This window comes from Lontra canadensis, unplaced genomic scaffold (genome assembly GCF_010015895.1).
Source record: "Lontra canadensis isolate GAN:19392208 unplaced genomic scaffold, GSC_riverotter_1.0 scaffold6, whole genome shotgun sequence".
NCBI classification, from domain to species: Eukaryota; Metazoa; Chordata; class Mammalia; order Carnivora; family Mustelidae; genus Lontra; species Lontra canadensis.
In genome coordinates, this window is record NW_022631000.1 from 37890101 (window position 1) to 37961487 (window position 71387).

Here is a 71387-nt window from a genome sequence, read left to right on the forward strand (position 1 = left end):
ACGGAGCCACCCAGGCGCCCGGAGACCTCTGTCATCTTAATAAAAATTCAGGCAGCAACATGGGCTCATTATAGCTGATTTATAATAATTTTCCCCAAGCCACCTAACACAGAATCTTTAACACAGAAGGTGGCATAAATATAAATATTTACCGGATAAACCAAAAGAATGTATTGACAAATCTTCTTTAAAAGTACCTATACTTTATAGGTGCTCTTCTATTATTTTGATTAGCATCGATTTCAGGGGATACATTCTGACCCTCCTCTCCAGTTCTGAACCTCTTTGATGATAGCTCCCTGAGGCCTGACTTTGGGCATCTTCTTATATCTGTGGGGAAGGTCCAGGGAATTTAAATGTGATAAAAGAGAGCACTGACGGTATTTAGGACACAGGTTTGAGTAAACCCAGAGCTTCACTCTGCCCCAACATCCCTGCCTGAGATCACAATTTCTGCTACAGTAATACTTTAGAAGTCACAGAAAAAAAATAAGACTAAATAAAACCCAAAGAAAGTTTTAAAAAACTAACTTCAGGAGAAAAGGTTATTTGTTGCCAATAGAAATTGCAATGTTAGTTAATTTACTGTTCTTCAAACAAAGTTAATAGTTATGTTTTCTTCGGGTTATAAAAGTAATTCATATGCATTGTAGAAAAATGCTTCAATACTGAAAAGCATAAGCTACACAATAAAAATTACCTAATAATCCATTATCCAGGGACAGCCACTGCTGAAATTTTGTTAGATTTCCTTCCATTTTAAACGTAATTTTGATCCTACTATACACACAAAGTCTTACATTTTTCTTTTTCCCCTGACAAGTTCTAACTTTTCCCCAATAACACGTTTCTTTTTTTAAGATTTATTTATTTGAGAGAGAGAGAGGTGGGGGAGAGGTAGAGGGAGAGAATCCAAGCAGACTCCCCACGGAGGGGGCAGCCTGACACAGCTCCGTTACACAACCCATCAGACCAAAACCTGAGCTGAAATCAAGAGTCAGATCCCCAACTGACTAAGCCACCAGGCGCCCCCTAATAACATGTTTTTAATACTATTAGTAAAAGATATGTAATGTTTTAACTATGCCTCTGTTATAATTTATATTATTATAGACAATTGTTTTCAACCTATATTATAAACTCTCACAGTGTTGCAGTGAACACTCTTGTACATGATCATTGTCTCTTTTCAATGCCCTGAACCAGAGCCCAGAAGTGTAACTATTTGGCCAAAATATATGGTATTTTAAAAATCTTTTGTCAAGTATTTCAAAAGCACTTTCCAAAAAGGTCATATTAATTTACACTCCTTTCCTACTACTCTCAACCCTCCCTGTTACCCCATTATATGCTAAGAGACTAACAAAGATAGGCTGGATTCAAATCCCAGCCCCACTCTCCTAGGAAATTTATTTAACCTCATGAAAGCTCAGTTTCCTCATCTGTAAAGTGGGGATAGTAACGGTATCCAGCTCTTAGGATGTTATAAAGATTAAATGAAAGGATAACATTGAATTGCCCACTACAGTCCCTGGCATGTAACAAGTAGTCAGTAAGTACTATCAACTGGTATCAGTAACCAGTAAAATCACTCCTCCTGATTCACTCCTAGCCAACATAGTATCTGGGTGCAAAATCCCCTAACACAGTCGGGAAAAGTACCAAGCTTCCCAGTTTAATAAAACTGTTTATAGCTGAAGTCATGCAATTGTTGTATCCACAAACGAAGCCTCAGTATTCTGAAAATAGCAGCCTCTGTAGTTACCACCTGGAAGCAAAGAGGATCTTCTGAAAGGTGTTTTCTGCCCCTTTTACATTATATTCGTAATGGTATTTTTCTTATTCTTCAAGGGAAACATATTTACTTCAGGGGCAATGGCTACAGTTTGGAAACTGTTGTTGCACAAGCAGCTGCGTAATTCACCAACAGTCCTCACAGGTATGGACCTACTACATTTTGGCAGTAGCCTCTCAAAAGGTATCAATAGTTTTTGTTTTTTGGTTTTGTTTTGTTTTTTTTAATCTCCCTGAGCAACTTAACTAAGAATTTCATTCCGATGAATTTGGAAGGTCTGCTGGAACTGAGTGTGGAATTCAATGAGTTTCTTGTTCGGCTGTCCCAGAATTTTTGGTTGAGGAGATCCCAAGATAAATGAAACCATTTGTAGAGAGTCTTTTATCAGATGGAGGCCCTAAACCTGGGGCATGAAATCGTTTTAGCTCTATTGAAATCCAAAATAGATCACTTTCAATTGTTTTTTTGAGAATACATTCACATAATTTTTTTATATAGACACTTACTGAGTGTGGGAACATCAGTCTTCTGCTCTAGAGAAGAACAAAACTGTTCTGTGTTTGTTGTCTGAAAGGATATTACTACCACTGGAATAAATATACAGAATGTGTTCTAGATTCTTTGAAGTCCCTTGACATCGGGTAAATTTGTGTCATTATTTAGGAGAGAAACACTGGGATATTTCATGTTGTAAAAACAACAGAGGAAATGAAATTGTGGGATATCAGTAAAGGTCCAGGCTGCTGTTTTCACCTAGGGTTTCTTTGGAAATCTACTAAATAAAAAGCTTTGGTCTCCTGCCAAAAGGTAGCACTGGGGAACAGAAAACTGATTCAGCTCTTCCCTTTCAGAAGTACAAATATGCCCAGTGTTTTCCTGTCCCATTTTCCTTCTCAGTCTGAGATCAGTGTTATCAGACCCCATAAATTTCCCATGCAGTGGGTCACCAAATAAACAGAGGTATATGATAACAAACAGTTGAGTTGAATGTCTTTCTGTCTAACTGTGTTGGCCAGAAGAGATGGGTCATTCCTCCTGTGAGACGGATTTGGGGAAAATTCTAACTTTGAGTTGTCCAGAACCTGATCCGCCCAGATTACTTCTAACTCCCCACTGCTACAAAGAATGACTTGCTGGACATTCTCCTATATGTCCCTGTGTGAGCCTGTGTAAGAATCTCTTGGGGAGAGACACCCAAGGTAGAACACTGAGTCATCAGGTGTGCACGTATTTAATCTGACCGAGCCACATGACTGGACATAGCTGCATCAGTCTACTGCATTGTATAAAGCATTCTAGAATCTGACATTTCCCCCCAACACTTGTCAGTATCCAATGTTCTAATTTTTGTCAATCTAATAGGTATAAAGTGATCACATTTTTTTTCCATTTGTGTTTTTCTGATTATAATATATCCGAGCATCTCATTATGCTGGTTAGCCTTGGGGGTTTCCTCTCTGTAAATCATCTGTTCATTAGCTTTGCCAGTTTTTACTGGAGTTTCTGTCTTTTTCTTGTTGACTTGCAGGAGGTCCAGGTCTACTCTCCTATTGGACAGTGCAAAATGTCTTCTCCCCATCAGTCTGTTAACTGTCCATGATTAACAGGAATTCATACTACAGAAATTCTTCATTTGGGGGCACCTGAGTGGCTCAATCAGTTAAGTGTCTGCCTTCGGCTCAGGTCATGATCTCAGGGTCCTGGGATCCAGCCCCATATAGGGCTCTCTGCTCAGTGGGGACCTGCTTCTCCCTCTCCCTCTGCCCTTCCCTCCTGCTTATGCGCACACGTGCTCTCTCTCTCTCTCTAGCTCTCTCAGATAACTAAATAAAATCTTTTAAAAAAAATTCTTAGTTTTTCTGTAACCAAATTTGTCAGTATTTTCCTTATGGCTTGGGGCTTTGCTGTTTTTGAGAAGTCCTCCCCATTCTTGAGTGACAAAGATCGCCTCCTACATTTTCATCAAGCACTATAACCATTTTACTTTCTCCTATTTAGTCTTCCAAGTGGCTTTACTACCTCTGTATGCTGTTTTAGGTTGGAATCCAGTTTTATATTTCACCACATAGTGAACATTTTCTGCTAAACAATCGATGCTTTCCTCATTGACCTGGGTGCCATCTGAATCTTATACTAAATACTCATATGTACAAGTCTGTCTCTAATTTCTCTATTCTGTTTCAATGGTTTATTTGGCCATCCTTTTGCTAAACACTATTCTTATTACTATTGCTTTGAATGGCGTGTTTGTATCTGGGCTAATCCCCCTGTTTATGACTCCTCTACAAGTTTAGCTTGGATATTCACAGACTTTTATTGTTACATATATATTTTTAGAGTAGGTTTATTATTAAGTTCCTCAGAAAATTATTTGTAATTTGCATTGGGATTGCATTGAATATGTGAATTAATTAGAATAGACTTGAGCTCTTTATGTATTAAGATCTTCCTCCCAAGGGTATGGGATGTGTTTCCATTTAAATTAAATCACTCTATGTTCTTGATTAGATTTTTAAATTTTTTTCCAAAGACTATTCTACACTTACACTAACTCGTGTAATAATCACAACCACCATTTAAACTTTTATCACCATCACTTTCCAAATGAAGAAACTGAGCCCAAAGAAATAAGGGACTTGTCCAAGAACTCATAACAAGTAAGTAAAGTAAGTAACAGAGCCTAGCTTCAAACAGTTTATAGTCCATACTCTTAACCACTGGACTGCCTCTCAATTTACAGGGAGTAACTTTATAGTTTGGCTGCTACTGTGAATGGTATCTTCTTTGTATTGTCATTCATTCATTATCTGGTATATTATTATTATTATTATATTTTCTAATTGATTGTTGCAGTTGTAGAGAAATGTAGTTTGGGTTTTTTTTTTATTTTAATTCCAGTATAGTTAACATACAGTGTTATATTAGCTTCAAGTATACAATACAGTGATTCAACAATTCCATACATCACCCAGTGTTCTTTTCTTTTATTTTAATTCCAGAAATGTAGTTGATTTTTAAAATTTGGTATTTGCATCCAGTGAATTTGCTGATTTTTCTAAGTAATTCCAATTAGTTCTATTACATTTTTCTCTTGTTTCTGTTGCCCCCCAACTTTTTTGGGAAATCTACTGTCAATAATGACCAGTTTGTCTTTTCCTTTCCAATTTTTAAGTCTCTCTGTTCTTATTCTTGCCTTACAGCATTGGCCAAGACTTCCATTAAATGGTAGACTCTCTGTAGTAGTGATCACGGGCAAAGAATGTGTCTTTAAAAAAGCAGCGTTGTCCCAGAAGAAAGTTTTCATTTTATCTTGGTTGTACTATACACAGCGCATCAGAGAACTGTTTCACAGAGCATAGGTTAGAAATTGTGTTTGGGGGGGCGCCTGGGTGGCTCAGTGGGTTAAAGCCTCTGCCTTCGGCTCAGGTCATGATCTCAGGGTCTTGGGATCGAGTCCCGCATCGGGCTCTCTGCTCAGCGGGGAGCCTGCTTCCTCCTCTCTCTGCCTGCCTCTCTGCCTACCTGTGATCTCTGTCTGTCAAATAAATAAATAAAATCTAAAAAAGAAAGAAAGAAAGAAATTGTGTTTGGTGGTCCAAAATCCATTCTAAGCAGACAGGCCCTATGCTTATCTATGCCACAGAAATTACTTTTCCATAGGGGAGAGTCCTTCCAGGGAAGACATAGTTCAGTTGTGATGAATCCGACTTCATTCTGACTTTAAGTATATTTAATTCCGTCCTAGTGCCCTATAGCAACAACACAGCTCTGCACCTGTCACTTGCTTCACACAATCTGCTAGATGCAATTGTTTCTGACAACTCATCAGTCTCCATCCCCATGGGGGAATTCACAGACAGCACCACTGGAAGGAGCCTTAGAGAGCAACCAGTGCTCTCATTTCACACACATCTAAAAGTCCCTATAGTGAGTCCCTCCTTACCCTTGAGCAGATGATCCGCCTTGGGAGCCTGATGCTAACAACTGAGAGAGCTTGAATCAGACCAGGGCCCATCATAGCTTTCTTCTAATTGGCTTCTTCACTCCATCTTCAATGGGCCCTGCTTAGTATTCATGGTGGCGTCTCAAGGTTTACAGTGACTCGTCCATCCTGACTTCAAAAGGGACCTAGAGGAGAGAAAGAGGAAACATCCACTCTTCTTGTAGCCTCAAGGCTTTTCCCTGTTCAAGATGGGCTCATCTGCACAGAAGCGGGTACTGATGGCTCCATTATGCAGTCCTGGGGCCTGAGCACAGTCAGACCCATCAGAAGCTCTGAGTAGGTGACCAAACACACCCCTCCCTTTTACACATACCCAGGGTGACTAACACTTGTGGTCAAGATGAGTGAACTGAAAAGTCCCGCAGGAACCTCACACCCAGTACATCCAAAATGGAACTTCTCACCATCTCCTCCAAACTCACTCCCCTCTTACACTAACCCCTGCCTAGGCCCTGGAACAATCCCCATTCCACCATCCTCAACACCTTCCTGCCCATCACACCTAAGGAGTTACCAAGTCTTGGCCCCTCAGCACTCTGAGAGTCTCTATGGCCCACTTTGTCCTCCTCATTCTGACTTGGGGCTATGGCCATACCTCCCAGCTGCTCCCTGTGCTCTACTCCTCACGCCTGGGATCCACCTTCCATACTATTGCTGAAGGGAATCTTCCCATCATGCCTCTCTAACCATGCCTCTTGCCTAAAACCTGAGAAAGCTCCCCACCACCCTCAGAGCAGATGTTCCTTAGCATGGCATCTACTATCCTCATAGCACAGCCCCATAGCTCTCTCTGACGTCACACCCTGATGGCAAGAGCCCCAGATCCCCACTTCCCACTACCCTCCCTGACTGTGCTTCAGACCCCTGTTCCCCCCACCTAAAACCTGCATCCCATTTACTGGGAACAGTCTACTGCCCCTAGAAGCACATTGGGTGGCCCTGCTCCCGGGAGCCTTCATTGCCTCCTCACCACCTTGTCCTGCTGATGTGTCCTTTCTCTCGGCTTCTCCCAAGGCCCCGTGCATCCATCCCACTAAACAATAACTTTCTCGCCCTGTAGGAAACTGGACTCTCCGAAACAACGGTTTATTGCATCGCCAGTCTGGTTTCATCCCTTTTCATATTTAAAATGGGTACGCGAATAAAATACATTGAGTCGGATTTAGTGTGGGAGTGTCCCCCAAGGGACCTGTTCAGCAATGGGTGTCAAACGCTTAGCAGTGTCCAGCCGGCACCGGCGGACCAACTGAATGAATACATGGCGAGCGGACGACTGACCAAGGCCCTTTCAGGGCTGGGTGGGCGGTCGCGATCAGGGCACATACCGGACACAGGTGGACAGTGAGCTGCACTACTCGGCACTCTGTGGGAAGGGGGCGCTGCAGGGCGGCGGGGCGAGGGGTGGGCGGGCCTCTGAGGCCGGGACCGACGGCGGCCGGCGAGGGGTCGGGCTGGCCCGGGGACCCTGAGCCCCGACTCTGCGCCGATTTCGCTTTCGCTTCGGGCGGGCTGGAGGCGGCGGGGCCGTCCCCAGAAGGCTGCGGCCGGGCACCAGCGGAGTTAATCCGAAAGCGCCGCAAACCCCGCGGGCCCAGCTCCACGTGTCACCGAGAAGCTGATGTAGAGAGAGACAGAGAGAGAAAGCAAGCAGGAGACCGGAGTCCCGGGAAAGTCCTGCCGCGCCTCGGGACAATTATAAAAATGTGACCCCCCGGGTCGGCCTCCCACCACCGCCCTCACCTGCTGCGTCCTCAGTCCGCGTCCAGCGCCCGCCCGGGGTCCACGCCGCGTCCGCTCAGCATGTGCCCGCCGCGCGGTGAGTAACCGGCCCGCCGGGAGGCTCGGCGCTCGGCTGGGGAGGGGGCGGCAGCCCGGGGAGATGCGGCAGCAGCCCGGGACCCGCTAAGCGGAGACGGGAAGGCAGTCTGCAACCTGGTGCAGGGGTGACAGAGAGAATGACTGCGTGCTTACCGCGCGCTAAATAGGACATTGTCTCCTTATCTGGAAGCACTCTTGTGGGCTATCATCAGGCCCATTTCACAGATTTGAAACTGAGGCCCCACGCGGTAACTTTCTGTCTTGGGGTCCCTCAGCTACAGCTATAAGAGGGCAGATCCCAGCCAGCTTCAAAGTGAGGCTGCCACCCCACTGTTTCCAAAACACTTGGCCGAGTCTGGGCTAGTCACTTCACTACCTGGCCTCAGTTTCCCTACTGGTGAAATAGAGGGTGAGCTCTGAATTCAACCCCCTTGTCCGAGCTCATTAGGGGGCCCTCACAGGGAGTTGCCTTCTAGCCCTACAACAGAGCACTGCCTTCCAAGAACTTGATTCATTTCTCAGGTGTTGAAGGAAAATTGGAAATGCTGGAGGGGGGTTGGTGAGGTTAAGATGTGGATGGGTGCGGATGACCAGAATGGGTGGAAGGTAGTAGTAGGGCAAACCAAGCTGATGAGCTCAGCCTGCTACTCTTCCTTTCCAGGCCTCTTCCTTGTGACCATCTTGGTCCTCCTAAACCACGTGGACGACCTCAGTTTGGCCAGGAGCCTCCCCACAGCCTCCCCAAGCCCAGGAATGTTCCAGTGCCTCAACCACTCCCAAAACCTGCTGAGAGCTGTCAGCAACACACTTCGGAAGGTGAGTTTTTCAATATCCTTGTTCCCACTTTGCAGCCTCTCTAGGGAAGGGGTTTCTCTGAACCCCTGGTCACCTGAAAAGAACTGCAGAGAAATTGGGGACGTTAATCAGGAGCCGTCAGGACGGGGAGAAGGAACTTTACAAAGGGCCCAACTATTAGCTAAAGAGTCTCAATGAAATTGTGTCTCCAGAGAAGGCAAGAGTGGTAATAAATTACAATGGCACTCATTTTGGCTATGTCTACACAGAGGAAAGTGGATATTTACAGTGTTCCCTGTAGCCTGCCAACAGAGATGGAATTGTGTCAGGCCTACACTCTTTCTCTGACACACTTAATCAATCCAGGAAAGCGTTATTAGGTGCAGCCCCTGAGCTCCAGGGGCTACAAAGATGAATTAGATTTGCCCCTCGCACCACTCACCAGCTTCCAATGTGGTGACATAGTTCTTTGTCTGAGCAACATGTTCCCAGGGGCCTGTGACAGTGGGTGTGTCACGGGTTATCTAATACGATTTACAGCTTCATTCACTTATTTAGGTTTCATATTTTTATGCAAAAACATCCTTTTTTTCCTTTTAAAAGTGCTTCTATACCTATACCTTCTGCTGGAACAGCCAAAGACTGATGTTTTAAAAGCTGTGGTTTGGCTCCCTGTTCTCTGGTAAATCTTTCCTGAATATTTTCTAGCTTGTTGTTTTATGACCCTCTTAAAATATACTCAAGGCCACAAGGCCTTCTTAAAGAATTCTTTCCCCCTTCTAGACTTTCACAATGCCAATTGCTCCTCACAGTTCAGTCAATCTTAATTAAAAAGGCAGCTCAGCAAGTGAAAACTGCAGAGAAAAGTGCTTGGACTCCTGAAGAAAGTTTCAATCTGGATAAAATTTAGGAGCTGCAATTTAAATAGATGCTTTATGTGAAAAAGCTAACCCTTTGACTCCCCAGTACAGCTCTAAAGGTCAAAAGATTGCAGGACTCAATTTGATAGTTTTTTATAGCATTCCTTTGTCAAATTTGCTAGAACAAATCAGCTGGCTTCTTACAGAAGAGGTGGCAAATGCATGCAGCTCACAGCCCACAGATGTGTGGAGTTTGACCCGTACGTTTTGTCTTTGATTTTGAGTTTGATACCATTGAAAAAAATGGACCTTTCATATAAGAATCCAAATTTCGGGCTTCTCTTGAAGAGAGAAGGGCCCATATTTCCAAATCTAACTCTTTACCACCTGCTCAGGACGGCAGCTGCCTGGGTGCGTGCGTGTGTGTGTGTGTGTGTGTGTGTGTGTATCTCCAGGAACAGTGTATAGCTCCAGGTTGCTGCTATAACTAAATACCTCAAAGTAAGGGGCTTCAAACAACACCAGTTTATTATCTTACAACCCTGGAGTTCGAAATCTGAAATAAGCTAGAATCCAGATGGGAGCAGAGCTGTGTCCCTTTCTGGAGACTCTAGGAGAGAATCCATTTTCTTGCTTTTTCCTGCTTCTAGAGGCAGCCCACAGTCCCTGGTAAATGGCCTCCTTCCAGCCTCCAAGCCAGCAGTGGCCTGTTGAGCTGCCTACATGCTGCATGACTCTGACGTTGACTCCCTGCCACCTACCATTTATAGCAACCCAGCAATGACATTGGACCTACCCAGATAATCCAAGATAACTTCCCAATTTAAAGCAAGTTGATTAACAACCTTCATTTCATCAGCAACCGTAATTCCCCCTTGGCTACGTAACCTCTTCTCAGGTTCCAGAGGTTAGGAAGTGGATGGAGGGTGGGGGGATGGGGCATTATTCTGCTTACCCCAGAGATTTTACTACTTGTTTCCAAACATGCTCTGCATCTCAAGCCTCGATTTTGGCTCCTGCACTTCCCTCTGCCTGAAATTCCTCTCCTCTGCTGGTAGGCCTTCTAATCCTCTTAATGCCGTTGTCTTATCTCTGGAGAAGCCTTCATACCCTTCTCAGTACTTCTTACATGCTGACATGACTCCTTGTCATTTGGGCACTTTCCTGTCTCTGCAGTTGAACTTGGAATCTGGGAAGGGAGCGGAGGATGACAGTCCTCTTCTTCGTCCTGTTCCTTAGTACCGTGAGTCCCCCCTTCTCCAAGGAGGATACTTTCCGAGACCCCCAGTGGACCTCTGGAACCGCAGACAGTACCAAATCCTATATTGTGTTTTTTCCTATACACACATATCTATGATAAAGTTTAATTTCTAAACTAGGCACAGTAAGAGATTGACAATAATAATTGATGATAAAATAGAGCAATTGTAAGAATCTAAGTTAAGGGAATGTGGTTTCTACGTATTTTACTGTACCATACTCACCCTTTTTCTTGTGATGATGTGAGATGATAAAATGCCCGTGTGATGAAGTGAGTGGCACAGGCATTGTGACGTGCTGTTAGGCTACTAGGACGCTTTTGACTCTGAGCTGGAAGGAGGATCCCTCCTTCCAGACCACGGTTACTGGCAGGTAAACCAAGGAAAGTGAAGCCACAGATAAGAGTGGGGGACTCCTTGGACACCTTAGGCTTGATGAATGGAAAAACGATCTCAGTCATCAAGCAAATTTACTGACTTCTTAGATAAATTTCATAAATCTATTCAACGGTGCTTTCCAGCATGCTTATAAGATGACATCCATGTGTGTGGTTGCATGTGTGTATGTGAACCACTTGTCTTTAGGTTACATGTTTGTTATATCCATCAAGTTGGGACCTTAACAGTTCTGCCTTTAGACATTCTGCTTGAAAAGGATATTCATAAAACCCAGGTGCTTTGACAAAAGGAAAAAAAAACCTGTTTTCACCGGAAGCAAGTGTCACAGCGTGGTGTAGACGCTGATTAGCATAGCCTGTTGAAATGATTTATAGTGTTTACATTGTGGAAAAACGGGTCATTCAGAGAAATTCGTCCTAGGCAAAGGGAGAGGAGGGAGGGAGAGAGAATGTAAATAACCTGTTTCCTTTTGTCTTAGGAAGATCCCAAATTTCCTACCTGTTAAAGAGATGGATGTCAGAAGCAGCCTGCGGTGTCAGCCTCCTATAAGGCCAGGTGTCTTATTAATATTATAAACTGGGTTACTCTTTATGTTTCTTACAGGCCCAACAAACCCTAGAACTTTACTCCTGCACTTCCGAAGAGATTGATCATGAAGATATCACAAAGGATAAAACCAGCACCGTGGAGGCCTGCTTACCATTGGAATTAACCATGGTATGGATGATTTTCTTCCCCAAGCAAGTAACACAGTTAAGAGCTAGGCATCAAACCTCATCTTCTTCCAAAAATGTGCATGTTTCTGGTCTCCATCACCAGGAGATTTAATAGGTCCCACTTCAGAAGTTGAATTTGAAAAAATAGGTATATACATATAAAAAATATGTGTTTTACAACAATGTGAATATACTTAATACTATTGAACTGTAGTATGCTTAAGAAGAGTTAAGATAGTAAATTCTATGTTATGTGTTTTTTACTACAATAAAAAAGATATGTTTGAGAAAAGCCAGGAAAATGTATATTAAGAATTAGTATTTTTGATGTGATTTTTTTTTCTCTAGAATGAGAGTTGCCTGGCTTCCAGAGAGATCTCTTTGATATCTGTAAGTCAGAAAATTAAAGGTTTCAGCCCCTATGATGAATTCATATCATTGATGTCTCATTATTTTTTTTTCTAGAATGGGAGTTGCCTGGGCTCCAGAAAGGCCTCCTTTATGACGGTAAGACACAAATACTGTCTTTCCTCAGATGCAATGCGGGGGAAGCATTTTCAGCCATCTCAGTGGCTCCTTTCCCATTTTGTCCTATCACTTAGACCCTGTGCCTTAGCAGTATCTATGAGGACTTGAAGATGTACCAGGTGGAGTTCAAGGCCATGAACGCAAAGCTTTTAATGGATCCTAAGAGGCAGATCTTTCTGGATCAAAGCATGCTGACGGCTATTGATGACCTGTTGCAGGTAAGACCTTCATACTCCCAGGAAGAGCACCTTCTTCACGCTGAGATGGCTAGTCAGAGTCCGTGACGATTGGGAGAGGCCGGAAATCCCCCTCCTATGTCCGCTGCGGAGCCTCTCGACAAAGGGCACTCGTGAGTAGGCCACGGGAAAGACAAGCAGACTCCCGCTTGTTGAGCATGTGGTACACGCGGGGCTCCCTGCAGATGTTTTCACAGATTCTCTCTTACCATCCCTGCAACCACCATGTGGGGTGTGTTCAGAGGAGGAAAGCCAAGCTCAGAGTTAGCTGCTTGTCCAAGTGGCTTGTAAGTGGCAGAGCCAGGACTGAAACCCGCATCGGAGGGGTTTCACTACTCTTAGCTTCCCGCTCACTCTGAACGCTCCAGGGTGTGCCCTGAGGGGCCGTTAGACATATCTGCAAATACCGTGGGAGAAAACAAGTGGGGCCTGATGCCTAGGTGTGACCCATTCTGAACTAAAATGTGTGTGACATAAAACAATGACCCATCACCTGGGATATCCACAACGTCACTCGTAGACGAGAACTGGCTCTGTGATGTTCTGAATCACCCCAGCGTGGATGCTAATACAAAACAGAAACAGTCACAGAAGAAAGAGCAGGGTAAATACCTTGGTGGCCAAGGCATGGATAAAAAGAAGTATGAGTTCTCTTTTTGTGTCAAATTATTGCGGGAAATGCAGCAATGAGCTTCCTGCAAGTATCAAAGAATGTTAGCATCTAGAGAGTTATTTCATTTTCGCGTCCAAGATTCAGATGATTTGAGCATTGGAATCTATTCTGCCAGGAATCAGCCAACCGTGCCCAAACCATTCACTCTCACTGGGACTCAGGATTTTCCCTTGTAAAACGGCGTGACTTCTCCCACCCTACCTTTCTCTTGGGCTTTTTGCAAGGAACAAGTGGACATATCGATCCCTGTGCAAATAGAAGATTTTGCATTATGTTATCAAATGAAAGGGTAACACTGAGCGCTCCGTGGCCAGGTTTATGTATCTGGCACAAACGAGTGCCTGTAGCAGACAGGTCTGTTACTCTGGGAGTTCCGATCAATAGCGATCCATCACCTCTCTGTTCTAAAAAGGACTTAGCTTCTTAGTATAACATATAAAAATTAATTAGATATTGCAGCAGATGTCATCTGAACAGAATTGTTCCTTTCGCACATGCAACTCCCACTGACGGTTTTCTAAATAGCTTTAAGGGCCTTTTCAGAGCTCACTGAAGATACACGTGCTTGGATAATGAGTATTTCTTCTCTCAGGTTCTGCCTGGCCATCTGGCTGGGAGTAGATCTGGGTCGGGTTTAGGAGTTGTAATGAGGAAGTGGGTTGCAGACTCTGAGACATGTATTGGCTTCACCCATTTTTACGGATGAATGTTTTAATTTGGGAATATCATGTATGTCATCCTTAATATTTATCCTTATAGGCCCTGAATTTCAACAGTGCGACTGTGCCACAGACCTCTTCCCTTGAAGAACCAGATTTTTATAAAACTAAAATCAAGCTCTGCATACTTCTTCATGCTTTCAGAATTCGTGCCGTGACCATCAATAGAATGATGAGCTATCTGAACTCTTCCTAAAAAGCTGAGGTCCCTCCAGACCTTAAAGCCATTCTTAAAATAATGTGAATCAAAAATATTTTTCACAGGATGTGGGTTAAGAACTAGAAGGGGGTGCCTTGACCTGGTCCTGCTTAAGCTAGTATGATAATTCTCATGCTTGTTTACATTAGTTGCCCCCCAAAATCTGAACAATGTGACTGTTCCATCCACAGGTTGCCCTTGATCAAGTAGACTTCACATTTTCTATGGATCAGTTGTTTTTGAGTTTTCATAAGCAAATTGCTAAAGAGAGAAACGTCTTCACTCACCATGTTCTTCTTTTCCCTTTACTAGAAGAGCAAGAATTTATAAGCTATTTCTGTACTAGAGTGTTTGTAGAAACAAACACTCAAGCATAATTTATTTTAAAATACTTATTTATATAATTTTGTGTTCACGACAGCATGTGAATTAACTTATATTTATTTATGTCATATTTATTAAAGTATTTATTATCAAATGGATTTGAGAAATACCTTATGTTCTAAAAATAAAATGATTGAATAAAATAAGTCTCATTTTTTCTGATATGATTGGAATACTTTAAGCATTAAAATACACATTGTGGGAAAACTGAAAACACCAATGTGAACAAAATTTCCTTGGAAAGAATGTCACAATATTCTTACCCAAGTCCTACTTCCTCTAATCTCTTATTTTAAAAGGAGATTTGGAAGACTAGATATGCTTTAATACTAAGGCCATCAAGTGAGTTATGGTTTTTGACAGTATGTTTTGTTCGACATCTGCATCTAAAAGTAAAACACATAAAAATATTTTTTCCCCATTAACTGTAACCCCATAACATACTGTGTGCCTTAGACAAATACATAATATCCTTCAACTGGGAAAAACATCATTTAGAGGCCTTCTAGTTAAATTATTCTAATTTTTGTGACCCTTTGGGCCCTTAGGGGGAAGCTGTTTCCCAAATACAATGAGAAAAATTCTCCATTTGCTTCAAATGATCTAGAACTTCTGCCTGAACCACATGGATAATTGCCACTCTTTAACTTATATGCTCCTAATGACCCAATGTTAAATTCCATCTTTTTAATTATCTAAACCAATCTTTAAAAGATTCACCTGGCAAAATACCATGTAATTTAGTGCTCTGATAATCATCTTCCTCCTTCATCTGAAAAGGCCATAAGAAAGGAGCTATTTAGGGGGTCCTGCCCCCTACCTCATGTGACTCTTCCCCACCACAGTCCAGCTCATATCCCTGAGGACTGAGAGGGGATGTGTACAGCTACCCTAGGCCCCCTCATCTGTGTGGCAGAATGACTCATTTGTTCAAATTCTCACCCCACTGGATACACAGATAGAAGTCATCAGAAACTAGATCCCAACACATACTCCCCTTTTCTTGAGGGATTCCTCCACAAACTTGAATGACCTGCGAGCGATTCATAGACAGGAGTTTCTTAAGTGTTGGGTTTGGGTTTCAGTGGCCTTGATAATGGAAAGAACAGCTCAATGGCATGATGGGCCTGGGGCCTTAGAGTTGCTGCCATCCTTCACTAGGAATGATGACTGGCCTGCTGTCTGTGCCTAGAAACAAGGAGAGGCAAGCAGATCATCGGTCTATGGACAGAGCTTGTACAGAGGAACACAGGTGTTACCTTGGTTCTAGAAATTACCATGACCTATGCTTCAGACGCATGACTAGCCTGAGAAACCTCTTCTATTCTTTATTACGTGGTTAGTTCTTCTCTTTTTCCGTTTAATCCTGGGCCTACAGTCTACATGTTGTAGAACATGACCAAGTTGTTTTAACCTCTCCTTATTTCTTCTTCTAAGAAGGGAAGACAATGCTAGAACCTTCCTCAGAGGGTCAGAGGGAGGGTTACGTAGAACAGCTCATGTCGAGCACTAGCACTGTTCCTGACATGTAGTACATACACTATAAATGTGAGCAATTTTTAAAAATTATTAGTAGTCTTTGGGCTTGGTGACTGGGCCAAATTGGTAAAACCCTCCTTCACTACTATTTTCTTACCTGCAAAATTCAGAAAACTGTAGGCCCTATTTCAGTGCTGTTGTGATGATTCAGACACAGTATGGGGCTGTCATTGAGTCAATGCTCAACATTAATTTTTAAAAAGTGTTAAGATTGTTTAGATTCCGCAAGGCCCTGTCCCTGCCCAGCACTCAGCATGTCAGGTGCTCCCCAGGGATCTGGTGCAAGTCCCTGCCCTCCCAGAATAAAGGATAGCGAGCAAAGGAACATGGTAGGATTGAGATACCTTCCCCCTAAAAATATTCCCCAGTCTTAGCCTGTTAGAGATTCACTTGATTAACAAATTATTTTGGAAAGGAAATAAACAGTGAAAGTATTTCTCACACTTGAGAATGACTTAATCAGGGAATTAAGATGAAAATTCACAGCTGACAGCTGCCCCCCAGAGGGTGCAGAGCTTTAGGATAAAGGAAACAGTTCTGGATAATGGTCTGGCCAGACATCCAAAGGCAGGGATTGGACAACTCAAGAGATGCAAAAGCACCTGAGACAACCCAATGAGGAAAGAAGACATGGGGACAGAAAGAGAAGAAAAACCAGCTTTGTCTGGGGCCAGCACGGACAGAAACTAGTGAGTCCCCTTGGTGGTATCACCCTGAACCGTTCAGGTGCTGTCCTTGCTTGAACACCAAACACTTGGTTCTGCCAGCAGGATCTGGCTTCCTAGTTTAGGGCAGAGTGCTTTACAGTATTGCCACAGACTGAAGGTTTGTGACCCTTAAAATGCCTATGTTGAAGCACTGACCCCCAAAGCGATGGTACTTAGAAGTGAGGCACTGGGAGGTAAGTTAGGTCATAAGCGTGTTCTGATGATAGGATTAGTGCCATTGTAAGAAGAGAGTAGGAGAAACCCCCCAGCTCCCTGTGGGGACACAGTGACAGGTGGCTGTCTACAAACCACCATGAGAGCCCTCACCAGACACCAAATCCTTGGGTACCCTAACCTCAGACTTCCCAGCCTCCAGAACCATGGGGAATGAATGTCTGTCATTTAAGCCACCCAGTCTGTGGTATTTTGTTGTAATAGTCTCAGCAGGCTGAAATAAATAAATTTAATCTTTATTTAAATTTTTTTTAAAAAGCCACATTTTCAAAAATTGAATTGTATCAATTTTTTGGTTGAAATGTATTTGGTGAGAATAGGTCAAAAATTTCTGTTGTATTTATGTATTTTTTAATATGATATTAAAAATAGGAATAGCTTCTCTCACCTGGGTGGCTCAGTCATAGAGCACATGAGTCTTGATCTCAGGATCGTGAGTTCAAGCCCCGTGTTGGACATACAGCTTACTTAAAAAAAAAAATATATATATATATATATATATATATACACACACACACACACACGTATACATATATATATATATATACGTGTGTGTGTGTATTTATATATATATATGTGTGTGTGTGTGTGTGTGTGTGTGTGTGTGAAGGGGCACCTGAGTGGATCAGTCTGTTACGTGTCTGATTCTTAATTCTGGCTCAGGTTATGCTCTCAGGCTCATGGGTTGGAACCCACACTGGGCTCTATGTTCAGTGTAGAGTCTGCTTGGGATTCTGTCTCTCCCTCTGCCCCTTCCCTCGCTTGCTCTCTCTAAAATAGTAAATAAAATCGCTTTAAAAACATAAATGTGATTATGACATCAATTTAACATCAGAGAATATATTCATGTGAACTTTTTCAGAAGCAACATTAACTAGTGCTTACTGGGTGCTAACTAAATGCTAGGTGTGTTTCTAAGTGTTTACCACAAATGCATATAATCCTCTCAATAGTCGTACAAGGAGAAACCTTCCCCTTTTTATAGATGAGGAAACTCAGGTAAGAAACCATGGATGCTTGCATGACGAGGAAGTGACGCACTGTGATTCGCCCCCGGGGCGGCATGGCTCGGGCCTGTGCAGCCACAGCAGCCTTTCACCTTTGGTAGTAGGGGCCCAGTAAGTCAAGGGACATTTTCATCACCACCCTACAAACACCATCATGGTTATCTATACGTGTCTCCCCCTCGAGACACTAGGAAAACTTCAAGTACAGGAAATGCCATGTTACCCACGTCTGTGTATTCTCAGGCCCTGGCACTGAAAGGTGGTAGAAAGCGAGAGAATGGCAAATCTTCATGGGCTCCCATATGTTTCTCATTTCTTTTTCTAATCTGGGAATAAAGAAAGTCTTTAGTCTTTAAAAAATCAAAGTATTCCCAATTACCAAAAAAAAAAGTTTAAAATTGTAAAAAATGCACATGTGTGCTTACTTCAAAACAATTTTTGTATGCTTATACTGGGAAAAATCCAAAATGCATAAGCCTGTAGATATATATAGCCCACATGTCTACAGCTTGGCATTATGTGGTCACTGTCCTTCAGAAGCCAACCCCTGACACTGGTGAACCAAAGTGTCGTCCACTTCCCCTTGCACCGGTCTCTCTCGACAGTAGTTCCAAGAGGCCCAGGGGATCACCTCACCAGCCGGTTCCCACACTGCCCCTGACAGGAGTGGTTCAGAGATCCAGTTGAGCTCCTCAACAACCCCCGATAGCCCCCAGTAGTCCCTACCAGAGAAGCTCCTCTTCTGACTGCTTTACCCATGCAGGTTCCAGATGAGATTTCACAAATGGACTTTATAGCTAAGGAAAAGTAAAAAACTCACTGAATGAGTCCAAGTTTCTCCAGCAGTTGAGTTTTTATAAGTAACAAAACCATCTCTTAGACTTCCCAACTTGCTTGAAAATAAAGCAACACTGTAAATGCATACAGCATACCCTCTTCTAAAAATGAAACTCAAGGGGCGCCTGGGTGACGCAGTCCATTAAGTGTCAGTCTTCAGCTTGGGTCTGCGATCCAGCACGGTGTCGGGCTCCCTGCTCTGCGGTAAGCCTGCTTCTCCCTCTCCTTCTCCCCCTGCTTATATTCCCTCTCTCAACGTCTCTCTCTGCTGAATAAATTGATGGAATCTTTAAAAAAAATAAATAATAAAAATTAATAAATAAAAATGAAACTCAAGCCAGAGTTTACAGCAAACAGCACAAATGGACTTCCACAGAATAACGATGGCTGACTAACTCACCAGGAATCCACATCATAAGAGAAACACACCGGATCTAAATTCCACTAGCGGGCTTCAGGGCAAGAGCTGCATGTCCTCACTAAGAAACAGGAAAAACCTCAGAACTCCATGCTCAGAATTCAACCCAGGACCGCAGCTCCAGAGTGGTTACCAGAAATACTCAAACCACAGGGTGTGGGCTAGAAAAGATAAACTCCCAGCAGTTACCCATTTGGGATCACACCCTTCAGCAGGCCGTGTGCTGCTTTAGCCCCAAGAACTTCCAACAACAGGCAACGGGCAAGGCCAACCGCCGAAAACCACCATCCTCATGAGAACCCCTTGAAAAATCAGCAAATACAATGGCCTCTGCAGAAAATGAGAGTGAAAATGTGCTTCCACATGTCAAAGAACGGGAGGAGAATTTCCCCCTAAAGCAATTCAATAAAATTACAAAATGCGTCCCAAATGTGCAGAAAAGTCCCGTTAGGAAGATGCACAGGTGAGGAACTAATACCACCTGGTTTTAAGTAAAAACATACCTTCTAATAGCGAGGGGGCAGGAGTATCGCTGTCATTCCTGGAGTGAGAACAGTTAGGGGGACAAGGGGACGGGCAGGTTCTTCTGCATTTCTGCAAACTCCCAGGTGAACCAGCTCACCATGGTTTATGCTGGGCCCCAGTCCAAGAACTGGAGAGCCGGCGACAAAACCAGCTAATACCCAAACAGCCAAGATAATAGCAATCGAGAAATATGATGCTTTGTAAGTAAACATAATACAAAGGAGACACATTAGTACTGTACAAATTTATTTTTCTTCCTTTCACCCATAGTATGAAAAAGGTTGAAAATTATTGGGAAACCAGATACATACAAAGCACATCTGAAATTATGCTTTTCTTCGGAAAACAACTTATAAAAAATAATAAACATTTAAAACTTCAAGTTCTTTAATAAAGTATTTATACTCCTGAATGTTAAAATTCCTTGTGTTTCCTAAAATATAGGACAATTAAAAAAAAACAAACTCATACAACGACACTGATTTAATTCCACAGGATCCCTGACAATTAAAAATATGTTCTCCCCTATAAAGTGAATCGGTTCTTCACAGGCAAAACAATAGTTAAAGTGTATTTCTCTGATTAATTCATTGAGATTTATTTTATTCTCCAGCTAATGCTTACAGTAGACTAATGGTAATTTATAGTTTCTTCAAATAAGTTAACAAAACATATCCAAAATGTTAATCAACCACATGCATGATTTTGGGAGAGTGACAATGGCTAGACAGACCCCAAAAAACCATTTCACCAATTAACAAGAGCCAATGTGGCTCATTATTCCCTGGGGCAAATCTTCTTCAAGAAGACATGACAGTTTTCCCTTGGTCCTTCTACAGCGATTTCTGAGTGGCATTTTTCCCCCCAGAAAGTAAATGATCCCAGGGTCAAAGTCAAGAAATGTAGTGCTTGGCCTTGCGATTTGGGAAGGTTGATGAAACTTCCAAGGGACTCTCTGAACATCCATCTGTCTTCGCCGCCTGAGATAAGATCGTCTCTGAGAGTGCACCCCAATGTGTGATGGGGACAGGATTACATTTCTTCTCATCACTCTAGATCCAGGTAACATGATTGGTTTACCGATTTAACATACCACTAGCCAAGATAGGTTGGTAAAGTGAGCTATGGAAATCATCCCACCTAAGAAGATACATTGTACCTGGGGGGGGCGGAGGGGGCGACAGGCCTGTCACAGTGGGGGCTAAAAGAACAGGAAATCTCTCTTCATTATTAATGTCACAATGAAAAAAAGCTCAACTAAATTGGCATGAGTTTAAGCACACTACCACTTAATTGCTAAAAAGGTTTCAGATACTTGATATGACTTTCATAGTTCGCAGACTCCAAAAGGAAAATTACCACATTTCTCACCTGACTGAGTGGAGTCATTTTAAGCACCTTTGTAAGGACAGATGTTGGTTGGGGAAGCAGGCCAGGATGGTGTGAGCAGGAGGTGCAAAAAAAAGAGAAATAAATAAATGAATCTCGATGTTATAGAGGTTTTTTCTTCCTTAAGTTGTCTAAATATTTTACATTTTCTGTGCCCCTGAATAATGCGAGCTGCAGAGATTCTGCCTGTGTGAAAGAAGCTGCCTTCAGATTGTGCAGTTCAAGGTCTCATCAAGTCCATACCCAAATACCAGTTGAAGTGGTCTTTTGCAGATAAAAGTTCCTGAGGCTTCCTTTTTCAGCTCATCTTCCAAACTTCACCTTTCCTGTAAGAAACCTAAAGCAGAGAGAATCAAACAGATTCAGGGATTCACTATTGGGCGGGAAAGGGAGCATGCTTTTATAGAAAATCACTTGGCATTTCAAAAACAATCTTCTGCAATAGCTGCATTTTCCTGAGCTGAAGCTAAGCCATCGCAAATTCAAAAGACTTGGTCACAAGATACCAAAATATCCTGATAAAAAATGTAAAACTCCACCAACTAACTGGATATTCAGGTCACACACAAAGGCACAAAATATTGGTAAATTTTTTTGGTAGTTTTTTTTTTTTTTTGCTTGTTTGTTTCTAACTCAGAAGAGTTTTGTTGTCCTATGTAATGAGGGAATTGGGCTGATCAGCCAGCTTATACAATCTCTTTCAGCGCTAAAAAAAATTTCATAAACCCCTTTACGGTTCTAATGTATCAATAAGTCAGGTGTCTAGTGAGATCAGGAGCAGAGACAAAAAACAGAATAACAACCCATTATAAAGAGCCTGTGAGAGAGACTTTTCAAGGCTTATTACTTTGATGGAAGAGGCTGTGATTATTTGGTTATGACAACACAGAGGCCATTGTTGGCAACAGGCAGAAACATCTATATGCAAATAAACAGATTTCCACATATGGGCCTCAGTAATTCACAAAATTTCAACACATCCAGGAATATGAATGAAAAAATTGGTACCAAAACTCGATATTCTATCTGCTTACAGCTGCTGCATCCAAAATCTACAGAGGAAATATGCTCATGGTATCTCAAAGCATCCTGACAGATCACAGGATGATTTTACCATTCACATAAACTTGTGGGGCATTGACACATTCTTCACATCCTTTTTGGAATAAAAAGTCCAAACAATTCCAACAAAGCCCTCTCTCTGACTTACTGAGGCTGTGGAGAAGTAACACTGCATTCCTCAACTACGGTAACAATAGCTAACAAAGGTTTGAACCGGTTTGACCAACACGCCAAATCAAGCCACACACACACAAAAAGAAGTGATTAAAGACAAAGGAAGGAACTGTGTCGTTTTCTGGATTAAGTCTAGAAAGTTGAGCCTTACTCTGGACTCCCGGCTTTTCCTGTTTTCTCTGCCACTGGAGGTTCACTGGTGCCACCCAGTGGCCTCGCCCAGCACTGCTTCTGCACCACAAGGCCTAGGAGGCTGAATGTCTCCAGTACCCTAATGAAACATCTTTATCCCACCTACCCGCCCCCCCGCCCCCACCAGGCCGCTGACTTAGCCTGCCTTACTACCTGCCTGGAGCTCTCCATGCATTATCTTTTTTCATTCTCACAATAAACCCAGGACCTAGAGTTTTTTGCATCCGTTTGCCAGAGAGAAACAGAGAGGCTTAAAGTTAGGTTGACAATTTGCTAGTCCCAAGCCAGCCAGCACTTGGGATGGGATTTGAACCATTCCTCTGAGCCCACCCACAAATCATCTTTATTTAGATCTCCACTTATGGCAGTCCACAGGCATACTCGACCTTTACACATTTCTCTGAACCCAAGCTCACAAATAAACAAGAAACACATTCTATGGTAGAAACTTGCTATTTGCAAAGACACAGCTTGATTCTAAGTAAACAACTAAGATAATTTTCCGCTCACCTTTCAGCACATCTTGGACTTCAACAGAAACGTTCTTCAGGCACTTGGATAAATTCTCGGCTGTGGCATTACCCTGCACCTTTTCTTGCCACTTCTTAAGCATCCTGAAGTTACACATGGTAACATCTTCTTCCTTCTTCCGGATATCATCAATATCACTAATTTCCAACTCCAGGTTGGCAATGGCAATTTTTATCCACTCCCTCCCCAGCCTCGCAGCAAGAGTGATCAACTGTGCGTCTGTTAACAGGGTTCTGGTCTTTGCTCCATCTAAAAGCAAACAAGGAAGTCCACCGTTCCTCTCAACACACCAATCATTTATAGCAATTAATAATGAAAATGTATTCTCCTTCTATAAAAAAGGATGCAATGATTTGTAATATTAACTGCCTTTAAAATATATTTAAGTGTCCCAAACTCCCTGTTTTCTAAACGATTATAAGGACCAAAGGGAATTATTTTGTGCAATAACATTAAACCAGGGTATAATGTTCACAATGGTAATTCAGTTATTCAGAGAAAGAGACTGTTTACAAAGCAGCACAAGGTGGGTTGGAATAAAAAAAAAATTAGACACCAAAAATCATTTATACAGCTCCAAAAGAAAAATATGCAGTTACACCCTGCCCAGCTCTGTGTCTTTATCCGAATGTTAGTGCCTCACATAGATGCTACCCGAAGGGCCACTAAAGCAGGCAGCAAGACATCTGAATTGAAATCTCCATTATGCCATTTCCTGGCATTTGGGGGAAAAGCACACCCCACAGAAGAGTCATGAGATGGTATCTGTAACATCTGTTGATCTCTAAGAAACAGCATCATAAGCTTGGAGGGACACGTTTGCCACTGTTAAACCACAGGCCCCATGAAAATTATGAGCCTTATCACTAAGCTAGATTTTCTCTTTTCATGTGTTTTAGTTGGTTGTGCAATAGTGCAGCAAAGTTCACTGGTCGCCGAGATTCAGGCAAGGATCGGTAAAGGGATTACAAATACTAGAGGTGAAATTAGAAGGGAGCGAGAGGTAGCGTACTTTCTGCCCTTCCTCTAGAACCACAATACCTCGGCTCATCTGCTGCTGACAATTTACTAATAGGAATGTAAACTTTGCACTGAGACCTTTCCCCACCTCACAGATCCTTAACCTTCTAGATTGAAGAATGGGGTCTAAGCCACGGCCTGCGCCCTCTAGTGGCTGTTGGAGACGCGGCGCATCGCTCCTAGCTCTCCCAACTGCTGCTGCAACGAAAGCGGCACCGGGAATCCAGGAAAAATACAAGTTCTCAGGACCATCTCCAAATCTACTGTTTCTGATTCTGAACCTAAACTTTAACAAGAGCTCCAGGTGATTCTATTGAGACTGAGTGCTGACCATATTTAAAAAGCATCAATCACGCTGACAGAGTGAGTAAAACCACCAGCATGGGGGTGACGCCGTATCTCAAAGAACGTTGTGTAAATTCCTAAACCAAAGTAAATCCTTACCAAGTTATTTTGATACCACATTGTCAACTCCAAAAAGGCTGGAAATCCTTACTCCTTCCAGGTACCATTTAATCATTTTAATTCTATTTCTACCTACTTGCTATTGGAGATAAGTTTAAATAGCCAAAAGTTAAATGCATATAACAAGAAAAACTTTTCCTATGTATCAGTTTAATATAAAATGGGTCCCAGCTATAAGATGAATATGGTCTGAGGATCTAATGGACCACATGGTGACTAGAGTTAATTCTGCATTATATACTTGTAATTTGCGGAGAGTGATCTTGTGTATTGTCGCCACCAAAAAAAAAAAAAAAAAAAAAAAAGTGAGGTGATGGATGTACTAATTAATTTGACTGGTAAATATTTTACAATGTATATGTATATCAAATCATCACATTGTACGCTTTAAGTATAAACAATTTTATTTGTCAATCATATCTCAATAAAACTAGGAAAAAATATTCCAATTTAGTTAGGTTTTTAAAATAATTCTAGAGTCTCACTTATTTTGATGTTTACTTAACAAAACAACAATAAACATTTATATAGTGATACACAGTAAAAATTATCCACATGTCATCCTCACAGTCTCCTGTTCTAGAAAGTAGAGAGTATCTTGCTTTACTTTACAGAGAGTTTAACTGCTTTCAGAGATCCATACCTTACAATAAAAGAAAGGTATTTTGATGAAGCAGTTAATTTAGGGAGTTACTGGAGGCCCCTGAAGCCTTGAGACCTTGAGCGTCACATAATTTGAGTCTGTTTTTAAACTTAAGTTTGTAAATTCTGGCTGGACTTGAATTTTGAACTACATACTCCATCTTCCGGCTCCTTGGAGTACTGTTGTTAAACATTTTAAATCTCCATCGTACTTTCACAACTATCAAGCCTTGGTCTCTGCCATTTAATTGTAAGAAATTGAGACTTGCCTCCAATAATTGAGCTGGAAGCTCTTTACCCAGAGAGAGCTAGTAACCATGAAGCCAAGGAACGCACACATAGCCATTCAGTGTTTCATTCATTCAGTCGGCGTTCATTATCTTCTACATAAAAGGCTCCATGCTCATTGCTACAGGAGAAGTAAAGTTGGACAGTCCGTGGCCTGTACCCTTACAGACTGTAATGGAGCTCCCCCTGGTGCCCCATTCTATTTAGACTGGGTGAAGGGGTGGAGTGGGGACTCAAACTGGAAAAAGGGTGGGGCAGACCAAGCAGGACCCTCCTCCAGCCCTGAGGAGCTGGGACACGGACAAGGTATCTGGGAGGGCAGGCACAACTGGGATGTGGCCCCACAAGACTGACCCAACAACAGGGACTTCGATGAGTATCAATGGGGAAAACCAGGGAAAATAATTCACAACCAGTGATGACTTTTTTACACACCTGAAGAGTCAACCTGCTTCATTCTCTTGTCATAGATGTCCTCATCAGGTAAGCTGCTAATCATTTTTCGCCGCCTGTTACCTTTAAAAAAAAAAAATCACCAAATTGGCTTTCCCTTGTATTTCTTATTTTCTACCTACCTTTAACCTGGATTTTTAAAGAAATCATCATTCAGGTGGAACCAAATTGAAAATGAATTCAAAGGCTGTTTAGATGATTAAGAGAATAACAGAATACTTAGCAGACTGTAGCAATACCACATTTGCCCAGCAAAATATAAATTCTAGTGGACAGAAGGAATAAAAGAATAGGTTAAAGGGCGCCTGGATGGCTCAGTCATTAAGAATCTGCCTTTGGCTCAGGTCATGATCCCAGGGTCCTGAGATTGAGCCTTGCATCAGGCTCCCTGCTCGGCGGGAAGCCTGCTTCTCCCTCTCCCATTCTCCCTGCTTGTGTTCCCTCTCTGTGTCTCCCTCTGTCAAATAAATAAATAAAATTTTTAAAAACAAATAAGTAAATAAAAGAATAGGTTAAAACTCACTCAATGTCCAGTTAACTAGCACTTACCATTTGTGCTTCTTTTCGAAATGTTCTGATTCTGATCGTGCTGAACCCAGTCACCTGTTAAAGGATAATAAGCAGCAATGGGCAACAGGCAAAATTTGATTTAAATCAATTTATCAAAGTATATGAAGCTCTAGAGTCTTGGCAATCTCTCTGAAGTTCAAATATGAGTTTGGGATTATAACTAGGTATGTATGCCAAGGAGCATATATCTTTGAGATAAATACTGAGCACTCCTTCCAGCAGGTCCTACAAGGCAAATATTTCCCAAACTCAAGTCATCTGCATATAGTTATTCGGATTCTTACCAAACCCACATGCCAGGTGAAAAGCTATTTATTTACATCTCTAACTACTGTAAACAGAACACTGGTATCACTTGCTGTATCGATAAGGAAGTCATAAAGATAAACATTGTTTATTTCAAATGTACTTACATGTACTCCACCTAAAACAATCTCATACATTATTGTTCTGCACTCTGGAACACTGTACTTGGGGAGTTCTGTCTGAACACATCATTGTGACTCTACACCACCTCCCCCGTGTGAGACGCAGTCGCTGCTGTGAGGTGTCTACGCCTCAGCCAGGCCTTCTGTAGGCCCCTAGAGCGATCTCAACCAACCATTAGGTTAGCCCTTCCTCCCCTACAAAACAGTGGAGACCAGAAACACCTTACCATGCAGAGTATTATTAAATGTTTTTAAAAACTAAGCATAAGAGGTCTTATAAAGTGGTCTTTAAAATGACCAAGAGACCGGTTCTTAGCCCAGAAAACATGTTACTCAGATTGCTACATATTGAATACCTCTATTAAAGTACCAGTAGCTGTGACCAAAAAGTAACATTTTTCAGGTTCATTTATTTGAACAAATAACGAAAACCCAAAAAACAACACAATCCACAAGACCCAGCCCCAACGAAGATTATGGATAAATTACTTTGGCTCAGATAAAAGGGCCTGTTTCAAACTAGCTAACTTAAGAGCATAACACTGAGAATAAGAATCGATCCCATCTACCAAAAAGGCTCATGCTTAAACAAGGACTGAGAATTCCAAAAGGCTTCGATCCCGTTTCTCTGTTAGAGTATAAAGACAGGACAGGAAATGCAGACATAACAGGCAGCATTCTGCCCGGTAGGAAGACATACAGGTATGTCCAGCACACAGCACTCAGGCCACATCATCACTAGCAGTGACCTAATTCATCTGTCTACCCATGACCCGATGGGTACAAAAGAAACTAGCTGAAAATGGACTCAAATGTTGTTCAGATATTGAAGAGCCTTACAGAATACTTAACAGATCCTTGTTGTTATTACATTTGTATAACAAAAAAAATTCTGGAGGATGAAATGAATAGAAGAGTGGGTTAAAACTCTGATATCCTGCTAATGGCACTTAACACTTATGCTGTCTTTTGAAATGATACTAGATTGCATATGATACCGGGAAAGAGTTAAGGCATTATAATTCAAAATGCAAATGATGCAAAAATAATTTATACTACAAACACGAGGCACTGGCAGGAGGGAACCCTGTGCCATTTGCAGAGGAAGCTACAACAGCCACAGGCAGGTTCAGAGACTTGTTCACACTCCCACAGAGAGCTGGTCAATTCTAGGTCTAGAACTAGAACCCAGAGGACCTCACTCCCAATCCACTCTTCTGCTTCCCTTTTAGCTCCGAAATGTGCTCACTAGACACATGTCTGTTATTTTAATAACCTTCTTCAAAGAGAATTGGAGGTCAAGGTCAGACCTGCCTGAGGAGGCAGCCACGGGCAGCTACGGGGTGTGCCCCTCCATCTCCACTCTTCCGGAGGCAGTCCACACCAGCAGCAGCCCTCTCCAACTCCTCCCAGGGCAGGAGAGGATACTGAAGAGGTTGTCACCAGCGGACTTCCCAGCACCAAAATCTTAAACGAGGGAAAGCATTCCCACCACAGAGCCATAATCACACAGCAGGAGCGACAGTTTACTGATCAGGTAGGGAGGGGGACGCAAATGAGGCAGGAGATCAGCCAAAATGCAGATGTACATCCAGGTCATGGGACAGACTTTGTCAGGATGCCCCTCGTTCGCATCAAAAGGTCTGAGATCCTCAAGTACAGATCCTTTACCTCTTTGGTTAGGTTTATTCCCAGGTATCTTATGGTTCTTGGTGCTATAGTAAATGGAGTCGACTTTCTAATTTCCCTTTTATATTTTCATTGTTGTGTATAAGAGAGCAACTGATTTCTGTGCATTGATTTTGTATCCTGCCACATTACTGAATTGCTGTATGAGTTCTAGTAGTTTAGGGGTGGAGTCTTTTGGGTTTTCCACATAAAGTATCATGTCATCTGCGAAGATAAAGAGTTTGACTTCTTCTTTGCCAGTTTGAATACCTTTTATTTCTCTTTGTTGTCTGGTTGCTGTTGCTACGTCTTCTAGTACTATGTTGAATAAGAATGGTGAGAGTGGGCATCCTTGTCGTGTTCCTGATCTCAATGGGAAGGCTATCAGCTTTTCCCCATTAAGAATGATATTTGCTGTGGGTTTTTCATGGATGTATTTTATAAAGTTGAAGAATGTTCCCTCTATCCCTATACTTTGAATTGTCATAATCAGGAATGGATGCTGTATCTTATCAAATGCTTTTTCTGCATCAACCGAGAGGACCATGTGGTTCTTTTCTCTTCTCTTATTGATTTGTTCTATCACATTGATTTGCAAATGCTGAACCGCCCTTGCATCCCAGGGATAAATCCTACCTGGTCATGGTGGATAATCTTTTTAATGTATTGTTGGATCCTATTAGCTAGGATCTTGCTGAGAATCTTGGCATCCATATTCATCAGGAATATTGGTCTGAAATTCTCCTTTGTGGTGGGGTCTTTACTACAGAACACTCATGAAAGAAATTGAAGAAGACACAAAAATATGGAAGACCATTCCATGCTCATGGATTGGAAGAATAAACACTGTTGAAATGTCTATACTGCCTAGAGCAATCTATACGTTCAGTGCCATCCCGATCAAAATTCCACCAGCATTTTTCAAAGAGCTGGAACAAACAATCCTAAAATTTGTATGGAACTAGAAGAGACCCCGAATTGCTAAGGAAATGTTAAAAAAGAAAAACAAAACTGAGGGTATCATATTGCCTGATTTCAAGCTTTACTACAAAGCTGTGATCACCAAGACAGCATGGTACTGGCACCAAAAAAGACACATAGGCCAGTGGAACAGAGTAGAGAGCCCAGATATGGACCCGAAACTCTATGGTCAAATAATCTTTTACAAAGCAGGAAAAAATATCCAGTGGGAAAAAGACATTCTCTTCAATAAATGGTGCTGGGAAAATTGGAGAGCTATGTATAGAAGAATTAAACTCAACCATTCTCTTACACCATACACAAAGATAAACTTGAAATGGATAAAAGGCCTCAACATGAGGCAGGAATCTATCAAAATCCTAGAGGAGAACATAGGCAGTAACCTCTTCAACATCGGCCACAGCAACTTCTTTCAAGACATGTCTCCAAAGGCAAAGGAAACAAAAGCGAAAATGAACTTTTGGAACTTCATCAAGATCAAAAGCTTTTGCACAGCAAAGGAAACAGTCAACAAAACAAAGAGGCAACCCACGGAATGGGAGAAGATATTTGCAAATGACACTACAGACAAAGGGCTGATATCCAAGATCTATAAAGAACTCCTCAAACTCAACACACACAAAATAGATAATCACGTCAAAAAATGGGCAGAAGATATGAACAGACATTTCTCCAAAGAAGACAAACAAATAGCTAACAGACACATGAAAAAAATGTTCATCATCATTAGATATCAGGGAGATTCAAATCAAAACCACCTTGAGATATCAACTTACACCATTAAGAATGGCCAAAATCAACAAGGCAGTAAACAACAAGTGTTGGAGAGGATGTGGGGAAAGGGGAACCCTCTTACACTGTTGGTGGGAATGCCAGTTGGTACAGCCACTTTGGAAAACAGTGTGGAGATTCCATAAGAAATTAAAAATAGAGCTACCTTATGACCCTGCAATTGCACTACTGGATATTTACCAAAAAGATACAGATGTAGTGAAAAGAAGGGCCATCTCTACCCCAACGTTCATAGCAGCAATGGCCACAGTCGCCAAACTGTGGAAGGAGCCAAGATGCCCTTCAACAGACGAATGGATAAATAGGATATGGTTCATATATACAATGGAGTATTATGCCTCCACCAGAAAGGATGAATACCCAACTTTTTTATCAACATGGACGGGACAGGAGGAGATTACGCTGAGTGAAATAAGTCAAGCAGAGAGAGTCAATATGATTTCACTCACTTGTGGAGCATAAGGAATAACACGGAGGACGTTGGGAGATGGAGAGGAGAAGTGAGTTGGGGGAAATTGGAAGGGGAGACGAACCATGAGAGACTGTGGACTCTGAGAAACAAAGGGAGGGTTTTAGAGGGGAGGGGGGCTGGGGGATGGGTGAGCCTGGTGGTGGGTATTAAGGATGGCACGTATTGCGTGGAGCACTGGGTGTGGTGCATAAACAATGAATCTTGGAACACTGAAAAAATTAAATTAAATTAAATTGAAAAAAAAAAAGAAAAGAAAAGAAAAAGTCTGCGATCCAAACCTCAGAAAGGTAAGAGAGGGAAAAAAAATAAAACCCAAACCCTCTATTGGCTAAGCCCATCTGCTGCCTGAAGGTCCACACCTCACTGAACTACCCACTCGACCAAGGGGTCCGGCTGTGGGTGCCTGAGAACCAGAGCCTCACTGGGCTCTTCACCTCTTAATCAGATCTTTAGACGTTATGGTAATGGAACAATCATTCTACTTGTTTTCCTACCCCAACTGGCCCCCAAACCTGAGTTTTCATTCAAGATTCAAAACACTTACATTCTCTCAGTTTTGCTTTCCATACAATTTCCTCAGAATCCATTTCGACTAAAAGTAATTTAAACTCCACTGGTTGCTCCAAATACACTTCAATGTAACTTTTCAATTTTAAAAGTGAACCATCAACAAATTCAATTTCCTTTAAAAAAAAAAAAAGTTATTTATTTTTTTTTTTTAATAAAAGCTGCATTAGTTGGCAACATAAAATGTCGAGTAAGGAATGGTAAAGGGATCAGTGCTAACTTGAATGCTCGCTGAGATTCTGATCTCATCCCGTAATCACAGTTCCTCTGATTCTCTTGCTTCTTCCAGCCCTTCTTTACTCAGACCTGCTTTTCCCCCTCATTGAGGCTTCCAGTACTTTGGCCCTATTTTTTTAAGGTGTAAATTTTCAGCGCTTTCTTGGGTTCAGTGTTTTATGTTCCCAAACTAATCACCCTTTCCTAAGTGTTTTTAAACTCCCTCACTGATTTCACTTCAATCATTCCACAACCTGGAAACGATTCAAGACATTTACAGAACCACATTGTTTATTTCGTCCGCATTCCTTATTGAACACCACCTTGCCCCCACAAACACTTTCATTGGTATTTTATGGATAAAGATCTCAGAGAAGCTAACAAACTTGGCCAAATCCACATCTAGGAAGTGGGAGATTTGAATTCGCACCTACACACAACCACTACACTTAACCACTACATAGAGTGCCCCATGCCTTGGACCTTCTCTCCTCTCCAGACTGGCTAACAAGTCTGCAGGGAGAAATGTACTTAAAAAAAATAAAATAAGAAAAATCATTGAACTACATTGGGCATCACCTTTAAAAACCAACATTCTTACCCTGTCCCCTCCCTTTCCATTATAAACCACTAGCATTATCCTCACCATGGGTCACCAAGGCCTACAAAGCCAAGAGCTTTCTCTCCCAAAGCCCTCTGCATTCCCATTTCCCATTCCCATTTGTCTGGTGCCTGGAGCCCAGCTGCACATCCCCATCACCTCACTTAGGCACGTTCAGTTCCTTCTTCCAGGAAGGTTGTCTATCCCGGTGAATCCCTCTCCCTTCCAACCCAGAAAAAATGTCACCACATAGGAACTCTTCACGGAAACCCACTGCACCCATCTCTATGGTAATACATTACACATTAAAATTATTCTTTACATGACTATAGTATGTCTCTCTATATCCTAGCATCTTTTGAAGGAAAAGATCACAACTTACTCATTTTTTAACTCTTAGCTCTTATCCCAGACTGACTTGTAATAGGAACTTTTGATAAATGTCAGTTAAACAAATCACTAATGGTCTAAAATCAGTAAGAACACCTTAGATTTAACAGAGTTTCACAAGTCTCAGAGTACCCCAAAACCATTACCTTGCATAATCATTAGGGCAATCCTGGGAGATTAGCCCCATTAGCCCAGAGATCTGGTAAAGAGAGAGCACACAATTGGTGACAGAACTGGACTATTTAAAGCCCTCCTGCCACCACCATCTTGTGTAAGCGACACCTCTGAGGACCACCTCAGTCCCTTCCCAGACAGATGGACCATTCGGTGTGTATTATTCCCTCTCCTAGTGGCTCTCAATCTTGGCAGCACAGTACAGTCACCCTGGGAGCTTTAACAAGCCCAATGCCGAGGCCACTCCCAGAGCAATTAAGTCAGCATCTCTGGGGGTAGGACCCAGGCCACAGACTTTTTTCAAAGCTCCCCTGCAAATTCTATTTTGCAGCAAAGGCCAAGAATCACACCATTCTAAACAAACCCTTCGAAAATTTAATCCCACCCCCCAGACAAGACTGCAGCTGGCTTCTCATGATCACCTCGAGGTGGCACCTGCCAGGGCTTGATCAGCTCACAAGGGCTAGGAATCAGCCTCTCAGATCCCCGTGCAAAGACTGTGGCATTAGGGGCCAAGGGCAGAGCGGGCGCAGGGCCAGGCTCATCTGCCACCTGGGTGTGGGACCCAGGTAGCTCGATAGCCTGCTCTGCACGTTAGTGGAGGCAGCTCTCTTCAGCCTCAAAGTTGTGAAACTCAAAAAACACCAGGTGGGAAGAAACCCTTTGCAGCTGGAAAGGAAGGTATGGAAGGCTGTCTGCCCAACCTGACCGCTTCTACAGGGCCCGAGGCCTCTGCTAATATGATAATGCAACACGGGCCACCCCCGTCAGCTCCCTCTTATTTCATATTTTAATGTAATGGAATCAAAACACATTTTCAATTTTTCACAGACTAAGAAACAAACAAAGGGGTGTACAAAAAGAATTTCCACAGAGATGTCTAGTTAGCTAAGCTGCAGCACGTAGTCAGAGCACGCAATGAAAATAAGTTTCAAAAATAACTTAGTCACTTATAGGAAACCGAAATCGCCTACAAATGCCATGGTGTATACAGTGAATAGTTGAAATCTAGTGACAATTTGCTCCCATAACTATTTTTCAAATGCCTTCCGATAAGAAAAAGCCAATAACCTTGTTAGCAACTCTTTCCCATTAACCTGCAGGGCTCTGTGACTTAAGATTAAACTGAAGGTTTTTATTCCTTTGAAGCTAACATTGTTTGAAGAATTTAACTTAAAAAACTCAAGAAGATTTAAAACCTTTCTAAAGGAAAAAAGATTAAATAGCCTATTTCTGCAATGGTGGCAAATTAATTCTGAAATTCAACAGCATCTTTGGAATAAGCTGCAAGTTTAGAAAAACAATGGCTTTCCTGTAAATAAAAATGAAAACAAAATGAATTCTTTTAAAACCTTCAGAATAACCTTAGCTACAAAATATACATCCCTGCTGCTACTCCAAGTGGTTTTTTTAAGATATATACCTCTGGGGTGATTTCAGCTTCTGGTTCACTGATCAGTCTGTATTTCTTCCCATTCTGCAATAACTTGTGGCAAACAGGAGGCTTGTCAATTTTCATGAATTTCTTAGAGGAGTGCTTTACTGACTTGGAAATATCCTAAAGGCAGAAATAGGTTTGGGCTGTGAAATGCATCTGTAACAACTGTAAGAACCGTTAAGTGCCCAGGCAGTGTACGTGCCCCCAGCATTCTCTTCATGTCCCCCCACAGAATGACCACAATGGAAACACCTTTAGGCGCCCTAAAAAGAAACACCGCAGGGCTAATAAGGCACCTCAGACCGCACTGCAAGCTTCTAGGTTTCCAAACCTCTTTCAGCCCAAGCACTACAGCCAAAAGCAACCACATACACACCCTGGCCAGCACCAAAAGTTTGCTTCTGAAGGATTTGAGAAAATTAAATGAGTGCCAGCATTACACGTTTGCACTGATTATCTGTCTATCGTGTGAACAGAAAGCAACTACTTTATTGTACACAGTTCCCCTTTACCCAGAGCTTGCTTCTACCCGGCACTATGTGTTTCCGGCCTGGGCCTCACCACTGTCCCAGACGGGCTACTGATTCGATACGCATAGTTCGAATGCCCCACAGAGGCAAATGGGAGACTTTGGCCCAGGCTCCCTTGGGCAGCAGCTGTAGATGTAGCTGAACATGAAATCTGGGTTTCCTGAATGCAAAGTGCAAGGAAATCTTCCTACACAGGAAAAAAAAGTCAATCCCAGAAGGTGTAACACTACAGCATCAACAGGAAGCCCATCTTGCCCTGACCATGCCATGCTCCCATTGTTCCAGCGGCGGAATCAGCTCCTCACCCAGCTTCCCAGGAAGGAGAGAGAACACCCTTTTAATTAACTGAATTTACATGGGATTCTTTTGACTCCATTTGAAGACTAGTTTCCCGGCTGAAAGTATTAACTTAAATAAGATTATAGGAAGCATATTTCACCTTCTTAGGAAGAAACTAAAAACCTATTACTTAATAGAGTTCTTAAATTTTAACATATATCGCCAATTACAATCAATGTAACTTGTGTTTTAAAGCCATCAAAACACCATAACCTGAAAACACTGGAGACAGGCAGTGTGACCCTGGAGGGGGCCAAGGGCTGGGTACCCCAAGATGGGCCACTCTGGCATGAAGATTATTTTTAAATAATAATAAATAATTAATAAATAATAATAATAATTTTAATATAATAATAATAAATTTTTTAAAAGCAATCAAGGTGGGGGCATGGGTGAAGAATAGGTGAAGGAGAATAAGAGTACACTTATCACGATTAGCCCTGAGTAATGTATAGAACTGATGAATCACTGCACTGTTCACCTAAAACTAAGATAACATTGTATGTTAATTATACTGGAATTTTTTTTTTAATTAACTAATTCAAACAATTTTTTTAAAAAGGCAACGGAAACCCAGCAGATTCAGGAAAGGCTCTTTTTTTTTTTTTTAAAGATTTTATTTATTTATTTGACAGAGAGAGAGAGATCACAAGTAGACAGAGAGGCAGGCAGAGAGAGAGGAAGAAGCAGGCTCCATGGTGAGCAGAGAGCCCGATGCAGGGCTCGATCCCAGGACCCTGGGATCATCACCTGAGCCAAAGGCAGAGGCTTTAACCCACTGAGCCACCCAGGCACCCCATCGGGAAAGGCTCTTAACCTCCCTGACAACTGCCTAAAAGGCTTTGGACAGGGCACCTGCGTGGCTCAGTCAGTTAAGTGTCTACCTTTGGCTCAGGTCAGGTCCTGAGATCAAGTCCTGCATCAGGCTCCTCGCTCAGCAGGGAGCCTACTTCTCCCAATGCCTCTCACCCCGTCTTGTGCTCTCTCTCACTCTCTTGAATTAATAAGTAAAATCTTTTAAAGAAAGAAAGAAAGAAAGAAAGAAAGAAAGAAAGAAAGAAAGAAAGAAAGAAAGAAATAGAGAAAGAAAAGAAGAATTCGGATAGAGGACCTGCTCCAGAAAGAGAACTATCACTAGAGATAACGACACTAGCACATGAACTAGGTATGGGAGACAGGGAGGAACATAGCAAGGCCTGTTTAAGCAAAGTCCTCTATGTCCCATGGCTCTGAGTGGCCCAAGAGACACTTGTTTACCAAACATTTATTCTTTTTCATTTTCCTGTGAGTTGTGTTTCTTCCCGTCGAAGTCCCAGACCCCTGCCCCCTTCTGCTTCGATCGGAATGACTGCCCTCCCGCAATCAGAGGACTTGGCATGCCCCAGGCACTGACTCTCTGACCTCTCTAGGTGAGCGCCAAATGAGACCCACAGAGGGCAGACACTTCAGTTAACAAGAATGGGACCCCCACACACGGCATCATGTTGGAACACAAAGTAGTCAACACTTATTATTCATTCTCGTTAAATTTACCTTGATGAAGGACTCGTTATTGGTCGCTATGTACACCCGAAAAGACAAGGATGGGTTATGGTCAATGGCTTTATAGAGAATCACAGCCCCGTGGTGGTATACAGTCTCTTCACTTTGAATAACAGGCCCCACAGGAGAAAGAGAGCTCACGCGCCATTTGACGTGGGTTGTAGAATGATCCATGGTAGATTCTAATGAGGCCCCAGAACTTTTAACATGTAAGACTTTGAACGTCATATTGGCATTGTGGTCTGTTAAAATATGAAGGTAAATCAGCACTCTGGGCAGGACATGGGCTGCACACACATACACACACACGCACAAAAATTAGACATTTAGGAAACAAGTACTTACGACCCAAGCAGAGGGAATGTGGAAACTGAATGGAGGTGAGACAGGTTGGGTCACATTTAACATCAAACAAGGGTCCACCGACAACCCAGGGTTTAACAACCAGGTCTGCAAATTTGCTCCAGGACAAAACGCAATACTTGATGTCAACTTTTCTGTTAACCTCAAATATCAGACCAGTTTCCGTGCACTGGTAAGTTCCCTCTGTGTCCAACTTCAGTCTGCATCGGACAGATAAGAACACATTATTAGTCCTTATGTTTGGTTGGGGAGGATTTCTTAAAACTATTTATGTTTTTAATTTCATTCAAAAGCACTAATGAAATTCTATAGCCTTCTGAAGAAGCATCACTACCAAAGAAAATAGTCCAAGGAAGTACATAAAGTGTGTGAAATTAATTATGTCGTTCTGTGTTTCCCCTACCTGGGGTCATTTTTATGTGTGAAGTTAAGTTACTGATGATGTTTAAGTCTTCTCTACTTACAAAAACTGTTCCCTGGAAAGCAGCCTGGGGGTCACTTGCTCATTTTGTTTCTGGAGAAAAAGTACACACATAAAAGCAGGTAATACACAAGTAATGTTACTTTCTTAAAGCAAATTAAAGAATCATACTCTAGAATGAAAAGATACTTACATTTTCAACATTGCAGTGTTCACAGTGAGGTTGGATTTTTTTAAGTTCTAAATGATAGAGAAAAAGTTTTATGTATATGATGTGGTTGGCATTTTCAAATACAAATTTTTTCATAAGTATATGTGACAGGATGAGATGACAAAGTTCAAAGGCACATGCCCCTCAGCAATAACAATATTTGGAAGAATATTTTGGAAAATGTCAGTTTATACCTGAATGTGAATGCTCTTTGGGCAATTCTTTCTCCTCCCACTCTTCCGCTGCGAACGAGATCATCACACATGCATTGGCACGAGTCGGTCACGGGGTAAATCGTACATGACTCAAGCACCCACCTTAGCTTCCCAACCCACAGAACTTTAAACATGTGTTTAAACACCTCCACACGTCAATCCAATGACACATGAGACACTATGTCTGTCAATCCCACTCTAGGTCTAAGGTGTGAAAACAGGCTTGAATGCGACTCGAGTTTTGGTGTACCCCATCTCGGCACATAAAACTTGATGTGATCTTTCTATGAGGCCATCATCCTTACACGGGACCCACTCGTCCTCCTTTCACACAAGCACGGGAGAGCAGCAGAGAAACCAGAAGTAAGCACATCGCCCGGTTCTTACTCTGAGCAGAAGCTTCCTCCACGCAAGACCCTCCTGGCTCCCCATCTGTGAAGACAAGAAAGGGCATATGAGCCATCTCTTCATCAGTTATTCCTCCCCAGGGCCAGCATCTCCGCTGGAGAGCGGCAGCCCCCACTGAAGTTTCATCCACGGCCCAAGATAATGCTCTGCTGGCGTCAGCCCTCCAGCTATTAGGGTTAGACATCAGCTCGGAAGAAAAGAACCGACATCAGATTTTAGGCCTATTTAAACTGGAACAACTCTAAGGGTCTCTGATTTGGCATGCAGATTACTTCCACACGGATAAAGGCCCTACATGGTCTGGCTCTTCATTACTTCATCTTCGGCCTGCCTCCCCACACCTGCTGCCCTCCAGTCACCGCCCGCCATGTCTCCACCCCAAAGCCCTCCTGACTCAGGGCCTTTGCATATACTGTCTCCTCCCACAAATACTCATGTTGCTTGCCCCCTCACATCTTTGTGGTCTCTGCTCAAATGTGCCCTTATCTGAGAGGCTTCTCTGATACAAATGCACACCCCCCCTCCCTGAGACAGGGCCTGCCTGACATATTCATTTCCTTCAGGGCATCTCCCCACCTGGCACACTGTGGTTTAGTGTCTTCTGCTTCCTGTTTCTCTCCCCACTAGAATGTAAGCTTCATGAGGACTGTACCCCTAGGGCCTGGTAAGTGCTCAGTCACTATTTTCTGAATGATTAGACTTCCATACTACAAAATGTATTAAGAAAGGGAAAGCAGGGGCGCCTGGGTGGCTCAGTGGGTTAAAGCCTCTGCCTTCGGCTCAGGTGATGATCCCAGGGTCCTGGGATCGAGCCCCACATCCAGCTTTCGGCTCTCTGCTCGGCAGGGAGCCTGCTTCCTCCTCTCTCTCTGCCTGCCTCTCTGCCTACTTGGGATTTCTGTCTATCAAATAAATAAATAAAATCTTAAAAAAAAATTAAAAAAAAAAAAGAAAAGAAAGGGAAAGCAGGGGCACCTGAGTGGCTCAGTCAGTTAAGCATCTGCCTTCGGCTCAGGTCATGATCCTGGAGTCCTGGGATTGAGCCCCACATCAGGCTTCCTGCACAGCAGGGTGTCTACTTCTCCCTCTGCCCCTCACTCTGATCTTGTTCTCTCTCTCTCTCATATTCTCTCTCTCTCTCTCTCACTCTTTCTCAATTAACAAATAAAATCTTTTTTTAAAAAGAAAGAAAGGGAACAGCAATAAATTTTTCTATTATCTACACTGGTCACTAGTTGCATGAGCTCGGCCTCTCTGGTGGCATTACTAAGTGTCCCCATGCTCACTTTCCACATCTATCAAACAGGGATTAGAATAATACCACCCCCCCCAAAAAATTAAGGAAAATTAAATGACCATTCCCTAATTCAGTAAGTGTTAGATAACTATTATTAACTATTATTTTGCTATGGTGATAGGTGGGACTCATTAAAAAATTTACAAATTCTAGACAACAACTCCTGTCACTTAAGGCAAGACCTAATGTGTCAAATGCTTAGTTTTACATTGTAAACGTCTGAACAACCTCTGGGAGGGTCACCCCATGGGTAAGGCACTCATCAACACATATACAAGGTCCTATGCCATCCCCCATGCCCATAAAGTACAGACACCCCCCCAGGACAGCGCTCCACCCCAGCACACACAAGCTGCCTGATCTGTCAGCCTATCGGGAGCTCCAGCTTTAAAAAAAAAAAAAAAAAAAAAATTAAGATAACATGGCAATGGAGATTAAAAGTATTCAGAGTCCTGGACTCAGAACACTATAGATCTGAAATACCGACCCACCTCCTGCACCACACCACCCTCCAATCATATTTCCTCAGTCACTGTCCTATAAAGGATAAAAAAATTCTACTTTATTGATTGGCTGTATGTCTGCATTGTATTTCATCCACAGCCCATGGTTTTCTGCCTTAGGAGCAGAGAAAGTGAAAGAGATCAGAGAATCCTAACCAGCTGGCAAACACCGAGCCTCTAACCAGGTCTTCCCAGCCAAAGCAGAGAAATCGATGTAATTCTCCCCAACTTATCAACCACAGCTTCCCTTCAAGCATGGTTGCATGACCCCAGAGTTCATGCCTGTGAGTAGAAAGCATATCCACTCGGGCAGAGAACGGGTAGGCCTGCACTGTCAGCTAGAGCACAGAGGAGCAACAGTCCAAGGCAGCCCACCTGGTCTTTCCACCTGACCTGAAAATGGAGGCGAAGAATCACAGACCTTTTAACAAAGAGAATAATCTTGGGGGAAGGCAGGACTCTTCCATGACCTGGGGCTCCAAGGACAAGCATCCTCAGCCTGCCCACAGAAGATGCCAGGACACTTGGACTGCCAGAGAATACCAAGATGTCTAACCCAGCCAAGGGCCAGCCCCTCGGTGCTCCACGTTTGCCCTGCTGACCACACTGACCGCACCAATTTTGAACCTATCTTGAGCCTCACTGACTCCAAATGCCTTCCACCTATGTTGCCTGCCTGGGTGAGGCCCTGGCCCTGACCTAGCTTCTGGACCCTGAGGGTCCTGACTCCGTACTCTGTGTCTCTACGGCCCTTTACCCAGTTATTACCAGGGATAACAGCAGAAACCTGATCCAATGCCAGCTTTCTAGTTTCATTTCTATTTTAATCCAATCTATGGAGGCTGGACTTTCGACTGCATTTTGGAGGATGAAATAATCCATAATGTACAGAGAACTGGGGGTGAGAGGGTTGGCACACATTTTTTCTTTATGGCTATCAGAATATGACATTTCCAGGAGGGTGCTACACACATTATTACAGCTTCTCCTCAATGTATAACATGATTGCAAGTGATTGCAAGAACCTACCATCACAGGTTCTCCACTGAGAAATTGCAGAGAGAATCAGATTATATAAGGACTTGTGAGTGAAGAGACTTCATTTATTTTAAGTACTGCAAAGGAGCCCTGTGACTGCCCTGCTACAGCATTCAGGGGCAGATCAGAGTCTAAGAACTGCGGGGAAAAATCCTACAGTAAAAGAAAATCACTTAAAATACAAGCTTAGTCACTCACAAAACTTTCGACAAAAACCCTATTTTATATTTAGAATCCCCTTCAAGTGGTTTCATACTCAAGTTGTTCACGGATAGCTACAACAGCATGCCAGAAACTCCCAACCACAAATGGTGCATTTGCAGCGGCAGGCAGTCAGTGGGCCACAATCCGTGAGCAGCGAGCCCCACCGAGGCAAGCTGCAGCAGCTTACGGCCGGCCCCTCAGGCAGTGGCCTCAGAGCAGCACTGCACACGTACAGTCTTGGTACCGACGCACATCACAGGCACATGCTTTTTTTGCCCTGTGTAGTGAGCTCACATTTCCAAAACATTTAGAGAAGTTTCCTAACGTTCACCTTAATTTTGCACAGGGAGAAAGATAACGAGCAAGTGATCGGTAACATAAAAATCCCAGAGGCTATCCTCCCCCTTTCTTCCTTTCAACAACAAAAAATAAAATTGAGAGGAAGGATATACTCACTTGTTTGTTCTGGTTCTGGTTCCTCATTATCTACAAAAAGCAAAGAAGTCTAAATCAAACTCTTTTGACAACCAAGAGGAAACACGGGCGAATGGGAAAATAGGTAAAATGTTTGGCTCTCGCCAACAGCAACCATTTCCTGCCTTTCTTTTTCAGCTCATCCTGTCCTCCCACTTCCCTTGCCAACTGGCAAGTATTTACCACATAGGCATTTCTTCAGGACTTCACAAAACCATGCTAGTAATAGGTCCTCAAACAATATAAGGGATGTGTGCGTTACTTTAAAACAAAAATAAAGGCTCATAGGTTTAACCAGAATTCTGTGATTAAGGAAAAGCGTACGTTACTCACCAGATTCACTCTCAGAGCTGCTCTCAGAACTGCTGTCCTCTCCTGAATAGAAACATACGCCCAGGGAAGTTCGCAGTGAATAAAAAATAAGAACTATTTTTTAATTATATCTACTATAAAATAGATCCAAACTCAACTAATTTCTTCCTAATTTAATAAATTCTATTGAGTCCAAAACCAGTCTGGTTTCTCTAAGAGGGGGCTTGTTTTTCTCTGGAACTGAACAGAAAATACTGAGTACGAGCTCCTGTTACCCTCTGGCTGCGGGAACCACTTCCTCTGGTTGTTTCTCAAGCCCTTCCCAGCGGTGACTCGCCCTCCCTGCTCCTGTCTGGCTCCTGCATTTGCACATCTGGACATGTCACACACACTAGGCCAGTGACACAACTGTGCAGAAGTCCTGGAGTGTGCGTGTCACTGACTGAAGCACAGGACATAGTCCCTATTATCCAACTACTTCTGGAAAAAGTGGTCCCCAAGAACGCTCCCTCCACCTCCTCACCCCCGACTCCATATCTCAGTCCACTGCAATCATGCTTCTGTTCCCACAGCTTGCTGGAAATCCTCTCCCTGATGTCCCTAAAGGACCACTAATGCCCAGAAAAGAACTCCTGCAGGTAGACACCCATCACTCCCTCCTGCCCACGACCCTCCCGAGATGTCTGTCCTGGTTCTCCTACCTCTCTAAGAGTTTTCCACCAGTGGCCTTACAACTCCTCCCTTCTCCCACCACCCCCCTCCCCAATTAATGCCCCAGGCCCCACATTCCTAGCCTCTCTTCCCCCTTGAGCCCTCAGCAGGCATGGCACCAACTCCCCAGTAGGATCCCGACCGCCACCTCCAGGGACATCTGGGCCTCTCCTGGAAGACCCCAGGAGCTGCCCAGGCCCAACCTGCCGGCCAGGCTCATTCCCCCACTCCCACTCCTCATTCTCTGTACCTCCCAGTTTCCAGACACTGCCTCCCCCTCCACACAGCCTCTGGATTCAGCAAGTACACACATGGAAAGCTATTAGCATTATTCCCAAACCCTCCCTCCCTATGTTCGTAAGGAAGGAGTGGCAGCAGTTACAGGGAGGAAGGAAAAGATCTGAGAATAATGACGAGAACAGTAATAACCGCAGCCCATAGCAGCTTGCTCTGAGTGTTCTATGTGCCAGGCACGTATATATGTTAACTTGTTTACATGTATTTACTCATTTTTTTAATTCATTGTGTATATGTATACTTTACATATATTTATGTAAAACACAAGTATTTACACCTTTCTTCTCACGACTGTCCAATCATGAAAGCAGAGGCCAGCCCACCTGCAGGGCTAGAAGCACAGAACAGGGGTTCTCAATGCTGGCTGCACCTTGGAACCACCTGGAAAGCTTTCTCAACACATCCATGCCCGGACTCAGCCCTTCCCTAGAGGTTCTGATTTAGCTGGTCTGGGGTGGGGCCTGAACAGCAGTATTTACCTTTAAAGTCTCCAGATGACTGCAACGTGCAGCCAGGACTGAGAACCGCTGGCCTAGAATCAATCTATTTTAACTACTCCCCTAGTCCCCAGACTTGAACGCCAGGATGACTGCCGCTCCTTCTCCAAGCCCTTCCAGGTACCTTCCCACTGCCCAGAAGTCCCTCCCCCAAGCCTCACCTCTGGAGTTCCCAGGGATCCATTCAAACCCAGCCCAAAGTCACTTCTGCGGTCCTTCCCCCACCCCCCCACCCCGGCTTAGCCACGCCTCCTCTGTGACCCCTCTTGTCACACGGAACAACTGGCAAACAGTGATTGCTTGTCTCGCGGTTGGTCTGTGAAGCCTTGAGGACCAAGGCCATGTCTTATCCCCTTAGTTGCCCAGCACCCACCCTGACACACAACACTCAAGGTATGAACGAACATTCACCCAGCTTCAAAGTACCAAGCAGACCAAGACCAGCCTCCTAGTCAGTTTCCTCGCTTAGGGAAACCGCCACCTACCAGTCTGGGGCGATGTGCCTCCTTCTTCAGTCTCTCCTTGCCCTTCGTGTAAGGAGGCCCACTTGCAAGGCAGCAGTTGGGAAATGCCTGAACGCAACAGAGTAGCCGCAGTCCATAAGTAAAATAAATGATCATTCTCGAAAACGGCAAACGCTCCATAGAGTGTAAGTTTTTTAACACCTCCACACTGACTTAGGAGTACCGTACCTTTTCCTTCTGAAGGGGCATTGTGAGGGTCATCACTGCAACAAGAAAAGAAAAAGACTTTGAAAAACCGATACTAATTTTATATAAAATAATTACAAAAATCTTCAAGATGATCATTATATTGTTTCTCCAGAAATGCTGCAAATTAAAGAACTCTCTCCCTCCTCAAAGGTTTTCCTGCCCCTCTCACTCTCCACCTGTGGCCTGACCGCACGTACAGCCAGGCCAAACTCATCAGTGGGGCTTCTTGGGAGTGCACCTGACCCCTTCTTGTCCCATCACACCCCCAGGAGCCAGCACCACACCTTCCAGGCTCACGGGATTGCCGTTCCATGCCCAGCCATCTGGCCTTCCTCTGTCATGTCCCTAGGCACACAGTCCTAACTGTCCATCCCGCGCTGGCATCCAGCCCTCCATCTGGTTGCGTGAGTCATCCTCCCTCTCCCCGGTCATCTTGCTCTGCCTCCCTGGCCTCCTCCCTCACATATGGCACCCCAAATAGTGAGGGCTCCTGTAGCAAGCATGTAACGAGAAGGCCTCTCCCTTGTCCTCTCCATGCCTGAACTCTCCGTGCCCTATGCACGTGGTCTCCACTCTCCTGCTCCCCAATCCCCCCTGCACTCAAAGCCACCTGGCTTCTGCTCTCCCACGCTGCCACTGACTCCTGGCCAACAGACCCAGTGGGCCCTCTGCAGTCCTCAGTGACCACGGCCTCACGAGATGAAGCAGGTGGCAGGCTTTTCCGGGGCTTCCGTGTCCCTTCTTACCTGGTCTGCTGCCACCTCCCATCTCCCCTGTGGCAGTGACCTCCCCCCTCTCTGTGCGCTTCATCCCCGCCCCAGCCTCCATCAGCCTCCAGGGCAGCAGCAGCTACGTGATCAGGAGTCATCCCTGTGCGCCCTTGTCTTCCCACCTCACACCACCTCAGGCTGCCCCTTCACACCAGGGTTTCTGATCCTAAATCTGCACCTCCTTTCCAGTCCTCTTCTCGGAGTTCCAGGTGCCCAGGGTCTTTAAATTAGCTACTTTAAATTAGCTACGCTGTTAAGCACTTTAAATTAACTACGCTGCTATCCATCTTCAGGGAGAACCTGCTCCTCCTGACCTGTCTCTGCAGAGAATCCCATCCCGGGGGCACCTAGCTGGGACATCGGCCCTCACCAGCTCCTGCCCCCTCTTGCTCATCAAGCAGCCAGTCCTCCTGAGCCTCCCTCTAGACACCTCTCAAATCTGTCCCCTCCTCAGCATACACTCTCTGCCTCAGCTCCAGGGCACTCCCTCTCTCCCCTCTCTTTCTGTCTCTTACCACTGGGCCCGCACCTGGCTGGCTGATGGCAATTTCCTCATAATTACTATGCATGCCTGCAGTCTCCCTCTTCTGGCTCATCGGTGACTATCAGTGTGGTCTCCTCACACCTTTGCTTCTACCCTTCTGTGGCTTCTCACTGGTTTCTGGCTAAACCTAAGCTCCTTGGGATGGTGCACAATGACCTCTACCCAGTTCCGTTGTCTCCCCTCCATGCGCTCACGCAGAGTGAAAGATCTTCGGTGTCCCAAGCACACCCTGGATCACACACACACACACACACATACATCACTCTCTGTATCACCACCCCCACCTAGGGTCACTGCCTATGGCCTTGCAAATCATGTGCCCCAACTCTGGGGGCTCTGTGAACATGCACTCCGCAGTGGGTGTTGGGGCACCCCCCCGGAGGTGTGTGTGCAGAGAAGTGACAGCCCGGCCCTCCCCTTGATGCCAAAACTCCTATTCATCATGGAAAAACAGCACTTCTCATAGTATAGTCTGAGGAACATGAGAGCTATTTGAGGTACCCTCTAAAAACTGTTGTTCTGGGCCCACTGAATCAGAATCTTTGAGGAATAAATGAAAAGAGAGGAAGAAAACAACAATGATGTTATTTGCACTTATACATGTTTAAAATCTTTATTTTCTCATTCCATTACCACAAAAAGTCTCTGAAGGTCATTTTACTAATGCAGAGACTGGCTCAGACAGGTTAATTAACTTCCTCAGGGTCACAGAGCCAAGGACTAGAGAAGGAGCGCCTGACTCTAGCCCTTTATAACTTCAAAGCCCACACACTTGCCTGGCACAGTGCCTTCCCTCCCTGCCTACCACTCCACCCCCAAATCCCAACCCTGGGAGCAAAGTGAGGACCCAGACAGCAAGGGCGGCAGACCAACTGCTTTCCCTTTCCCTCTTCTTCTCCCATGTCAGTTGGGATCCCCGGATGTTGGTGTTGTAAGCCTCCTCAACTCAAGATTTTAGGTAAACATCCCCAAGTATTTGGTATTTCCCAAGCTCCATGGTTCTAGGAAATACACACATCCTCATTTTCAGACTTAAATCCTTTTGTTTTTTAATCCTCAACTCTTGCTCAAAAGGTCAGGCCATGGTGGCGAAGTTGTAATTGGGAAATGCTTTAAGAAACTAAGAAAGGCTAAAATATGGTTTTTTGGGGTTTTTTTTAAAGATTTTATTTATTGGGGCGCCTGGGTGACTCAGTGGGTTAAGCCTCTGCCTTCGGCTCAGGTCATAATCTCAGGGTCCTGGGATTGAGCCCTACATCGGGATCTCTGCTCGGCAGGGAACTTGCTTCCCCCTCTCTCTCTGCTGCCTCTCTACCTACTTATGATTTCTCTCTCTCTCTCTCTGTCAAATAAATAAATAAAATCTTTTTAAATTTTTTTTAAAAAATAAAAAATAAATAAAATATTTTATTTATTTATTTAACACAGAGAGAGACCACAACTAGGCAGAGAAGCAAGCAGAGAGAGAGGGAGAAGCAGGCTCCCTGCTAAGCAGAGATCCCGATGTAGGGCTCGATCCCAGGGCCCTTAGATCATGACCTGAGCCTAAGGCAGAGGCTTAACCCACTGAGCCACCCAGGTGCCCCTAAAATATAGTTTTTAATGAAATGTCTAAAAGAATAAGCCAGATGTGACACCTTCTTTCTCTAGACCCCTACCTCTTATAATGCAGTCACTATGCCTTTTAATTTGAATTATGAGAACATGGATTGAAAGTTGGTCATTCTTATTGCATAAAATATGCCTGGTTAAAACCCACTTCTGTGTTCTCAACAAAACTGTTTTTCTCCTTACTAGCACTTTCATTTTCCCCTTTCTGCAGCTGCTTATCTGTTTTCAGACATGTATCCATCTGCTTAGATACTACAACTTTTGCTAAAACCCAGAAAGCCTCTGCATAAAGCCTTTATTTTCTCCATGAAGTAGATGAGTGGTGTCCAAGATGAGATTAGTGAGGCCCAGAGGTAGAAGGCCAGCCTCCCCGCACCCCAGCACAGAGACACCAGGCACCAACAGCGGGACAGTGATGGGGGTGGGGCTTAGACTGGGCAGCTCTCTCCCCCACCCCCACCCCCACCCCCACCCCTGCCTCAGGAAAGCCAGACCCCAGGGGACCCACAGGGCCTCTAGCAACTGAATGAATGCCAGGTGGCCACCCTCTCTTCTATCATGGGCGATGTCCTAAAGTAAAACCACAGCAACTATCAAAAGAGAGCAGCTAGTCCAAATGCTCTGTGTAACTCAGGGACTGGAGAGAAGTAGGAAAGGGGCAGGGACATCTATTCAGCACCTGAAGATCCTTAAATACTGATATGGATTTCATCACTGTTACTAGGTAGAATTTTCTTGCAGTTCCGACACCAGCATCAAATATAAATGCTGCCGGGGCGCCTGGGCGGCTCAGCTGGTAAAGCCTCTGCCTTCGGCTCAGGTCATGATCTCAGGGTCCTGGGATCAAGCCCGGCATCGCATCGGGCTCTCTGCTCAGCAGGGAGCCTGCTTCTCCCTCTCTCTGTGCCTGCCTCTCAGCCTACTTGTGATCTCTGTCAAGTAAATAAAATCTTAAAATATATATATATGTGTATATATGTGTATATACACATATATATACATATATATGTGTATATACATGTGTATATACACATATATACACATATATATGTGTGTATATATATGTATATACATATGTATATACATATATATATATAAAAATGCTGCCTCCTACCTATCAGCTCCCAGCCCCAGACTGGTACAGTCCCTTCCCTTAAGGGGAAACAAAAGCACCGTGAGTCCCTGAGCTGCTACAGGATGTAAAATACGGGCTTAAAAACTTCAAAGGGCTAATATTAAGGGAGAATGTTTATTACCTGTTTGTTGGAAAATGTGGATTCTGTGAAACTAAGTGCAAATGAGTAAAACCAGTTGTTGTCAGAATTAAGTCATAGCTGCAATTAAATGAAACCTGAGAGCAACACCAAATCCTCACATAGGTTCAGGACCTTAAAACTTCCAAGAATGCTTTCAGACCCACAAGAGCACCAGCTCCTCACACAAACTCTGCCAGGAAGACGTGGCCAGGACTGCCATCCCCACGTGCAAATGGGGACACTGCAGCTCAGAGGTCTTGCTTGGGTCATGTGGCCAAACCCACCCGGGGCAGGAGCGATGCAGGAGAACCAGAACACAAGCACTCCAAGCTCTCGGAGGAAGCCCCATCTCCCCTCTTGGCAGCCAGCTTGACTCTGTGCAGCCTGGACAGGTGGCTATTGGGCATAGGAATGATTTCACTCCAATCTGGTTCTATAAGTAATAAGTCTCCACCTAAAGATTTTTAACAATCCTTAAAGTAAAAATAAAGTCTTAATATGATAATGACTTGTATTTGTTAAATGTTTGCTGTGTGCTGGAAATTAAGCCAAGGACTCAGCCTTACGTCGATCAGCTCATTTAACCATCATGGCCATCTTTTAAGTGCCTAACACTGGGCCAGTAAGTATCCCCATCACACAGAAGAAGAAATAATGCTCAGAGATCTTGGGTGACTCATTCAAGAATCATGGTCTATCTGATTGCAGAGTCCAAACTTTTATCAGTACAGTTTAACGACAAAAAGCTAAAAATTCTGCCAAGCAGAATAATGACAAAACACCAGTCTTTCTTCCTACTAAGGTTCTTACTGCCGATGAAGGTAATTTTCCACTGTAAGTAAACAGAGTTTTTAGGCATAATTACATCCATTATAAGCCCCAAATCCTCCTCTAACTAACTTCTCACCAGAATTAAACCATCTGTAACCAAACTAATGGTAACCTCCAGGTTTTACTTCTTTTAGTCCCCATCGACCTTCTAGAAAACAGACCATAACAAGTAAAGTAAAACCCGTAAGTAAATCAGTTAAAGAAAGTGAAAAAGATTTTATGTTAGCCACAAACTAGAGTTAAAATGCACAATCATGAAATAACTATACTTCCCAGGGCACAGTACTAATGCAAATAATATTCTCTATAACATAGATCTCTTTCCCATCAACTCAGATGAACAAACGCCTATTTACCCTATGACAGGTGCTGCACTTGGCAGAGGGGATATAAAAGTAACACAAGACACATGAACCTTGTCCCAAGGGAGGAGGAAGGCAGATCAGAAAACAAATACATTTGTATATGGGCAGGGAGAGTAAAATAAAAATAAACCTAAGTATAGTGTTAGCCCAGAGCAGGCTCTGAGGAACTGGGAAGAACTGAGCTCTTATGCTAAGATCACAGGCACATGACTAACTATACAGCCAATTAAACCATGATGCTAAGGCCATCTTGCATTTTCAAAGAGTGCTGCTTCCCCACAAACAGGATCCTCTAGCTATTAGGCTCAGAAAAAGCTGAAAATGAAAGGAACCCACAAGATCTTCCAGTCTGATGCATCATTCTACAAGGGGAGATGGGAATCTAGGAGAGGGTAAGTGAATATATACCCACGATCACAGAGCAAGTTATAAGCAGCACAATATCACAACTTGTCCCAGGTCTCCTGGTTTCTTCATCAATTTATTCAACTAACACGTGTGGAGCGTGTGTGCCAGATACCAGTAAACAAAGGAACAGGTCTGTGCTTTCCCCAGCCCATCAGCCTGATGGTGAAGCCTGACTTCCTGTATCTGAGACAGGAAGTGCTTTGAGAGAATGACAAGAGAGCTCGTCTAAGATTGAGGAATTGGAGAGGGCTCCCAGGGGAAGTGACATTTAAGCTGAACGACAAAGGACAGCAGAAACGGACAGGAGAGAAGAACTGGGAGTAGTGGGGCAGCTCCTATCTGAGACAGGAAAGAGTGGATCAAGGTCCAGGAACAGGAGGAAAGCAAGTGTGGTCGGGGGAGAGAAGCAGGATGAGGAAGGTCTGGGAGGGGGAGAAATCCTAACACTGTAACCAAACTGATGGTAACCCCCAGGAGGCTAGTGGCAATTATTCAGACTGCTGAGTAGTCTCTACATTTCCATCCTGGGAAGACTGAAAACGTGAAAGCAGAGAAGGAAGTCAATAGTGCAGGGTCCCAGAATCTGCTGTCCTCAACGTCTTCCATGGAACTGCCTAAACGCGTACGACCCTCTGACAACCTGCAGGTTAAGACACTGCTTGTGTTGAGTCCAGAGGCCTAAGCATTTCCCCAAAGAAAACCTCAGTCCCCCAGGCCACAAGAGCCAGTCCCCCTGCCAGTGCAGTTGTAGTACTAGGTGACAAAAACCTCCCAGGGAGCTATGTAACTTTAAAGCACACTCCAAGGAAAGTGTCTTCATTCAGAACCAAGCTCTGGAAGCCAACAGTGCCCTCCCCACAAGCCAAGACAGAAAGACTTCCATCCATGCCAAGCCCTCCAGGACCAGCCCTGAGGTAGATCGAGACTCAATAAAGGGAAGGTAGAGGCAGGTGGGGGAGTGGGGGCAGGAGAGATGTGGGCACCTGGAGCCACCAGCTGTCCATCCCCTTGAGGATGCTGCCTGAACCAAGCCGGCTTCCTATCATGACCTATTTTCTTTTCTTCTTTCTTCCCAAAGATCACCACTTCCAATCAGCTCGCTCACAAAAGAAGCCATCCTATGGGTTTTTTTCTTCAATGTTCAGGTCCCTGAATGAAAGCACAGTCTTAGGTTCTTCCAAAGGTCCTTAGCGCTGGCAAAGATGGAAAATGCACAGAGCTGGCTTAACCGACTGGCTCCTTCTCCCACCCCATCCCCTTTTTAAGTGACTCCAATAGGAAAAAATAATGGTGGAACTGGTAGGTCTTTGGGTAACAAAAGGCTGAAGGACTCACTGTATATTATTTGTATTAGGCAAAAACTGGAAGCAACTATCATGCTAAGAGTAAGAAATGGATGAACAAAAATGTGACATTATCATATAATTGAGTACCGTGAGCAATGAGAATGAAAGAACTGCTTACACACAACCCTGTGGATCCATCTCACAAACATAATGTTGCACAAAACAAGCCAGACATGAAGATTATATGCTGCATGATGCTATTTTTAGAAAGTTTACAAACAAGCAAAATTAATATCTTGTTCCTTTGGGAAGGAGAAACATGACTGTGAGTAATCAGAGTATGAGAGGGCCATCTAGAGTGCCATGTTTTATGTCTTGACCTGGGCAGTGGTTACATAATGTTCACTTGGTGATGTGCAACTTACGATGCGTGTGTTTTCTGTCTGTGTACACATACACACACACACAAAGGGTTTTTGGCATCTGGGGAAAGGAAAAGGAAAGTATCTAGAACTTCAGCTTTACACGCCACAGCTGTGAATGGAGAAGGACCCTGGCTGGTGGAGGGCAAGATAAAGAGGCTAACTACATTGGGGATATGGTCTAAAAGGCAGCTAGCTGTGGGGTGGCAGGAACGCGGGGAAACAGTTTCAGGGTTTATTTCCTTCCTCCTCCTTGTACCTGTCAGTGAGAGCTTCGCAAAACGTACTCCAAAGGGAAGTGGGGCCAGGAGAGAAATGGGCTGGAACCACGCTGGCAGGGAGAAGGCAGGCAGCTGGGACGTTTCCAGCAGTGAGAAGACAAGATGGGAAGGAGGAAAAGAGAAGAGAAAGAAATCCTGAATGCCCGGAGTGAACAAAGAGAGCTCTCCTGAGCTGAAGATGTGTGGGGTGAGGGAATTCCCATGACTCAACCCTGTTTCTCTTCTCCCCTCCCTGAACCAACAACATGCGATATACACCTGCAGGAATACAGTTATTGCACCGCTCTGCTGTAATTTGTTTCCAAGTCTGGGAACTGGAAAAAACAATGAGTGAGAGTGAAGGGGTGTGTACAGCCAAAAAGTCCACATCCCCAGCATCCAGCACATGGTTTGGCATATAATTTGCACTGGAAAAAAAGTGTTCATTGAACAAATATGCGACAGAAAGAACAGGGTAGACATAAAGACTCTATGCCTCAGTATTTTAAAAAATCTATAAGAAACAGTTTAAGTGGCCAAAACTGTGAGAAGGGAATGCTGTGCAGCTACTAAAAATTATAAGCAACAGTAGCTAGCATCTGTGGGGTGCTTTCCAGTTTACAGAGACTGGCACCTCACCCTTGGCTGATACTGAATTTTATGGACTTTGTTGCCATACTGAAACATGAAAATGACACATTAGGAACAATCTCCCTGAAGAGGCCAGAAAGATCAGAGATGGGGGACTAAGGAGTTTTGGTGGAAAGAGTAGGGGTGGGTCCATATCCTCCAGCAATACCAACAGGGGCTGGTAGTTCTGGGTAGTCAGCAGAAAAATTCAGTTAGCTGTTTTTGTAAATAACTGTGTTAATGTCACATACTGTATTTCAATTCACTTCCTCTCTTTATTGTTCTGGCAGGGGGAAAACTTTACTTCCAGTGAAGATTTAATTCAGAGCGCTTTAACAATCATTCCCAGGACTTCCTGTTGGGTAAATATCCTCTGTAAGCAGAGTTTTTGATACTTGGTGTGGACTCAGTTCGTGTCCTGTGGTTTTGCTCGTGATCCTAACCTCAGGAAACCAAATAGTCAAACCTATCTACACACAGACTTTTTTAGGCTGCCTTCCTGATTGCAACAGTGTTTTAAAGAAAGGCGGGGGCAGAAAAAACAAACCTCCCTCCTCCCTGTGAGAAACTGGGCCTGATGTTTAATGACCCATGAAAAAGTTAAGTCATGGACACTTTAAACTTGGGCACTCGCTCCTTGCTCTAATTGTTCCTGTAGAAACTTGGTTCTGCAGCAGTGACTGTCCTAAAAGAAAATTTTCTGCAGTCTGAATCCTTGCTGAGCGTTTCTGTACTGCTTTGGGTGACTTCCTGCAAGCGCTTAACGGCAATGAAAGGATTACCTAAAGGATATATTTCACAAAGCGCCCATCACACACTTGCAGAAATACTACATCTGATGCTAAAAGCTCCTTTTGCAAATGACAGTAACTCTGGAGAACACGCCCACAATACCCTTAGAGCATCCCCAAACTAGCTCTTAATAAACATTCCCATGTAAAAAGCAGCTACTTTTTAAAGGTCTGGTGAGAAACAGAGGCATTGGCTCCCTTTACAGTAATAGCAGAAATCTTTCAAGCAATGTTAATTGGAGCCTGCCGTGCGTGAGACGTGTTAGCGCCACATGGGGGGTGAGGAGCTGCCGCGGGTAGGGCCGCCACACATGGGCAAGGCAGGGGCGGGGAGGGGGCGTCAAGGGAACCAATCCTACCCTCGACTTCGACTCAACAATTTAAAAGCCGACAGTGTCTGGCAAAACGCCGGGCATCCTCCTGGAGCGACCTCCCAAATCCTCTTCCAGTACGGAGGGCGCAGGGGCTCCCCCCGAGAGCTGAAGCCCGGGAGCTAGGGGCAGATGAGGACAGCAGAAACCGAGCCTCGGGGGCGGAGAGTCACGGCGGAGGCGGGAAGCGCGCGAGTCCACCGCGGGGAGCAAGGGGGCGCCGCAGGGCGACCTGCCCTCCACTGCCCCACCGGCAGCCCGAAGCCCCCTCCACCAGGAGGATGTGAACTACCTCGGGCCCACCTGCCACCGCGGCGGTGCCGAAACCAGGAGCCCAGGGAAACGGGGCCGCAGGCAACAGCAGCGCCGCCTGTAGGCCCCGCCTCTGGGTCGGGAGCGCCCGGCCTCCGGAGCTGCGCGCCGCCGCCTCCTCCCGCGCGGGCACCTGCGCGCGACCCCGCCGCCGCGGGCCCTACCCAGCTGCGGCCCGCCGAGACCCCGGGCCAGGACTAGAGGGCAGGAGTGGGGCACGGGGGGCACACTGGCTCCCCACGCTCTGGGCCCGCGTGAGGCTGGCGCCGCCGCCGAAGTGTGCTTTGTTTTCGCGGCCGGAGCGGGGATGTCGGGACGGGAGTGGAACCCTCACCCCCGCCCGCGCAGGGCAAGGGCAGAGCCCGAGAGGGTCTGGGGGTTGCCGAAAGGAGCAAAGCCTTTTCTGCAACTCGGCGACGTTGGGCCCAGCCGTCGCCCAAGCCCGCTCCGCCCCTTCTCCTTCCGAACCCCCCAGCCCCGCAGATGCGCTCACCTGCTCTCCGCGACCCCCACGCCGCGGCTCATCGTCGCTCTGCAGCTGGGAGGGGGCTCCACGCGCGCCCCGGGCTCGGCGCTCAGTGCGCGCCGGGGCGGCTGCTGGAGCGGCTCGCGGAGGGAGCGCTGCCCTGCACACTCGGAGGCGGCTGACGCTGCGGGAGGAGGGAAGAGGGCGAGCGAGAGCCACCGGGGGTGGGGACTGGCTGGGAGGGGGTGCCGGGCGCGCATCCGCAGCGGCCGCTGCAGCCTGGGGCTGCCGAGGCTCCGGTAACGGAAACGCACGCTTGCCAGCGGCCCCGCGCGCGCACACTGGCGTGTACACCGGCGTGCGCACTCGCACACGTGCGCACACCGGCCCAGCCTTGGCTGCTGGTCGGCACCCTCGCCCTGAGGGAACTCGGCTTGATGACCCTAACCCGCGGTTTCTGTGAAGAAGAACCAGCGCCATTCTTTCAGAAGGGGTCAGAGAGCTCAAGTCATCCAGATTGGGGCTGGCTACTCCAGTATCTGGGGATTTTCAGCTGCGAACCATGAGACACCCCCCCCCCAAGAGGTTCCCAGATTTGCTTCTTGGGATCTACAAACCCCCTGAAATTGTCAGGTTTTGAATCTAAAATACAAGTGCCTGGAATGAGGTGCCACAGCTTTTATCAGATTAACGGCTGGCTTAAACCGCCCCCCCCCCAAAAAAAACCCATGAAGAGGGCGCCTGGGTGGCTCAGTGGGTTAAGCCTCTGCCTTTGGCTCAGGTCATGATCTCAGGGTCCTGGGATCGAGTCCCGCATCGGGCTCCCTGCTCAGCAGGGAGCCTGCTTCCCTCTCTCTCTCTGCCTGCCTCTCTGTCTACTTGTGATCTTTCTCTGTCAAATAAATAAATAAAATCTTTAAAAAAAAAAAAAAAAAAAAACCCATGAAGATGGATGGATTAAACCAGTGGTTCCCAAACTTTGCAATGTATTAAATCACCCAGAGAGCTTTTAAAATAGCAATGCCCCAGGTAGCATCTCAAACCAATTAAACCAGTGAAGTGGGACCCAGGCAGCAATATTTTTAAAGTTCCCATGTGATTCCAATGCTCAGGAAAGCATGAGAACCACTGCCTAGACGGTTGGTGGCTCTCACCTATCACTGTTCTCTTTTACCCCGATTTTCAGTATGGTTGTTTGTCTGTCTTCCATGAAGTGGTGGCTGTCACAGCACCTAGCCCAGGTCTGGCTCACTACAGGGCGACTGGAGGAAGGAGGCAAAGGCAGAGTCCAGGATGCCAGCCTTCTCTTTGCTGTTTCTGAAATTCTCCCCAGGCTGAAATACCCCCAACCTCCTGGAAATGGCCTCCTGTAATGCCTGAAGCTGGGGAAGAAAGTGGTTCATTGCAGCTTGAAGAGACATCTGTCTTTTAGATTCCTCCAAAAGTCTCAGCCCCCTGCCTGCCTCACTGTGACCCAAGGTCCTGTGCTGGCAGTGTGGGCGAGCACAATAAAAGTCATAATCCCTGCTGGTGGAACACGCGTAAGTCCAACACTGTAGTCGATACTTCATATTCTAAGAGCTACCCTGGCACCGTTACTGGGCCTTGGTGTTCTCCCGCTGAACATCAACAGTTTCACAGAACATCAGCATCAGACGAGGCCTCTCTGGGACCACGATGGATCAAGACAAGAACAAGACCAAGAACAAGAACAAGACAAGACTCGCTGATCATGTCTGAACATAGACAAAATGTGAACATGGTCCAAGCCACAAAATACCAAACACACAGCTGTCCTGGCTAATAAGAGGGACTGCTGCTTCTTGGCCACTCATGGCCTTAGCCTTCCTCTAATCTGCCCTCCCTATGGCTAAGATTCATGAAGACACACATTCATAGAACGATCCCTGCTTTCTTTCTTTTTTTTTTTTTTAAGGTTTTATTTATTTATTTGACAGAGAGAGGGAGAGAGTTCACAAGTAGGCAGAGAGGCAGATAGAGAGGGAGGGGGAAACAGGCTCCCTGCTGAGCAGAGAGCCCAATGCGGGGCTCAATCCCAGGACCCTGAGACCATGACCTGAGCCGAAAGCAGAGGCTTTAACCCACTGAGCCACCCAGGTGTCCCCGATCCCTGCTTTCTTAAGCCTGCCTCCAAGTCAGTTAACAAGAGCCCAGATCCTTTAATAATATTTTCTAACATCCTTTCACTGAGACACCTACATGGTGTCCCTCACTGCAATGAGTAATAAATCCAGCTTGTATAACTACAGGTGTATTCCAAGTGGTCTTTGGCAAGAGGGCATTAAAAATAAATTTACTTAATCATTGCAATAACAACACAAGGTAAATATTACACCCTCTTTACATACAAGCTAAATAGGGTTCTAGATCATATAATGGAACTCACACCAGGCCACCAGCTGTCAGTGAAAGGCTGGTTCATGTTCACATGGGCTTGTGGAGAGCCAGAGTAGAGTATTGCCTACCCACACAAACTTTGGCTTCCAGATGAGCCTGAGCTCTAACCCCAGCTCTGCCTCTTCTATCTATGAGAATTTGAACAAGTTACTTAACTTTTCTCAACCTCAACTTCGTTGCCCCTCCCCGCAAAAGGGAAGACATCTAGGAACTCGTATTTTTTTAATTAAGATATAATTGACATACAACACTGTATCAATTTCAAGTATACAACATAATGATTCCATATTTGTATATATTGTGAAATCACCATAATAAGTCTAGTGAACATCCATCACCGCCCACAGATTTTTTTTCTCATGATAAGTACTTCCAGATATACTCTCTTAGCAACTTTCAAATATATAATACATTTTTTTAAAGATTTTATTTATTTATTTGACAGACAGAGATCACAAGTAGGCAGAGAGAGAGGAGGAAGCAGGCTCCCCGCTGAGCAGAAAGCCCGATGTGGGGCTCGATCCCAGGACCCTGGAATCATGACCAGAGCCGAAGGCAGAGGCTTTAACCCACTGAGCCACCCAGGTGCCCCTCAAATATATAATACATTATAATGAACTATAAGGCATTGGCATATTTTGTATAAGCTCCCCAAGTGGCCCAACCCAACCCCTGTTGGCCAACCCTGGTTTGGACTCCACTGACCTAATCTCCCTTTCCCTCCTTCCCATTCACTTCTCAACCAACTGTAACATTGTTCCTGACCCACTGCCCACTCTTGCTGAGGTCAGCAGTTACCTTGCAGCCGCTAGATCTGAGGATACTTTTCCATATGCCATTGACTCACTTGACCATTCTCCCCTTCCTAAAATTCTCCCTCTTTGGCTTCCAGGAGGCCCACGTAGTGTGGTAAGCAACTGAGGCCCAGAGAACTGAAACTCTTGATCCAACAGCCTGTGAGGCACTGAAGCCTATAAACAACCATGTGAGTGAGCTTGGAAGTGGATCCTTTACCCCAGCTGAGCTTTTTCATGATTGCAGCCCCAGTGGGCCAAGTCACTTCCAGATTCCTGACCCATGCAAACTATGACATAATAAATGTTTGTTGTCTTAAGCTGTTAAATTTCGGGGTAATTTGTTTTGCAGCAGTAAATAACTAATACAAACAGGAAACAAGATGCTTTGGTTAGTGCAGTGGAATCACATCACTTGTGCTTCAGCTTCAGTAAATTCAACCTTAGTTGGTTTGCAAAAGAGGGAGAGAGAACAGTTTACACAGTGTTGACAATTCTGCCTGCTATTCCAGTGCAATAATATGGTAGGATGAAAGAGGTGGGTCTGGTTTCATTGATCAGTCTCTGTCCCAGTCCTGGGCATCTCTCACAGAGGAGCAAGTCTGGATGCTGACTGTGCTGCTCATATTTTTAACTATCCATGTTTTGTACAAAGTGGGGAAAATAAGGTTAATTCACTAACTTGGGTTCTATATATAATGTGGTCAAAATAACCCCTGAAATCCCCTAACTAATCAAGATCTGAGCCCAGGAGTCCTCCAGGCAAAGAGCAGTACTGACCATAGGCCAGGGCCAACCGTGGGAACTTGTTTCAGAGGGCCCTACCGTGGGCCTCCTCTTCCTCCTCCATTTGTACCTCCCACAGGTTGAGGAGCCAATGAGCCCCAAGGGATGTGCCATTCTAGAGACTTTTTCCCCACCCAGTTTATAGACCAGACTCAGGATGAGAGACCCCAGATTTCCTGTCCAAATGGTCCTGAACCCACTTCTAGGGCCTGCATAGGCCTTTTTCCCAGATCCAACTTTCTATGGGTGGAGCGTACCCCCAGAGTGCACAGGCCAGAGTAAGGGGAGACCAAGGGCAGCTGCTTGACGGGATATGGATGGTGCTTGGGTGGTCCACGTGGGAGCTGAGTGGTCCACATGTGTGTACAGAGCCCGTCACCATGTGCACAAAGCAAGCAGTGGAAAACCAAGAAGGTGGCCCATGGACCCCGAGCCAGCTCTCCTAATGCTGCCTCACACTGGTGATGGACTCTGAGAAGTCTAACTCAACCTGGTCTTCCACATCATTTTACAGGAATATCTGTAAAGTCAGGAAAATGGAATGTATTTCATCTAACTTTTAAATATTTAGACATTACATATGGAGATTAGTCTTTACTATAGCCCTGCGTCCTGCAAATGATCAAGGAGCCCTGGCCAAGAACTAAATTGCTTGTATTTACTTCAGTTTACTCAGTTTTGGCCTCTCTTTGCCTGAGGAAGTGGAGGCCAAGGCATCATTTGAATGGGAGAGGACAGCAAGGGATAAAGTGATTACTTTTCCATCTCCTCTCCTTTTATTTAAATATATTTGTTTATTATTTTTCCCAACACATATGGTTAAACCCATGAAGATGGTGTGTCTTCTCTCTCTGAGGTCCAAATGAGGCTTGTTCTTGGAAACTCCTGTTGATAAAGCCCATGCTTGGATTTTTTTGTTTTGTGGTGGTTGTTTAATCCTTTCCCTGGGGTAAGTACTCATCTCAGTTAAGAGTGTTCATTCCAGACCATTTTCCCCAAATCTTCCTATATATTACAGAAAATACCATTTTTATATACGTTTGTCTCAAAAATTATGTGATACGTGCATTGTTTTTCAGTTTGATTTTACTCTACAGTGTATCTCAAAGGCCTATCCATCTTAAGGACAAATTTTGCTATTTATCTATTTAGCACTATTTGATTCATATAATTTTTATCTCATTTTGATACTAAAGATACTATATGAAGTTTGTATGTGAGTTGTGCTTGTTTTTAGATTAAACAGTAAGTTTATTTATCTTAATTCTTGGAGAATGGAATGTTAGTGGAGAGAGATTTGAAGAAAGAGGGTTTCCTGAAGCCTTCTTGGAGAATTCCTTAAATCCTATAACATCAGGGGCACCTGGGTGGCTCAGTTGGTTAAGCGTCCAACTCAGTCTCAACTCAGGTCTTGATCTCAGGGTCGTGAGTTCAAGCCCTGCATTGGGCTCCATGCTGGGTATGGAGCCTACTTACCAAAAAAAAAAAAAAAGATACTATAGGACTGAGAATCGTTTCTTGAAGTTGTGAATAGGAGAAGATCATGCATTTCCTGATTTACGCATGGCAAAGACTACTCAGGTTTCTCTCCACATCTGTTTTCTTTGTGTCACAGACTCTTGTCTTCTGTACCAGGCCTGGAAAAGCAGATGCAGCCAAGATACCAACCCTAAGAAGTTCTTTTGCTAGTGACATTTTCTAGTGGAAGTCTGTAGTTATGTATTCAAACAGCTCTTGGTTTTCTTCCTAAAGGCCATTGATCTATTCCCTTGGGTTCTGAGCCACCTTGGAGTTTTGCAATGTTTGTTTTCTAGAATGAGGCATCCAGCTTTTTGTTGAAGATGCTTTTCACGGCATCCAGGGACTTGCTGTGCACCGCTTTTTTCCAAATGACAAAACAAGCCGTCCTCCAGCTCCCATGGAGAAGGAGTGTTGCCCCCTGCTCCGCTGTCAGTCAGAGCTCACAATGGTACACCTTCCTTCCAGTGAAACACACCACAAATGACAACACGGCCCTTTGCCCAGAACTGCCAGACTGCCAGCGTTGAAGTTAAATCATTTATCTAGAAGAATCTTTATCTTGTTGTAATGGACTGAATGTTTGTGTCCCCTGCCCACATAATTTAGATGTTGAAACCCTACCCTCTGATGTGGTGATACTGGATGTGGGGCCTTTAGGAGGTACTTAGGTTTACATGAGGTCAGGATGGTGGGACCCACTCCCCAAAAAGAGGTGAGCGTCTTTATGGAAAGAGGAAGACACCAGAGCTCCCTTTCATCTTATGAGAAAATAGCGCAAAAGTGGCCATTTGCAAGCCAGGAAGAGAACTCTCACCAGAAACCAAATCTACCAGCACCTCAGACTTGCCCAGCTTCCAGAACCTTGAGAAATAAATGCCTGTTGTTTAAGCACCTGGGCTGTGACATTTTGTTGTGGCAGCCCAAGCTGACTCGGACACTCGTCTTTAGCCGTCTGTTGTTAACAAATGTTACTATATTTTGGGGAGGACTATTCTGTTTCTGCCTTTATCCAGCTAGCCTTTATCTCTTGGCTTCATTTACTTAGAGACAGAAAGCGTGTGAGAAGGAATTCAAGGGAATTAACTTCAGCTAGGAAGTTTGCATTCTTCCCTCCTACAATCCCTGACTTCCTCATTCTAATAGTGCACCTGAAGTGTATCTACTCCAAGATTGACTTCCAGATCTAGTTCATGACAAATCATCGTGTCTCCGATGATTTCTAGGGCTGGTACAGAATGACAAAATATTGCTCAACACAATTTTAACTCACCTTTATTTTTTAAAAGTAGATATCATCTGGGTTTTGTTTTTTTTTTTTTTAGGAGACAACAGGATAATTGTAATTCCAGAAAAATTGGAAATGTTCCTTTTGTGTGTTTTAGTATCATTTTATGTGTAAATCCTACCTCCCCATTTCTGATGACAGAATCAGTAAGGAAGGTCAGGGTGTTAGCTTGCGCTGAGAACAAATTTAGGAAAGGCCCTGCCACACAAAGTGAGATCCGCAGGCCAGCAGCATCAGCATCACCTGGAGACTTGTTAGAAATGCAGAATCCCAGGCCCACCCATACCTACTGAGTCCCTATCGGCATTTTAACACAACCTCCCGGTGATCTGTAAGCACTGCACAGCTATGAGAAGCACTGATCTAAAGACACTGGGTAGTTCACAGACTCTCCAGGAAGGCCAGAGAGCCAGATTTGGGGTATTGCTGTCTGGAACACACCCCAGTCATCCCACAGACGGGCTCAGTGAGGACAGGAGCCTGGGCAGACACTACTGGGCAGCAGACTCCATTAACCACTGGAGTCCGTGTGGGTCCAGTCCCATCTTCATCCCTCTAGCTTCCCAGACAAGGCATAAGGCAGATGCAAAAGGTTGCTAGGGCCCCCCACCTTAGGGGAGGCCAGGAAACGGAGCGGTATTTTCAGTTTAAGTAGTGACAGGAGGGGTGTGCCTCAGAAGGGGAGGGAATCTTCAAAACATAGGCAAGGGCAGCTGCTGGCTGGCCATAAAAAACTGCAGATCTCCACTCCCTATGTATTTCTTTTTGGAGGAATGCTGGAGCCCAGCTCTGCCATTACCTACCCAGTCACCTTTAGCAAATTCAGGAACATCTGTTTCCTCGTCTTTCATTATTATTTTAGTATGATGCCTTTTTATTTACACAGAGCTTTACAGTTTGCAAAGCATTCCTATATGCATGTTCTCATTGGAGCCACAGAACAACTTGTTTAATAGAGAAGGAAGGTAGTGTTATGTTCACTTTATAGGTCTGAAAAGAGAAGCACAAAGTGACCGGTCTGCAAGTACTGAGACCACGAATCTTCAAGCTACTGTCACCCATAACCACAGTCACGTGAGTTAATGCCTGTGAAAGTAAATTGAAAGTGTAATGTGTTGTTCCAGTAAAAGGTGTTCCTTATCAATAGGTGTTGTTTGACAAATACACTTCCCGGTGGGACTGAGTGAGTCACTGCCATGATGATTCTGTGGGTCCCAGAATCAGCCATCCCCTTTCTCTTCTTGTGATATGGTAAAACTACTACCAGGAAAAAGTTAATAATTAGTATCAATGCTGGTGTGAATATTAATGAGCAATAAAAAATACCACAGGAACCCAGATGGAAAAACTAAGTAAATTAAAATTCTTTCAATGTTTACAGTAACCTGCAGAAAGCGTCTGAGAAAATGTTAAGTGTTTCTTCTAAACTATTTTTGAAGAACTACAATTTTAGGCCACCAATTCAATGATTTGTTCTTTGTCCTCATACTTCTGTGTCCAATTCTAGGAGGTGAAAAGGCAGCTAGCCAAGGGACCAGGACAATGATTAGACCAGAATTCAGGTTTTCTGTTCTCAAAAATCAGTGTTTATTTTGAGTGTCTAAATAATGAGTCTTTTCTATTTTTTTTTCTAAAAAGACACAATAGTTTCCTTTTATTTCTTTTAACAGTAGGCCACACCCTATGTTATGAATTCCACTAACTCCAGTCCTTTGTCATTGATGTTGCATCAAGTGAAAGACCTTTCAACAGGGTTTTTAACTGGGTGAGGCCTTAAGGTCAAATATCTTTGGCAAAGCCTGCCCAAGGAAATAAGTTTTCAGCTAAAGTAGTGGAGGAAAGATTATTACTTTTTTTTTTTTTTTACTATTATGAAGTCCTGGCTATGCAAGTATATGATAATAAATGTGACTACCATCCTCTCTAAACTGAAATAGTTTTATTCACATTCATTTATTTGCCTAAAATTGAGAGCTTTTACTAAGAAAGAGAAGAAAAATGAGTATTAGGACAACCAGGCGCCTTCTCCTCCTTGAACTTCTCTGTGACTATGACCTTGGACAAGTTACTTGTCCTCTCTGAGCCTCAGTACTGTTCTTTGTACAAGGAGGATAGTAGGATCATAAGCATATTGTTAGGATTTAGCTAGTGCATGTAAAGTTACTCGTTTAGTGCCCAGCACAAAGTGAGCGCTCGATAAATGGTAACAACTGCTAATCCTGAAAGGACTGGATGACTGAAGCACTAGATTGGAGCTACAACGAACAGAACGGTATGATGGCTACAAAACTTGAATTAGAGTGTCAGCATATAACAAGGATTATTTAGCTGGGTATTATATTATCGCCGTGCATTCTCCTATCGCTATTTCAAGGAATTCTGGGAGCTAAATGGAATATTAAAATTAGATAGTTTCAGATTCTTGGACAACTGAGGTTTCATTTCCCTAGGTAGAAATGGCGACCACATGGGGCGCCTGGGTGGCTCAGTGGGTTAAAGCCTCTGCCTTCGGCTCAGGTCATGATCCCAGAGTCCTGGGATCGAGCCCCACATCGGGCTCTCTGCTCAGCAGGAAGCCTGCTTCCTCCTCTCTCTCTGCCTGCCTCTCTGCCTACTTGTGATCTCTGTCTGTCAAATAAATAAATAAAATCTTAAAAAAAAAATGGTGACCACACTAATGTCAGATGTGTGTTAGCCTGCATTATCTAGATACAATATCTAGATAGTAGCCTAGAACACTGACACTAGCTTCATTTGACAAAACTTCAGGTTGTCTCCAGATATTTGTAAGCATACACAAATTCTTCAAAATAAACTCAACTAAAATAAATTTTTTTTTTTTTAAAGATTTTATTTATTTATTTGACAGAGAGATCACAAGCAGGCAGAGAGGCAGGCAGAGAGAGAGGAGGAAGCAGGCTCCCTGCTGAGCAGAGAGCCCGATGCGGGGCTCGACCCCAGGACTCCGAGATCATGACCTGAGCCGAAGGCAGCGGCTTAACCCACTGAGCCACCCAGGCGCCCCCTAAAATAAATTTTTATGCATGCTGTATACACTGTGTTCTGATATTATTTTATGCAACATTTACTGAGCTCTGGTGAGTTACCAAGCACCGTTGTAGGTCTTGGAGATACAGCACCAAGTGAAGGTAGAGATGGGCTCTGCCTTGCTGGAGTGGGCAACCTCTTAAGGGAGATAGACTTTAATCACATAATTGCCCAAACATTATGAATAGGAAGTACATGGTGCTCTGAAAATACACAATAGGGGGAAAGCCTACACAGGAAGATGAGGAAGGTTTTCCTGAGGAAAGTCATGCCCTTTTTCCATCTGAGGCATGAGGAGCATAGTGGATATGTTCTCATGCAATCTGGAATCAATCCAGGTTTTTGTGGCACCTGAAGAGTATATAATTTGGGAAGCCCTCTTTTAGAAAAGGAATACAAACATATCTTACTTTGGAAACTTTATAAAAACACATCGACCATGCAAACACATTAAGGTCTCCATGTCAGTGAGCAGCTTGGAGGCTCAAGCTTCATCAGCCTTTCAAGATGGGGTAGACTAACTTGATGGCTTTTGAATGAACAAGGGAATTTTCCAGACCCTGCCCAGGGAGACAAGTACTCAGATTCCCTGTTAGAGCTAGGGACCAGTGAGAACTTTTAAAGCAGTCTCTATAGTAACCTCAATTTTTAATTAAAAGACCCAAAAGGATGCGGTACCTGGGAAGCTCAATTGGTTAACCGTCTGCCTTTGGCTCAGATCATGATCTCAGGGTCCTGGGATCGAGCCCCATGTTGGGCTCTCTGCTCAGTGGAGAGTTTGCTTCCCCCTTCTCAAAAAACTAATAAATAATCTTAAAAAAAAAAAAAACTCAAAAGGGTTTGCTGGGTTACTCTAGGGCCTGGATTATAACTTTCAGATTTTTTGAAAGCAGTATTCATGGGCAAAGAGATCCCTCCATCCTTCATACCCATGATGTGCAACTCAAGGCAAAACTCAACTAGTGTGACCAACCATCTCAACTGGCTTGAAACTCTCCCAGTTTTAGCACTAAAAGTGCCTCATCCTGACAAAACCCCTCAGGCAAAATGGGACATATGGTCACCCTCATCCAGCAGAGGGCAGCTTGTGAGTCCTTACCACTGGGATGTCTCTTCTGGTGAAAGTGGATGTAACAAGCATTATTACTGTTCACCCACTTTCCCTTCCCTTTTATTTCCTAACAGGAAGAAGGTGTACATTTCTCTGCTCTTTTGAAGTTGGGTGATGTCATGTGACTTGCTCTGTCCAATGCAACATGAGTGGAAAAGATGTTTGTGACTTCTGGGCAGAAACATTTAAGAACTAGCATGTGTATTTCTCCATATTTTCTTCCTCATACCATGACACTGGCAATGTCTTAGATGGTGGAGACTGTCCATCTGAGTCCCTGAGTAAAGACGACTTGGAGCAAAGGCCCCCACCAACCCTCAAAGTCATGCAGTATATGGAATAAACTATTATTCTTTTAAGCCACTACAGTTTGGATAACTTTTGTTACTGCAGCATAACCCAGTCCATCCTGACTGATACAGAAAGTAAAGCCAAGACCCTACTTAGAGTCTACAGAAGTGGTATGGTTTCAATGACTTTCTTGTAAAAAATCTTCTATATTATTACTACAATAAAACTGTTGTACATATCCTGATAGGATGCTGAAAGGGGAGAAAACCAGTGTCATTTTTCCAAACTCTCTGGAAGGAGAAAGGCTATAGACTAACCTGAAGACCGAGTGAGAAAAACTCCCTGGGCTTGGGATTACTCGAGCAGGTGCCACCGTCTTGACCTCACAGGATTAGACAGGTTCATGATGCCCAGCCCTTCAGAGAAAATGAGGCTCTGCCACAAGTCTACACTATAGATTATAAAATTTAACATGTGCTCTCAAGTAACAGGGTTAAATTAGATTATATATACATATATATATGTATATATTTAAGCAAGTTTATGGAGGTATCATTTATATACTATAAAATAATTGTAAATGTACATTCCATGATTTGTAGCAAACTTGGCCAGGTTGTGCAACCATCACGTTTTCACCCATTAGAACATTTCCATCGCCCCAAAAAGATCCTTCTTGCCCAATCACAGTTAATACCCATTACCACATCCAACTCCAGACAACCACTAATCTACTTCCTATCTTTCCAGATTTGTCTTTTCTGGACTTTTTTTTTTTTTTTTTAGATTTTATTTATTTATTTGAGAGAGTGAGCAAGATAGAGCACAAGCAGGGGAAGCTACAGAGGGTGAGGGAGCAGACTCCCCTCTGAGCAGAGAGCCAGATGTGGGACTCGATCCCAGGACCCTGGGATCATGACCTGAGCTGAAGGCAGAGGCTTAACCCAGTGAGCCACCCAGGTGTCCCTGGACATTTTATATAAATAGAATCATATATTATGTATTTTTTGTGTCTTCTTTCAGTTGACATCATGTTTGTAAGTGTCATCCACATTGTGGAATGCAGTAATACAAACACAAACATCAGTATCAGTATATATATTTTTACACAGCCATGTATTTTTTTGAAGAGGCAGGGTATGGTGAAGAAATCATAGGCTTCAGAGACTATTAAACTTGTGTTGAATTCTAACCCCTGGAAGTTCTCAAACTGTCAGTTCAATTAATTAACCGATCCCCAGTCCCCTAAAAGAGTAACAAAGTCCAGGGCGCCTGGGTGGCTCAGTGGGTTAAGCCGCTGCCTTCGGCTCAGGTCATGATCTCAGGGTCCTGGGATCGAGTCCCGCATCGGGCTCTCTGCTCGGCAGGGAGCCTGCTTCCCTCTCTCTCTCTGCCTGCCTCTCTGTCTACTTGTGATCTCTGTCTGTCAAATAAACAAATAAAATCTTAAAAAAAAAAAAAAGAGTAACAAAGTCTGTACTTGAATACAAGCATCGCTATCATTCCCCAACATCTTCTTTCTCAAGGTTTATATGGAAAGGTGTATATACATTGAAAACATTATCTCCCCATGCAGGGATGTGGAGAAGGGGCAAAATCCCAGAAACCTCACCATGGCCATTTCCTCCTCACTCTGCACAACATTTCCTCAGCCCCTCAGACAGAGCACCTGGCATGGTCTCTCTCCTTCCTCAGGCGAGGTTTCCAGGGATGCTGAAGAGCCCTGAGTAAACCGCCCAGAGACAATCAGCGGAAGGACAGGAAGGCAGGAGAAGAGCGGACAGGATAACTCAGAAACCCAACAAAGCAGCAGCAAATAACGCTGCGGGTACAGCCCAAAGAGCCTTTGAGAAAAAAATTCTGGGCATACAGAATTAAGTACAGATACCAAAACACCTGTACGTAAAGCTTTTAATTTCCTCACTATAGATTTTATATGTCCCAGCTGCTCCCACAGTGCATCAAGTATTTACTCCACTCGAAGGTAACACAAATGTAATTAAGAAGACATCACGATATTCCTGAAAGCATTTAAGCCCTGAGCTGAGGGAAACTGCCAGGGGAGACACTTTCGAAATGCCCTCGTCCAGTGGTTCCCAGCCCTGGCTGCACACTAGAACCCCTCGGGGAACTCTCAGAAACACGCAGTGCCCCAGGCCACACCCCAACTGTGTTCGTTCCCCGGGATTGGCAAACAAATTACCACAGGCATGGTAGCTTATGCAACAGAAGTTTATTCTCTCACAGTTCTAGAGGCTAGAGGTTTGAAATCAAGGTATGAGCACGGCTGTGCCTCCTCTGAAGGCTCTAGGGGAGAATTCTTAGTGTCTTCCAGCTTCTGGGGTCTCGAGATGTTCCCGGGCTCGTGTCCGCACGGTTGTGATCTCCACTCCATCTTCCAGCAGCCTCCTCTTCTCCCTCTGTCTCTTCCCTGGTGTCTCTCTAAGGGCACTTGTCTTTGGATTTAGGGCCAACTGGGATAATCCAGGATGATTTCCTCTCAGTATCCTTGGCTTAATTACCTCTGCAAAGACCTTTTTCCAAATGAGTTGACATTCACAGGTTTTGGGGGTACACACACCTTTTTGGGAGTGCCCATTCCATCCACAAACAGCTGCTAGAGAATGAATGTTCGTGTGCTTCCCAGATTCCTAAGTTGAAGCCTCGCCCCCAGTGTGATGGTATTTGGAAGTGGGGGTCTTTGGGAGGTGATTAGGTCATGAAGGTGGAGCCCTCTTATATGGGATTAGTGCCCTTACTAAAAGAGAGTCCCGGAGAACTTCTTCATCCTTCCTACTATGTGAGGACAGAGCAAAAACACAGCCGTCTATAAATCCAGAAGCAGGCTCTCACCACACGCTGAATGTGCTGGTGCCTTGATCTTGGACTTCCCGGCCTCCAAAATGATAAGAAATAAATTTCTATTCTTTATAAGCCACCCTGTCTACAGCACAGCCTGAGTAAACTAAGACAGAAATCAACCAACTAAATCAGGCCTTTAAGGGTGGAACTGGACATTAGCAATTTTCTTTTCCTTCCGTTTCTTTTTTTTTTTGAGAGAGAGATTGAGAGCATGAGGGGAGGGGAGAGTGACTAAGGGACGGGGCGGAGTGGAGCGGGCAGAGGGAGAAGCAGACTTCCCGAGGAGCAGGGAGCTCGGCATGGGGATCCATCCCAGCACCCTGGGATCATGACCCAAGCCAAAGGCCGACATTCAACTGACTGAGTCACCCAGGTGCCCCTGGGTATTAGTATTTTTTTAAGTTTCCCAAAGTAATGCCAACTTGCAGCCAAGTTTAAGAATTACTGATCTATTTGAACTGCCACTTCCTGCCCAGCAGAGGCCTTGGGGTGGAAACAGCAAAGGCACAAAGAGAGCCCAGACAATGGTCCTGTTTCCCAATGTGTATCTGAAGCTGAGCAAGATTGAGTGGACTGCCCGTCACAAAAAGAGGAAGAGAAGGGAATGTGGGAAAGAGGGAATCCCTATGGAATCATGGAAGAAATGCCCGATGGAATAGGAGAAGCTTCTAGCTTCTAAGGTTTATAATCTATTCACAGGAGGGAGTTTTGCTAAAGGTTAAGGGTAAGGCTTTGGCGTTGGATAAGCCTGGTTTCAAATACTGGCTGTCATTCTTTGCTGTATGACCTTAGGCGTGTTAGTTCTCTCTCCACACATTAGCTGTCTCATCTCTCAGGATGGACAGGAGACAGCAGATACACGGCCCTCAGTTACTGGATATAAGGGTTACCAACAGAATTTAGAAGTGATAGACCAAATTCCCAAAGGGCAGGCTTTACTGGGTACAGAAAAAAAATGCAAAAGGATGGGAAAGAAGTTTAATACACAATCCCTTGACTGTTTTAATCTGTAATAATTGGTGAAAGTAAAGGGGAGCATTTTAACAAATCCTGGCGCCAGGCCATTTGGCTCATCAGAGCTATGGCTGCTAGCCTCATGGCCACTACCAAAGGGATAAATTACGCTCGAACAACAGATAACACCTCTACAACCTCTGGACACCAAGAAAGCAGTCCGAACGGTAGGGGGCAGGGGGTGTAGAGGGGGTGCAAAACCAAGACTACTGGACCAGAGGACATGGTGTGAAGGAGCTGATGAAATCGATCTACAACATAAGCTAGTACCTTGGTGCTATCCTGAAACGCTGACTGGAACTGCCCAGATGAGACAGCTCAAAGGCTGCATATGCAATCCACGCTGGCTTGGCTTAATGACGATCAAGATGTCCATCCACTTCACATATCCCAGCCAGGTCATAGCAAACGCCGTGACTAAGGGAGCCCCTTGTGCATAGCTACCCCATATAGACATACCATTGCAAAGAAAAGCAACAGTCCAAGAAACCATGTCAGAATTGTTTTCTCAGCTTACCTGTAGTCTAAGATAATTAGGCCCATTCACTAAAGAATGGGGGAAAAGGAAGATAGTCAAGGAATGAGTCCCAGCAGGATAGTCTTTAAATGGTTATTAGGAAATGGAATGAACAGGGAGGACACTGATGAGGCTGAAACACTGATCTTCATGCTGCACTATGGGAGACTGAGTGGACAGATAGCAGCTCCTGCTGATGCCCTGACACTGAAGGGCTCTAAATAAATCCACTCTATTTACCCTGGTTTGGAGGAAATTTAAAAGCTGGAAGGGCAAGACAACATGAAAAACATGACATTGTATCACTGGTGGCAATGGTTAGGCAAGTTAATCAGGATGAAGGTTGATAAAAGTACCAGGGTGTCTTGGCCTGATCCCTGGCTTGGGGACCCAAGGCCATGTGCACATGTACGGCCAAAATGGCCAGGGGCTGGACACAACTTTTTCTGGGACTCCCTTAGTACAGGATCCCAATGTGAAATTTCAAAACCTCTTGGTGAGGTCCTAAAGGGGGCCACAGTTAGCTTGGGAGCACAGGAGGATGCAACAGTCCAAAGTTTGGGTAAAAATTGGATTGTCTGAACAGACTGTGTGAGATAGTTGTGTCTCCTTTACCTGGATGCATGATGAGGATGGATATTACGTCTGGCTGGGGAACACTTCCTATATATTATATTATAAAAGTGAAGGCAATTAAGTTACCCTTTGGCTATTATTAATTGGACATAATCTATAGATTTGCTGGTGCCCACACAGGTTGTTAATATGACCCAACTATTGGATGCCTCGTAGAAAAAATAGATTTCCACTTTATTTAATGACATCTCTGTAGGTTTGCCTGTGTGGTCCATGAGAAAGAGATATCACTCGAAGAGACAAATAGCAGATTATCAGGGCCTGAATAAAGTACTATCACCTACGGCATCAGCAGTCCCTGGTATGGTTTCAACACTGCAAAAAATATAAGCCAAAGATACCGGTACTTGGTGCTAGATCTTGCAAATGCTTTTTTTCTTGATCATGGTCTCAGAAATGAGCCAACCACAGTTTGCCTTCATAGAAGGATCCCAGGTTACAATGACTGCACTGCCACAGGGTTATTCGAGTCACCAGTTTGATAATATACTACATAATTTGGTTTGATAATATACTACACTGATGATATCATGACAGTGTCA

General features: G+C 44.2%; 3 protein-coding genes across 3 annotated transcripts; 2 read left to right on the top strand and 1 right to left on the bottom strand.

Annotated features, from left to right (window-relative positions):
• The first annotated feature begins 7223 nt into the window (after positions 1–7223).
• IL12A (interleukin 12A) lies at positions 7224–14442 on the top strand. Its single transcript, XM_032852620.1, has 7 exons — positions 7224–7614; positions 8278–8432; positions 11533–11646; positions 11994–12035; positions 12111–12152; positions 12248–12391; positions 13842–14442. The coding sequence occupies exons 1-7, from the start codon at positions 7599–7601 to the stop codon at positions 13995–13997; spliced, it is 669 nt and encodes a 222-aa protein (XP_032708511.1). The 5' UTR covers positions 7224–7598; the 3' UTR covers positions 13998–14442.
• Positions 14443–19876: 5434 nt separating this feature from the next.
• Positions 19877–54861, bottom strand: LOC116864735. The gene is made up of 17 exons (XM_032852622.1): positions 54590–54861; positions 44219–44253; positions 44012–44098; positions 42043–42084; positions 41692–41721; positions 38173–38217; positions 37765–37812; positions 37553–37599; positions 37403–37452; positions 36921–37138; positions 36567–36817; positions 34150–34284; positions 31323–31461; positions 26417–26470; positions 25850–25930; positions 22979–23248; positions 19877–21377 (listed from the first exon to the last, which is right to left on the bottom strand). Exons 1-17 carry the CDS (start codon positions 54820–54822, stop codon positions 21358–21360), a joined length of 1785 nt encoding a protein of 594 aa, XP_032708513.1. The 5' UTR covers positions 54823–54861; the 3' UTR covers positions 19877–21357.
• Positions 53917–56465, top strand: LOC116864736 (pistil-specific extensin-like protein). Its single transcript, XM_032852623.1, has 2 exons — positions 53917–54265; positions 55750–56465. Exons 1-2 carry the CDS (start codon positions 53917–53919, stop codon positions 55881–55883), a joined length of 483 nt encoding a protein of 160 aa, XP_032708514.1. The 3' UTR covers positions 55884–56465.
• The last annotated feature ends 14922 nt before the right edge of the window (positions 56466–71387 follow it).

What these genes read in the sequence shown, in the direction of transcription:
- IL12A (XM_032852620.1), top strand. An exon ending in TACCATTGGAATTAACCATG is followed by an intron (nt 11,647 to 11,993) that starts GTATGGATGATT and finishes TTTTTTCTCTAG; the next exon opens with AATGAGAGTTGCCTGGCTTC. An exon ending in GAAAGGCCTCCTTTATGACG is followed by an intron (nt 12,153 to 12,247) that starts GTAAGACACAAA and finishes CCTATCACTTAG; the next exon opens with ACCCTGTGCCTTAGCAGTAT.
- LOC116864736 (XM_032852623.1), top strand. Translation starts at nt 53,917, where the DNA reads ATGAGGACAGCAGAAACCGAGCCTCGGGGGCGGAGAGTCACGGCGGAG. An exon ending in CGCCGCGGGCCCTACCCAGC is followed by an intron (nt 54,266 to 55,749) that starts TGCGGCCCGCCG and finishes CCGATTTTCAGT; the next exon opens with ATGGTTGTTTGTCTGTCTTC.
- LOC116864735 (XM_032852622.1), bottom strand. Translation starts at nt 54,822, where the DNA reads ATGCGCGCCCGGCACCCCCTCCCAGCCAGTCCCCACCCCCGGTGGCTC. An exon ending in AACACTGCAATGTTGAAAAT is followed by an intron (nt 37,453 to 37,552) that starts GTAAGTATCTTT and finishes CTTTTTCTCCAG; the next exon opens with AAACAAAATGAGCAAGTGAC. An exon ending in ATAACGAGTCCTTCATCAAG is followed by an intron (nt 34,285 to 36,566) that starts GTAAATTTAACG and finishes TTCTGCCTTTAG; the next exon opens with GATATTTCCAAGTCAGTAAA.